At 49.0% G+C, this 60948-nt stretch overlaps 2 protein-coding genes across 5 annotated transcripts; one reads left to right on the forward strand and one right to left on the reverse strand.

Moving 5' to 3' along the window:
- Window positions 1-27774: 27774 nt before the first annotated feature.
- EPHB6 (EPH receptor B6) lies at window positions 27775-44185 on the forward strand. 3 transcript variants are annotated; one of them, XM_042248951.2, is made up of 17 exons: window positions 27775-28071; window positions 36757-36950; window positions 37222-37286; window positions 37534-38287; window positions 38966-39121; window positions 39396-39737; window positions 39846-39970; window positions 40160-40322; window positions 40558-40672; window positions 40908-40960; window positions 41407-41526; window positions 41646-41893; window positions 42151-42324; window positions 42937-43086; window positions 43306-43499; window positions 43624-43779; window positions 43887-44185. In XM_042248951.2, exons 2-17 carry the CDS (start codon window positions 36851-36853, stop codon window positions 43993-43995), a joined length of 3024 nt encoding a protein of 1007 aa, XP_042104885.1. In that variant the 5' UTR covers window positions 27775-28071; window positions 36757-36850; the 3' UTR covers window positions 43996-44185. The 3 variants fall into 3 exon arrangements, with proteins under 3 accessions (XP_042104885.1, XP_027824688.1, XP_042104886.1); XM_027968887.3 differs by having other exon boundaries at window positions 36760-36950; XM_042248952.2 differs by lacking the exon at window positions 43624-43779 and having other exon boundaries at window positions 36760-36950.
- An 85-nt stretch (window positions 44186-44270) lies between these two features.
- TRPV6 (transient receptor potential cation channel subfamily V member 6) lies at window positions 44271-60682 on the reverse strand. 2 transcript variants are annotated; one of them, XM_004008129.6, is made up of 15 exons: window positions 60279-60682; window positions 51671-51768; window positions 51388-51510; window positions 50435-50572; window positions 50072-50170; window positions 49736-49911; window positions 49106-49252; window positions 48794-49006; window positions 48400-48486; window positions 48225-48301; window positions 47823-47988; window positions 47233-47299; window positions 46630-46898; window positions 45205-45311; window positions 44271-44903 (listed from the first exon to the last, which is right to left on the reverse strand). In XM_004008129.6, exons 1-15 carry the CDS (start codon window positions 60404-60406, stop codon window positions 44633-44635), a joined length of 2166 nt encoding a protein of 721 aa, XP_004008178.1. In that variant the 5' UTR covers window positions 60407-60682; the 3' UTR covers window positions 44271-44632. The 2 variants fall into 2 exon arrangements, with proteins under 2 accessions (XP_004008178.1, XP_042104887.1); XM_042248953.2 differs by lacking the exon at window positions 50072-50170.
- Window positions 60683-60948: the final 266 nt, after the last annotated feature.

The following is a 60948-nucleotide window of genomic DNA, read 5'->3' on the forward strand; positions in this document are numbered from 1 at the left end:
GGAAAGAGAAAAGTGAAAGTGAAGTCGCTCAGTCGTCTCCGACTCAGCGACCCCATGGACTGCAGCCGGCAGCCCTCCTTCGTCCATGGGATTTTCTAGGCAAGAGTACTGGAGTGGGGTGCCACTGCCTTCTCTGAGGAGAAAAAAAAACTTTAAGAAGAAGCCCCACTTGTGCTATTTTCACTAACAGCAGAAACTTCTCCAGGTCAGGTGAACTCCAGTATTTCTTCCTAACAATGTCTCAGGCCTAAGGAAAGTCAAGTTAAGAAGATAAAGATTAAAGAAAGAAGCTGGCACTGTACAACAAGTCTAGACTTCAAATTTTTCAATGTAATGAAAAACCAAGAAAGAAGGGATTAAAAAACATTTATAATGTGCCTATGACATGTTATTTACATTTGGCACGTATCTAACATTTGTATGTGTTACAGATCTACCATTATGAGAATGTTAGAATCTGTTATAGAGACAAGAAAGCAAATAAAGAAGATAAAGAAACCTAGAGGCAAGTAGCTGGAGACGTTGGCAGTGTTCCTAAGATGCACTGAATATAGATAAATAAGTCAGTAACCTCTGAGATGCATACAAGTAGGTAAAATGCAGCCTGAATGTGCCAGACAAAGCTAGAAAGGGATGAGGGGTAAGGGAAAGGGAAGAAAGGGCGCAAGGGGGAAGGGAGGGATGGAGGGGAATGAGAAGGAAAGGCGGAAGAAGAGAAGAAGGAAAGGAGCTGGTGTGAGTGACATTGACTGCAGAGAGCCAGGGCTCGGGAGCAGTTTCCAACTAAGGCAGCGTAGCGAACACAAGCATGCAGTTGAAAGGATGAGTGATTATGAGACTCTCATTAAAGGAGTGGCCCTGGTCAGCAGGGCTTAGAAGAGGGAGGGCTCTTGGCTCTTAACACAGGAAACTATTACAAAGCATTACCTATTGTCCCTAGACTAAATAATGATTACTATCATTTTCAAACTCTTGAATTATATTTACGTTGAAATGAAATCATCTCTTTGGTTGATTACCTTGGGAACTGTCAGTCTTGGTGAATCTTTCCAGTCCATCCATGAGTCCATAGCTTAATTAATCCCCGTTAATTCCCACCACGGGAGGTCCTCATAGCTCATTAAAGTCAACTCATTATGTTTATGGATGGAAATAACGAGTTCTAAAGTTGATAAATAGTTTTTCTCACTGAACACTCCTAGCTGGGTAGAGACAGGATTTGAACCCGTGTGCTCATGGAATGAAAAAGCAGGACTCGAGAACCTAATATGAGGCATAGTTGAAACAGGAGCAAATGAGTATAAGGAAAGAACAACATTCCTATTTGGAAAGAAGCTTTGGATACAAAGAAGCACAAGGAGAATCACCAAATGTCCAAGAAGCCCAGGAAAAGGGATCAAGGGCAGAAGACAACTTCATGAAGCCCATATTCCCCAGTTTTTGAGACTAAGGTTTAACTCCCTTTAAAACACATTAAGGAGTTGAGAGAAAGGCAAATAAGGAGATTGGGACACTCAGCCATCTGCTGTGTGGACCCCCGAAGGCTTTCTCTTGGTGCCATACACCTTAGTGAAGCGATCACAGCCCAAGCTGCATTTGTGGCTTCACAGGCTCATCCACTTGGACCCACATAGAAAAGGCAGATCAGCCTCTTTTGATCTATTTGAGTTCAAGGAAAAGGTTGCTCTATAAGTTAGAGTGCCAATTTATGAATTTAAAATTTGATCGTGAAAACTGTAATTGTCAAGGCTCTGGGGAGATATTCTTAAGGCTGCATATCCTTTTACTTGGGAGAAGGGATAAGAAGGTCACTCAGTACAGGTGGTTCAAATGGTTTATTGTATCACAGTGGGTTAATCTGACGCATCTCTTGGAGCAATAGAAATCCTCCTGTATCAAGGACCGGAAATTCTTAGCTGCAGCCTGTGGGATCTAGTTCCCTGATCAGGGATCTAACCCCTGCAAGGGGAGAGTTCACGTGCTGCAGCTGAGGATTCTGCATGACCCAACGAAGATCAAGGATCCCAGCATATGGCAGCTAAGACCCTGCGCAGCCAAACAAATAAATAAATGCATTTTTGGGAAAAGGATTACAATTCATTTCTGTGCGCATTCATCTGTTCCTCCAGTGTATACCTTTGATATTATCATCCCACATTTGACATCCTGTTATCTACTTTCTAAGTCCATAGAAGCTCCCCCGACAGCCCGAGAGAAGCTCTCCCGGCAGCATATTAAACATGGGATACCCCCCACTGGGAAGAGGAAGCCAATTAGTGTACGGTGATAGAGTCTTTCTCATCAACATATTTTATTGAAGTATAGTTGATTTGTCCTTAGTTGCTTCAGTCATGTCCGACTCTTTGCAACCCTATGGACTATAGCCCACCAGGATCCTCTGTCTATGGGATTCTCCAAGCAAGAATACTGGAGTGGGTTGCCATTTCCTCCTTCAGGGCACCTTCCCGACCCGCAAATCGAACCGTGTCTCCTGTATTGCAGGCAGATTCTTTACCCGCTGAGCCACTGGGGAAGACAGTAGCTGATTTACAATGCGTTAATTTCTGCTGTACAGCAAAGTGATCCTCTTATACATATGTAGATACATTTATACATTTTTAATATTCTTTTCCATTATGGTTTAGCATAGGATATTGAATATAGTTCTCTGTGCTATACAGCAGGACTTTGTTTATCCATCCTATATACACAAGTTTACATCTGCTAACCCCAACTTCCTGCTCCATCCCTCCCTCAGCCCCCTCCTCCTGCGGCAGCAGCAGCATGGTAGAGTTTTAATAGATGAGCGCTTAGGTCACTTACTCCCTCTCCTAATTAAGCCCCAAACTCCCACATAATTATATCACCATTTATATAAAGTCTATTAATTACTTTTGTACCTCTAAGCAATATTCACACTTCACACATCCTTTCATCTTTATTCCTTTATCCTTTAAAAATGCATTGTTCACTTTATAATATGATGACACTGATATCCTAAACCTTTGTTTCTTTTTCTTCCTCCCATGCACTTAATTTATCACCTATAATTTTACTTCAACATTGTCAAGGTTGGTATCACTTACATTCCATCCGGTAGCATAATCAGGTATGTGTGCCATGTCTGTAAATGGACTCTGAAAGATGAAAATTAAAATGGTGTTTATATTATTATGACTTCATAAGAAATTGTCTACTGCAAAGTCACGCAGCTATAATTACAATTACTCTCTTGTTTAATTTTTATTGATTTCCCTGGATTAAAATTCTGTTTGCCTTAAAGTGGTTGACTTTATCATCTCCTTTATTTATTTACCCATGTTCTCTACCAAGTAAAATATTCTATAATGGCAGAAACTGCTAATTGTCTCCCAATATCTGCTCTCTACTTCTTCTGCTCTCATAAACCACAATTAAGTTTAGTTGCATACATGGAAACTGGAAATAAAAATTCTCTTTTCCAGATTTGCTTATAACAAGGCATAATCAAGTGATGGAGCCCTGGTGATGAGATGTAAGGGCCAGTTGTGCGCAGCTTTCACTAAAAGTCCTGAAAGGAAGCTAATACGACCGTTTGTTCCCTTCCCTCTGTTCTGCTCCTGGGTATGTCAGTGGGATGCCTTTCACTCAATCTTAGGCTATTAGTACTCTAGGTCCCCAGCCTCAGAGATCTAATCCCTGATGAGCTGAGCTAGAACTGACATAATAATAATAAAAATAAAGTACACAATAAATGTGACACACTTGAATCATCCCCCAAACCATCCCCCCAACTCCATCCATGAAAAAAATGGCTTCCATGAAACTGGTCCCTGGTGCTGAAAAGGTTGAGGATTGCTAACGTAGAAAGTGCAAAGCAGAAAGTCATTCTGGGTCACTGATTATCATGCAGCTTCTACAACTGCCCTGAACTACTTACATTCATGCTTTTATGTGAAAGAGAAATGTCTTTCTTGCCAAAAACCCCACCCCATAGCCTTTTTACCAGCTCAAGGCTGCCTCCCTCTGGACTTCTTTTATGCAAAATTTTTAAAAACTGGGTTTTTTAAGCCAGGATGATTTAACATCTCTTACCAGCAGAAGAATGCACAACCTGACTGATATAAACTCAGAAAGGACATCTTTGTCTTAGATACTTGCTCATTGACTGTATAAGACAACACACGGGTGGTGCTCACAGTTAACTTCAGGGCACAGATGTAGGAAACAAAGAGGAACACAAGGACTGCTGGAGTGGGTCTGGTGACAATTTTTCATCATCAGATATGTTATAGAGCTGAATCTCAGTGCAAAACAATGGCTGCCTTTAACAGACGAGGGTGCACTCCGGGACAGGAAGAACAGAGGGAAAAGAAAAGAGAATCAACCTGCTAATGTAAAGTGTTCTGTGTAGCCAATGTTTCATCCCAAAGATCCTAAACTTACAGAAAAAGTCAAGGCGGAGGCACACCTGGACAATTGTTTTACTTGTTCAACCCATGTTCTCTTTGTCCTCTGATTTCCGGACCTAGCTTTCTAATAATCATAATATTCACATTTTCATAACCACAGCTATCTTTTTAAATACCCTCCATGTTTATTAAGCTAGTTCTTTCCTCTTTATTCTTTCTGTCACGCGAGTGTATGTTCCTCGGTTCTTTGTCTCGTCACAACAAAGATTTGGAGTGCTGGACTTAAAGCCCCCTCGGCGTGTCACAGCTCTCGGGTCTTGGACAGACTGTGTTATAGCTCTCAGGTCTCAAAAGGACCATGTTATAGCTTAGACAAATCAGCGTTACAGCTCAGTGTTACAGTTCTATTTTATTTAGAAGATAGCAGGAAAATCCATCTTTGAGGCGTGAGGACATGTCGATCCAAAGATGTGAAGAGAAGAGCGCCCCAGCATGCAAGAGAGAGAGAGAGAGAGAGAGAGAGAGAGAGAGAGAGAGAGAGAGAGAGAGAGCCAGCTAGCTTTGGCTCCTTTTTTTGTATGTTTATCTCTCCCTGGGCCTGTCCTATGTAAATTGGGCCAGCCAGGAGTGTCCTCACTCAGGTCCTTGGACCTTCTTTTGTTCTATTTTTGCGGGCTTTTCCCTTCTTTGTCTTTTAGCCACTGCCATTTTGGACTCCTTTTCCCTATTCTACCTACCTAACATTTTCAAAGCTCTGTCCCTTCCTTCCTGCCAACTCATTATCAAAACCCTCAGAGCTTTTGAGTAAACCAGAACCAGAAACATGTCCTCTCAGCACCCAGAAGTTATTCATAAAAAGCTTCGGTGGGGGTGGGGGACAGAAAATCCCTTAGCCACAGGGATGGTGTACAGGGAGGAGAAGATGGCAGTCTTGTGGATAAATTGCTCACACACAGATGCTCAGATAAATCCGTAATTAAAAGGAAATGTGAATGCTTAGGCCAGGGGAAATGAATTCCCTGAGGCCAATCCTTTGTTGGTCTCTTTGATCTTCTACAGTAATGGGTCAATCAGACCACTTGCCCGGAGCTCAGATTCTGTCCCTGTGATGTGCTTCCTTCCCCTGCGTCCTCACTAGGGCCTGGGGGTTCAGATCACTCTTGCATTCAAGAGGCCTGGATTAGAAAGAGAGAGTGCAACAACACTTAACTCTTAAATACTACAGAAATACCACATAGGGAAGGAAATCTTTTCCCTTCTTCTATTCTAGGTTCTTTAGCTGGTCTAGCAATTAAATTGGCATCAGACAGATCAACAGAAGAAAAAAATAAATTTCATACATATGGGAATCCCAAAGATAGGAGGTTCTAAGACAGGCAACTGAAGTTTACATGCCATTCTGAGCAAAGAAGAAGGGGGTAAGGGTTTGGGGACTTCAAAGGGGGAGGAAGACAATTTAGGGAGATGGGGAGAGCAGAAATTTGCCAAGCTCTGCAGCTAAGTCTTTCTGATCTAAAAAGTTAGCCCTGAGGCTTCCCTTGTGGCTCAGTGATAGAGAATCCACCTGCCAGTGCAGGAGACGCAGGTCTGATCCCTGGTCTGGGAAGATCCCACATGCCGTGGAGCAACTAAGTCCTTGGGCCACAGCTATGGAGCTTGTGCTCTAGAGCCTGCGAGTGACGACTTCTGAAGCCCATGTACCCTAGAGCTTGTGCTCTGAAACAAGAGAAGCCCCTCGCAAATACCTGCACTGCAAGTAGAGATTAGCCCAGCCCAGCACAACCAATAAAGAGATATACTTTAAAGAGATATACTTTAAATAGATATACTTTAAAGAGATATACAACCAATAAACCAATATACTAGCTCTCTTCCTGGTATAGGCCCTCTATCTAAATTCTTTTAGGCAATAAGGGGAAAGAAAAACAAACAAATATACCTCTTCCTGAGTCTGTGAGGCCTTGCTTGTCATCCGCTCATAAGAAGCCACATGACAAAGTAGTATATTTTGGGGTCACATAATCCACTCCCCCTGAAGTCACTTCTGTGTAATTTTACATATAATGTCTCCTTTAATCCTCGTAATGATTCTGAGAGGCAGATATCTGGTACTTTTAATTTTTAAAATAATTCATAATTTTTAAAATTTACTGCATATTTAGATTGTCGTGGACATGTACGAATGCTAACGTTAATGCTCAGTCACTTCAGTCGTGTCCGACTCTTTGCGATCCTGTAGACTGTAGCCCAGGGACAGGGGAGCCTGGTGGGCTGCCATCTATGGGGTCGCGCAAAGTCAGACACAACTGAGGCGACTTAGCAGTAGCAGCACACTGTAGCCCACCGAGCTCCTCTATCCATGGGATTCTCCAGGCAAGAATACTGGAGTAGGCTGCCATGCCCTCCTCCAGGGGATCTTCCCAACCCAGGGATCAAACCCGTGTCTCTTACATCTCCTGCGTTGGCACGTGGATTCTTTACCACAAGTGCCACCAGGGAAGCCCAGACATGTACAAAGTATATGTTTAATCTTTATAAGACTGATACCTAGACCATTTAACAGTTGAGGAAATGAGCACTTTTAGTTCAAGATAACAGTTTGAAGAAAATATTTTTTTGCCCTTCACACCCTCAAAAGAGCAACAAGCTATTGAAATATAAGTTTTGGTAACGAGCATAAAATAGAAGAAATTAGTATGCTTGCTGAATACTGGAAGGAAAATACTAGCAAATCAAGATTTTATGAGTTTGTGAAAAATCAAAGATATGCCTGCATGCTAAGCTGCTTCAGTCATGTCCGATTCTATGTGACTCCTGGGACTGTAGCTCTCCAGGTTCCTCTGTCCATGGGATTCTCCCAGCAAGAATACTGGAGTCGGTTGCCATGCCCTCCTCCAAGGGATCGTCCCAACTCACGGATCGAACCCATGTCTCTTACATCTCCTGCACTGGCAGGCGGGTTCTCTACCATGAGTACCACCTGGGAAGTCTAAGAGCAAAGATGGCTACAGCCAAATTGAGATATGAGAGTAAAGAGAGACACAGTTCAGCACAGGTAAAGGAGAAAGTCACAGCTGAGGCAGGACCACAGCAGCTGTGGACAGAGTCCACAGGGATGGACTTAAGTCCATCCTTAAGTCCACAGGGATGGAGGTAGTCAGAGCTTGAGAAAGAACTTAATACAAGACAATTGGTGTCAAAGCTGTATACTCAATGACTGCTGAGTCAGAGCCTCCTTTCAGACCTCTGCACATATGAATGTGTTCAAGGAAAACGTCTGTAACATAAAGCTGGAAAAATACCTTTCAGAGGAATTAACCTGTTAACTTAAGAGGGGCAATGACTTTAAGAGAAGAGGTTGCCAGCTTGCTTATCTTAGAGTAAAGCCTGGTAGTCCATATACCACACCCGCAAAGAGCATGCGCAGTCAATTTTCTCGTGCCGGGGAAAGACCACACTATCAGGAGGAATGTTGTCAGTTACAGGTCACTTATGCTTATTTCATGAACATGACTGGACGATGGAGTATCAGCGTTGTGTGTCTGTGTGCTCAGTATCAGTAGATAGTTGGTTTTCCAAGAAAAACAGCTGTTTCAATGACATGCTATAGATTTATCATACCATTTTATTAACCTCTTGGGAGTATAGGAAAATAATGTTTCCCAGATCCCTTGCCTCCAGATCCAGCCAGACAACTAGTTCTGAATATGGAGGGTGAGCAGAACCATGTGCCATTTCCAGGCTTGGCCCCAAACACCAAATCTCCCATGTGTGGTCCTCCTCTCTCACTGTTGTGACATCAGTAGGAAGGTTTGTGTGGCATGTCCTGGCTCTCAGAATCAGCTTTCATTAGAAGAGCTGTTCAGGTGAGCTTCCCGACCAGGAAGATATGCATCGGACACTACACGAAGAGGAAACTAAGCAAACACACACAAACGTCTACAGGGTTAAAGCACTAAGAATCGGGGGATTGTGTCACAGGTGTTATCAATTACTCTTACTTATGTAGTAACATAAAGGCAAGGGAAAGTGTTAGTCACTTACGTCCGACTTTTTGTGACCCCATGGACTGAAGAACATAAAGGAAAAGACCAAGTCAAAACAGAATATTAACCTCCAGAGGAGACAGAGGTAAGTCAGGCTGTTTGCACAAACAACCAATAAACACTCTATAAAAAGAACAGAAGAGAGTTTTATTCAAGCTAAACTGAGGGCTACAGTTTGGGAAACAGCCTCTTAGCAGCTCTGAAGGGGCTGCTCCAAAGAGGTAAGGAAAGAGACAGTATATACATGAAATCCTTTAGCTACAAATACCCATATTCTGGGACTTCCCAGGTGGCTCAGAGGTAAAGAATCCACCTGCCAGTGCAAGAGACATGGGTTCGATCCCTGGGTCAGGAAGGTCCCCTGGAAAAGGAAATGGAAACCCATTCCAGTATTCTTGCATGAGAAATCCTAAGGACAGAGGAGCCTAGTGGGCTATAGTCCATAGGGTCGCAAAAGAGTCAAGACAAGACTTAGTGACTAAACCATAACAACACATAGTCTAATATACAGCCTGGTGAAAGATTACTGCTGATCACAAAGAACAGATATCTCAAGTGAATGATTTTAGTGTTTTTCCAAGTAAGGGAAGAAGCAAGTATCTGAGATCACTGAAATTCTTCCTTAGATATTCATCTTAACTATGTAGGAGACAGTCTATAAATTCAAAGCATAGAATGCTTCATCCTGTTTTGCCGAACCTGAATTTCCCTCAAGGCACACTGTTGGTGAGTGACTGCAGTGGATCGCAACATAACTCTTTGTAAAACTGGATGAGTGACAATCTTTCCTTTAACATTAAAGTAGATGCATAAGGTATGTTTGTCAGGCCATAAGACAGGCTGCTTTAGTTAGCATAAAGTACAAACCAAATTATGTATAAGCCACAATGACGTCTCCATACCTCAAAATCTCTTACATCAAGGGCAAAGACTAGGACCTTAACTGAAATCCAAGTCTCTTTTTTTCTTTTCAGAAATATTTGAGCATATATTATGTCCACTGGTTAACAAAAGGATAAAAGAGAAAAAAATCAACAAGAGAGAGTCGTTAGAAGTGAAAAACTTTTACTTAAATGAAGATTTCAGGAGAAAAATGGGAAAATGTTGGCCCTCCAAAAAGCAAACAAGCATATAAAAAAAGATGAAAAGCATGAGGGGAAAGTTAAGCAGTAATGGGTACATATTTTTGACATATATTCATAAAGTGGTCCCTGTGTTAGCTTGAGTGAATGGTCCCCATGACCAAAGGGAGGTCTGGGGGTTGTTACGTAATGCTGTTGACCAGGACTGTGCCTAGAACCCAGAGCAACACTGGAGGGCCTCTACTGTTTCTCTGTCCAATACTCGTAGACAGTGAAAACCACAGAATCCCGTTGAAGCTAGGACCCTACGGGCTCAGATCCCCTGGGAATGAAGGTGTGATTCATCCAACCAAAACAGAACTCTGTCTTGCTGAAGTGCTGGTGGAGGGTAAAGTGAAAGCGGAACTGAGCTAGGAGTGTGTAAGAAGAGTGCAATGACTGTTCACTTAGACCTCATCACCAGCTATAGAAGCAAGGACTGCGGCAGCCATGTTTTGGTTATTCAATGCTTTCTTTTCCTTCCTTCCCTGCAACACACTCATGATAGGAAGAGCTCTGGAATAGAGGCTGACATGTTGGTTTTCAACCATGTCACACTCAAACCACTGCTCCATATGCTAACAATAAGATAACTGTCTTCTCCGATCCTTGGACTCTGGCATACACATGAACAATCACTAATTTCTCCATAGACCAGCAGAATATATCAGTTAGGAGAACATTCCTGGCTGTAACAAGCAAACTCTAAACTTCATAATGGCACATCCATGGTAGAAGTTTCTTTCTTACTTAGGGAAACTCCTAAATGGGCTTCCCAGGTGGCTCCGTGGTAAAGAATCCACCTGCAATGCAGAAGATGTGGGTTCAGTTCCTGGGTTGGGAAGATCCCCTGGGAAAGGAAATGGCAACCCATTCCAGTGGGGAATCCCATGGACAGAGGAATCCAGTAGGCTACAGTCCCTGGCATTGCAAAAGAGTTGGATATGACTTAGTGACTAAACAACAAAAGTCTTAAATGGGTATTCCTGGTTGATGGCTAGCACCTCTCAAAGGAATAATTCAGAGACTGGGGTGTTGTTATTTTTCTCATCTTCCTTTTTTAAAAAATGTGATTCCCAAGATCCTTGTATTCATTTATATCAGGTCAGTAAAATGGCATCACCAACTCAGTGGACGTGAATTTGAACAAATTCCAGGAGATAGTGAAGGACAGAGAAGCCTGGCTTGTTGCAGTCCATAGGGTCACAAAGAGTCAGACATGACTTAGTGACTGAACAAAAAAAGAGACCATAGGTAAAGAATTGTTGTTGTTGCATGCATGCTCAGTTGTGGCTAACTCTGTGCAACCCTTTGGACTATAGCCCATCAGGCTCCTCTGTCCATGGGATTTTCCAGGCAAGAATATTGGAGTGGGTTGCCATTTCCTCCTCCAGGGAATCTTCCTGACCCAGGGATTGAACTCAGGTCTCCTGAATCTCCTGCATTGGCAGGCAGATTTTTTTTACCACTGTGCCACCTACCTGCCTATTAAGCTTCTTCACAGGAGGTGACACAGGTTATATCTAGTTGCGAACATTATGATGAGTTGCGAACTCAGCACATGGCCCCTCCCCTCTGAATTCTCTCCCTTCAGTTTTACCGTCTCTTTTATTTCCCCAGATCCTCCTCCTTTTATCTCAGAGTGCACATTAAAGTCTTCAAGTGGTCCTCCAGGCAAAGCTATTTTTACATTTTAGGGAAAAGGAACACTGGTACTAACAGATATGACCATTATCTTAAGAAAGGTAACTCAGAAGTCTTTGCATTCTTTTTTAAAGATACATGCCTGCCTGTACTGAGAGCAATAAGCCTTATCTGCCAATGCTTTCTTAAGGGACCTGGTTTGCTTACACTTTTGCTTCATTAGTAAATTAGAAATAAAATTATTTTTTAATATCTTAAACAAGACAAAAATAATTGTTAGGACATCCCTGGGCCATCCAGTGGTTAAGACTCTGTGCTTCTGATGGAGAGGGTGCTGGTTCAATCCCTGGCCCAGGAACTAAGAGCCCATGTGCCTCAGGGCATTAAAATTAAGAAAAAAAATTGTTAAGGGATTTCCTCACATGACTCCTGGGAAACAAACGTAAGTGTCCTACCCCAGGGAGAGTAGCCTTTATTACCATGATACACCTGCCTTTTGGTAGAACAGGAATCTGAGGAGAGAGAGCTGTGAGGCCACCACCAGGCTGACATTATCCACCCACTGGCGCCCCCTGCCCTGCCTCAAACCGATAAACCCAGAAACAGGAAGTAGTGTTGCTGACAGCTACATCCTTGACCAGTACATTTTATTGAGAAGAAAGTGTGCTACCATGAAATTTCCACCTAACTGCTATTTAAGAAGTAATTAAATACAACCCCCTAAACACTCACCCCTTTATTATGTAAAGCAATTTAGCCCTGCTCCTGCTGCTATACCCGAATTTACATAAGCATATAATCGTTGCTGTTGTTCAGTTGTTAAATCATGTCCAACTCTGCGACCTCAGGGACTGCAGCATGCCAGGCTTCCCTGCCCTTCACTATTTCCAGGAGTTTGCTCAAACGCATGTCCATTGAGGCGATGACGCCATCCTATCATCTCATCCTCTGTCGCCCCCTTCTCCTCCTGCCCTCAGTCTTTCCCAGCACCAGGGTCTTTTCCAATGAGTTGGCTCTTCGCATCAAGTGGCCAAAGTCTTGGAGCTTCAGCATCAATCCTTCCAATGAATATTCAGGGTTGATTTCCTTTGGAATGGACTGGTTGGATCTCCTTGCAGTCCAAGGGACTCGCAAGAGTCTTCTCCAGCACCACAGTTTGAAAGCATCAATTCTTTGACGCTTAGCCTTCAGCCAAAAAATTCAAAGTGACAGCCGCCCTGATGTAAGAATTGGATTCAGAGCGCAGCTTAGGATCAACTTGCTGTATCTGAGTATACACGATGCGATTGCTCTTCCCCCAAATAGCTCACCAACACTTTTCCTCCAAATACAACAAAACAAAACTTTCCCCAAAGAGAATTTTCAAACCAGCTGCCAAGAGGGAAAAAAAACACCCCAAACATTCTCTATCATATTATACTAACTTCTATTGCTTGAATGTTGTTTCTCTGCCAACCAGTTTCTCAGCAGCCTTTTTGTGAAACTATTCAATGGCATTTAGCAGATGGGAAAACCCTAGATCACGGAGAAAGACACACATCATAAGCATACACAAACTTATTAGAGCCCCAACAGAAACAGTCTTAATCATTTATTTACAAAAAACATGAAATTGTTTCTCTTTGGAAAAACAGACTAAGTGGCACAACCAGAGAATGTACTTCTTAATAACAAAGCAGATTAAGAAAGAATAGGCGCACAGTAAAATAACTTCAATATAGTTAATGTGAACTAGAGAAATTTCCCATTTTAAGCAGCACTGAATCTACCAGCCTCACCAGTATTATCATAACTACTAAAAAAAGAGAAAAAAAGCTTTTGACTAGAAGGAGATTTGCTTTTTAAATATGCTTACAGAATAATGTTTGTCAATATTCTGCCAGGTATTCAGAATCTCAAGTATTCAGCAAAGAAACTATTCTTAAATCTTAAACTCTAGTCGAAAGAGAAAAGAAAAAAAAATTGGAGCTGGAGCAAGCCTCACTTTTCTTTGTTGTTTATCCTTTGAACTGTTAAAAACTGCTTGAAAAGTTTTTTGCAAGTTATTACGTGTGTATATCCATAATACTTCCCACTTTGTTAAATTAAATCTAGACAGTGGATTAAAAAGCAGAGACATCACTTTGCTAACAAAGGTCTGTATAGTCAAAGCTATGGCTTTTCCAGTAGCCATGTATGGAGGTGATAGTTGGACCATAAAGAAGGCTGAGCACCAAAGAATCGATGCTTTCAAACTGTGGTGCTGGGGAAGACTCTTGAGACTCTCTTGCACAGCAAAGTGATCAAACCAGTCAATCCTAAGAGGAAATCAGTCCTGAATATTCATTGGAAGGACTGGTGCTGAAAGTGAAGCTTCAATACTTTGACCACCTAATGGGAAGAGCTGACTCATTGGAAAAGACCCTGATGCTGGGAAAGATTGAGGGCAAGAGAAGAGGATGAAAGAGGATGAGATGGTTGGAGGCCATCACAGACTCAACGGACATGAGTTTAAACAAACTCAGGGAGATAGTGGAGGACAGGGAAGCTCGGCGTGCTGCAGTTCATGGAGTCGCAGAGTCAGACATGACTTAGCGACTGAACGATAACAACAAAATATGTGTATTTTCAGAGTAAACTTTGTTTATTTACCACGATTCTCAGTCTTCAGATGAATCACCTAAAATCAGAATGTGTGGCCATACCCCTTCCTAAATCACTCAATCCCTATCAAGTTCAGATTAAAGAAAATGATGTCTCAGAGAGCATTAGGAATAATCGTCCTTTCTACAACCTATAATTTGATCATGAATAATTATGTGATATAACAATACAATAATTGGATTTGTTTCTCGGTGTTTCTGTGTGGCCTAGTCATGCCACATTTGCTAAATCATATTTTTAAATGACCTATTAAAATTAGTCAGCTTTATAAGTGTCATGGCTAGAAAAGATTTAGATAATTGCAAAGCATGTGGTACTCAAGATTGTATTTTAGTTTTCTTCCATAATACTGGAAAAATAATTCAATAAAAAATTTTACACCAAATTATTTCAATGAGCTAGACACTACTGGAGATAAGCAAACCCGACAGGGAAATCATTATATATACAGTTCCAGGGAAGAGAAAGACATTCCTGAAAACCCCCACAAATAAATACATATTTACAAACCAGGATAAAGTGATGAAAGAAAAAGCATAGTCATCAGTGAGTGAATATAATAGGATTTCAGAAGTTTTCCCTAAACCAGCCATCTGTGAGCTAAGATTGTTATATTGTTATAAAATATATGTAACTTCACATTTATCATTTTAGTCACAATTCAGTAGCATTAAATACATTCACCATGCTGTGTAACCATCACCACTATCTATATCTAAAACGTGTTCATTTTCCCCAACAAATCTCCCTACCCATTAAGCAATAATTCTCCCTCCCTCTCTCCAAGCCCCTGGCAGCCTCTATTCTATTTTCTGTCTCTAGAATTTGCTTTTTCTAGCTACCTCAAAAAACCGGAGGAGAAGGGGATGACGGAGGATGAGATGGTTGGATGGCATCACTGACTCAGTGGCAGGAGTTTGAGCAAGTTCCAGGACATGGGGAAGGACAGGAAAGCCTGGTGTGCTGCAGTCCATGGGGTCGCAAAGAGTCAGACAGGACTGAGCAACTGAACAACAAAACTCTGTACAATATTTGTCCTTCTATATCTGGCTTATTTCACCTAGCTTAATATTTCCAAGGTCCATCCATGTAGCATATATCACAGCGTCATTCTCTTTACCGGTTGAGCAATATTTCATTATACGTATATACCACGTTTTGTTTATCTGTTCATTAGTTGATGGACACTGAATTGTTCCAACCTTTTTTAGCTATTGTGAATAATGCTGCTATGAACACTGGTGTACAAATATCTATTCTAGTTCCTGCTTTCAATTTTGGGGGATATATTCTTAGAAGTTAAATTGCTGGGGCATTTGGTAGTTCTACATGTCACTTTTTATAAAACCACAAAATTGTTTGCCACAGCTGTTATATCATTTTACATTCCTTACCAGCAATACACAAGCAGTCCAATTTCTCCTCAAGCAACACTTTCTATTTTCCATGTTTTAAATTATAGGCATCTTAGGAAATATGCAGTGGTATCTGATTGTTGTTTTTATTTGCATTTCCCTAATAATGAATGATAATGAAAAATTTTTTCATGTGCTTATTGGACATTTGTATATCTTCTTTGGATAAATGTCTATACAAGTCCTTTGCCCATTTTTGAATTGGACTGTTGGGTTTCTGTCGTTGTTTGAGGAGTCCTTTATATAATATGGATAATAAACACATCAGATGTTTAATTTGCAAATATTTTCTTCCATTCTTTACATTTATATTCAGCTCAAAGCTGAGACTTTTAAGAATAAATAGGAGTTATCTAGATGACAAAAGACAGAGAAAAAAAATCTCTCTAAGTAGAAAGATTAGTCTGAGCAACTGTAAATATTGCCTTTTCCCCCCAAGGAATGTAGCATTGATATCTCATTTTTCTGTTCCTCTTACACAGACTGCATTAAATTAATCTGATATCTAACATTTCTTTGGGGAGATATGCTGAGGTATTCACTTTACTCTGGGGTCGTCAACAGAATAATACAGGGAAGCACTAAATCCACTCTCCACTTCATCTTGCAAACAAAGTGAGTTATAAATGTGCCACTTCATTTTTCTTCCAGTATCCAATAGGTAGTAGTGATTCAGAAAAGCACAACTCACAGTTCAGTTCAGTCGTTCAGTTGTGTCCAACTCTTTGTGACCCCATGAATCGCAGCACGCCAGGCCTCCCTGTCCATCACCAACTCCTGGAGTTCACTCAGACTCACGTCCATCGCCTCAGTGATACCATCCAGCCATCTCATCCTCTGTCGTCCCCTTCTCCTCCTGCCCCCAATCCCTCCCAGCATCACAGTCTTTTCCAATGAGTCAACTCTTCGCATGAGGTGGCCAAAGTACTGGAGTTTCAGCTTCAGCATCAGTCCTTCCAATGAGTACCCAGGGCTGATCTCCTTTAGAATGGACTGGTTGGATCTCCTTGCAGTCCAAGGGACTCTCAAGAGTCTTCTCCAACACCACACTTCAAAAGCATCAATTCTTCGGTGCTCAGCTTTCTTCACAGTCCAACTCTCACATCCATACATGACCACTGGAAAAACCATAGCCTCTACTAGACAGACCTTAGTCGGCAAAGTAATGTCTCTGCTTTTGAATATGCTATCTAGGTTGGTCATAACTTTCAAGAAGCAAGTGTCTTTTAATTTCATGGCTGCAATCACCATCTGCAGTGATTTTGGAGCCCCAAAAAACAAAGTCTGCCACTGTTTCCCCATCTATTTCCCATGGAGTGATGGGACCAGATGCCATGATCTTCGTTTTCTGAATGTTGAGCTTTAAGCCAACTTTTTCACTCTCCTCTTTCACTTTCATCAAGAGGCTTTTAGTTCCTCTTCACTTTCTGCCATAAGGGTGGTATCATTTGCATATCTGAGGTTATTGACATTCCTCCTGGCAATCTTGATTCCAGCTTGTGCTTCTTCCAGGCCAGCGTTTCTCATGATGTACTCTGCATAGAAGTTAAATAAGCAGGGTGACCATATACAGCCTTGACATACTCCTTTTCCTATTTGGAATCAGTCTGTTGTTCCATGTCCAGTACTAACTGTTGCTTCCTGACCTGCATCCAGATTTCTCAAGAGGCAGGTCAGGTGGTCTGGTATTCCCTTCTCTTTCAGAATTTTCCACAGTTTATTGTGATCCACACAAAGGCGTTGGCATAGTCAATAAAGCAGAAATAGATGTTTTTCTGGAACTCTCTTGCTTTCTCGATGATCCAGCAGATGTTGGCGATTTGATCTCTGGTTCCTCTGCCTTTTCTAAAACCAGCTTGAACATCAGGAAGTTCACAGTTCACGTATTACTGAGGCCTGGCTTGGAGAATTTTGAGCATTACTTTACTAGCATGTGAGATGAGTGCAATTGTGCGGTAGTTTGAGCATTCTTTGGCATTGCCTTTCTTTGGGATTGGAATGAAGACTGACCTTTTCCAGTCCTGTGGCCACTGCTGACTTTTCCAAATTTGCTGGCATATTGAGGGCAGCATTTTCACAGCATCATCTTTCAGGATTTGAAATAGCTCAGCTGGAATTCCATCACCTCCACTAGCTTTGTTTGTAGTGATGCTTTCCAAGGCCCACTTGACTTCACATTCCAGGATGTCTGGCTCTAGATGAGTGATCACACCATCGTGATTATCTGGGTCATGAAGTTCTTTTTTGTACAGCTCTGTGTATTCTTGCCACCTCTTCTTAAGATCTTCTGCTTCTGTTAGCTCCATACCATTTCTGTCCTTTATTGAGCCCATCTTTGCATGAAATGTTCCCTTGGTATCTCTAATTTTCTTGAAGAGATCTCTAGTCTTTCCCATTCTGTTCTTTTCCTCTGTTTCATTGCATTGATCGCTGAAGAAGGCTTTCTTATCTCTTCTTGCTATTCTTTGGAACTCTGCATTCAGATGCTTATATCTTTCCTTTTCTCCTTTGCTCTTTGCTTCTCTTCTTTTCACAGCTATTTGTAAGGCCTCCCAGACAGCCATTTTGCTTTTTTGCATTTCTTTTCCATGGGGATGGTCTTGATCCCTGTCTCCTGTACAATGTCACGAACCTCATTCCATAGTTCATCAGGCACTCTATCTATCAGATCTAGGCCCTTAAATCTATTTCTCACTTCCACTGTATAATCAGAAGGGATTTGATTTAGGTCATACCTGAATGGTCTAGCGGTTTTCCTACTTTCTTCAATTTAAGTCTGAATTTGGCAATCAGGAGTTCATGATCTGAGCCACAGTCAGCTCCTGGTCTTGTTTTTGTTGACTGTATAGAGCACAACTCACAAGATCAAACATTAATTCTCATAAAAAGTACAGAACAAAATTATACGGAGAAAGAATCTAATTATCTAACAATTAGTAAAGCCCACCTTGCCCATAATAGAATTAGTAATTACATCATTATGAAGAGCAGTGTTAGAAAAGGCCCTTCTAGGCAATTAAAACATTTATGGGAGGGGAGAAAGAGGAAGTTGGTGGAAGGGGAAGCTAATGAGTGTTAACATGGTAAATTTCTGTAATTTACACTAGTTTTATTAAACATTTTACATGATCTGTCAGATGTCTCTACTTCATTAATCTATTTTGAATGAAATGAATGAATATAATCCAGTTAGGAAATGGACTCTATTTTCCAGTATGGAAACAATCTCATGTTTTTATTGAAAGTGATTAAAGTCTTAAGCCTCTATTTTTGTTGAATTTGAATATGACTATTCCATGATTTTTTAAATCATCTCCCCCTTTCACTCTGCATTCTGTTGGGTTTATAATAAATAAAAAGTGAACTCATTTCTAAGCTCTATCCTTTTTCACGATTTTTGCTTTAGCTACATAAAGCCTCAGATGAAGCTTTGAAATTATTGCTTGTAAGAGCCTAATAAATTTTGCAGACAAGTCAACATCATTTGGTATTTCTCTTTGGGTTGTGAAGGTGCAGGGAAAGAGAAGGGTAGAGGAAGAGGAGAGGTGGGCAACAAGAAGGACAGCAATGTTCCCCTTCTCTGTGAGGGCTGGGAAAGAATCTGTGTATATTTAAATTCCAAGTTTTAAATATTTCAAAATTATGTATTTAATTTTAACAGTATTATTTTGTACTGTTACTGATTATTCCGTTTCTACTTGAGAAATTAAAGGGCTGTGCATGCCTGCTAAGTCACTGCAGTCTTGTCCAACTCTTTGCGACCCTATGGACTGTAGCCCAGGCTCCTCTGTCCATGGGATTCTCCAGGCAAAAATACTGGAGTGGGTTGCCCTGCCTTACTCAAGGGGATCTTCCTGACCCAGGGATCAAACCTGGGTTTCCCACTTTGCAGGCAGATTCTTTACCACTAGGGCCACCTGAGGCCAAGGGCCCCCCCAAGTGCCATCTATTTATATTTATAAACATTTCCAGAAATGCAAAAGACAGCAATTCATTGAAGTATATTACAAAATGTGAAAGAGACTTTTTGTTACTTACTACATGAAGAAATTTCACAATGTACTTATTCCACTGATTTACCATAGAGATTGTTCTAGAATATTATGTTTATTAGGGCATTGTATTTGGTTTGATATCTGTCATTTTAATTACGTTTTCTCTATTTTAATGCTTCCTTCTTATCTTTTGTATATTTCACCTTTGCAAAGATGTATTGATTTATTGGTATCGATTTACTTTTATCTTTTATCTATGACTTGTAAGGTTAACACCCTATTTTAAAGGTAATCTTACATGATTTTCTTAAAATATTAAAATTCTTTTTAACTAATTATGTCAACAATAATTGAATTTCTTTGATGACATCAAGGAAGTGAACACTGATGACATGCCCATTTTTGCTATTTCCCTTTTATACTTTGGACTATGTTAATCTGGAGTTTAAAAATCTCATTTCAGAAAATTTTCTTTTTATATTTACATTGATTATTTTACTTTTGTTCCCATCAGTTCAGTTCAGTCGCTCAGTCATGTCCAACTCTTTGTGACCCCATGAATCCCAGCACGCCAGGCCTCCCTGTCCATCACCAACTCCCGAAGTTCACTCAGACTCACGTCCATCGACTCAGTGATACCATCCAGCCATCTCATCCTCTGTCGTCCCCTTCTCCTCCTGCCCCCAATCCCTCCCAGCATCACAGTCTTTTCCAATGAGTCAACTCTTCGCATGAGGTGGCCAAAGTACTGGAGTTTCAGCTTCAGCATCAGTCCTTCCAATGAGTACCCAGGACTGATCTCCTTTAGAATGGACTGGTTGGATCTCCTTGCAGTCCAAGGGACTCTCAAGAGTCTTCTCCAACACCACACTTCAAAAGCATCAATTCTTCGGTGCTCAGCTTTCTTCACAGTCCAACTCTCACATCCATACATGACCACAGGAAAAACCATAGCCTTGACTAGATGGACCTTTGTTGGCAAAGTAATGTCTCTGCTTTTGAATATGCTATCTAGGTTGGTCATAACTTTCAAGAAGCAAGTGTCTTTTAATTTCATGGCTGCAATCACCATCTGCAGTGATTTTGGAGCCCCAAAAAACAAAGTCTGCCACTGTTTCCACTGTTTTCCCAACTATTTCCCATGAAGTGATGGGACCAGATGCCATGATCTTCGTTTTCTGAATGTTGAGGTTTAAGCCAACTTTTCACTCTCCTCTTTCACTTTCATCAAGAGGCTTTTTAGTTCCTCTTCACTTTCTGCCATAAGGGTGGTATCATCTGCATATCTGAGGTTATTGATATTTCTCCCAGCAATCTTGAGTCCAGCTTGTGCTTCTTCCAGGCCAGCGTTTCTCATGATGTACTCTGCATAGAAGTTAAATAAGCAGGGTGACAATATACAGCCTTGACGTATTCCTTTTCCTATCTGGAACCACTCTGTTGTTCCATGTCCAGTACTAACTGTTGCCTCCTGACCTGCATATAGGTTTCTCAAGAGGCAGGTCAGGTGGTGGGTGTTCCCATCTCTTTCAGAATTTCCCACATAATTACTCTCAATTACCTAATGTTCCCCTTCTTATTGCTTAGTGATTTGCAAGTTTGTACTTTGTTTTGTATCTTATTTACCCTACAATTTTAGTTTCAATGATTATAACCACTTTTTCCTCAATCACAGTTTCCCTAATAAAGAATGCAATTGCTTATTCATCTCTTAATTGTTCAGAGTACATTTGCTGTACGTCTTGCTGGAAAACAGACTTGAGTAGTAAATGTTCCAAGAATTTCCAGATTCGAGAATTGACCTCATCTTGCCTCTTGAAAAGAATAGTTCCTTAGCTGGGGATATAATACTTGAGTCTATATTCAATAAAGTATGAAGTTGCAGGTAACAAAAATCACAATTATAGGTGTTTATTTTATCTTGTGCAACAGGAAGTATTTGTGGTTGCTGACTTTGGCTCAGCTGCCAGTGTGGATGCTGTGGCTACAGCCATCATGTCTGTGGTACCAGAATAAAAGTCCCCAAAGATATCCACATCCTAATGCTTGGCAACAGGGAATCAAGGTTGCTAATTCCTAACTGGAGATAGAAAGAATTATCTGGGTGGATCCAATATAATCAGTGATTATAAGTGGAAGAGGGAGAGGGTGGAGAGTCAATGAAAACACAGCCCAACATTGCTGGCTATAAAGACAGAGGACGATATGAGTTATGGAATGCAGTTGTATCTAGAAATGGCCCTAGGAAAGGCAAGGAAACAGTGCCTCCAAAAGGAACACAGACCTGCCTACATCTTGATTTTTTTCTTTTTTAAACCCAGCTAGACCTATTTCAGACCTCTGGCCTCCAGAACTATAAGATAATACCTTTGAGTTGTTTTCAGTCACTAACTTATTTTTTGTTTGGGGGAGTTTGTGTGTGTGTGTGTGTGTGTGTGTGTGTGTGTGTGTGTGTGTGTGTGTGTGTGTGGCATTTGGTAGGAAACCAGGCCAATGTCCAAGGGATGATTTCAAAGCAAGACAGAGGGGAAAGGACCAGATTGGCCAGATCTGTGTCTTTTTATCAGAAATCTAAAGGCTTTCTCAGAAGTGCCCCCAGTTCCTTTTCATGAAGCAGAATTCGGTTTGGGAATCTGCTCCTAACTGTAAGAAAGACTAGGAGGGCAATTACTGAAGATTTTCAGCCTCTACATTTCAGGTAGCTAAGCAGAAGAGTTGGAAACGGCTTTTTACAAGATGATCAATTGTGTTTTATCCTTTTCTTCTGAACACTCTGAAGGTATTATTCTACAACTATGGACCTTCTCATTAATCAATGCCCCAGAAAAGAAATATGAACGTATCCTGACTTTGACGCTTGTTAAAGATGAATTCTGTGTATAAATTTTTAAGGTCCTCAATGAAAAACTTTTACCAGAATATATCTTGGTATTGACTTCTGCCCATCAGTTTTGCTTAAAAGATGGCAAAATCTCTTTCAGTCTCCTGACTCCTTGAAGTTAATTCAACTCCATCATAAATCCTTGTTAAGAACTTAGCATGTGCCAGATACTAAAATAAATTTTGTTAAATTTGTCTTTTTCTTTCTCTTGTGTTTTTGATCTGTCTTCTCATTCTGGCATTATTGTCATTTTAGGGGTAGAATTCCCTTTTGTATTTTTCAGACATCTTACCTTCTCTGTTGTTTAAAAGAGAACTATGTCTCACATGGCATGTCTTCCTAGGTTCATGTTATATTTGACTAGTTTGTTTTCTGGAGTTTTAAGTCATTTTTCTTTTTTTTCTGCATGACTGAGATGTTATTTCAGCTATTGTGCCTTTCTTTTTTTTTTCACACTCCCTTTTCATCCCAACCTTTAAAAATAGGTTCTGTATCTGCTTTTAACTCACTAAGAATATAAAGTGAAAACTTTTTCTTTAAACTCTTACATCATTACTCCTTTTTCACTTTGCCTCAGATTTTTAAAATATCTCGTTTTGTTGTTTACTTGTTCTTAACACTGACTTGCTCCCATTGTTACTGGTGCTTAAAGGTCTGGTGGGATGATTCCAGAATCCCGTATGTATGGAGAGAGAAAGAAAGTGAAAGTCACTCAGTTGTGTCCGACTCCTTGCGAGTCCATGGAATTCTCCAGGCCAGAATACTGGAGAGGGTAGCCTATCCCTTCTCCAGTGGATCTTCCTGATCCAGGAACTGAACCAGGGTCTCCTGCATTGCAGGTGGATTCTTTACCAGCTGAGCTATCAGGGAAGCCCATGTATGGAGAGAGAGCTATGGTCTAAGACAAGGGAACATCCTGAGAACCAGGAAATGCCCCAGCCACATCCAGAGCTATAGACAGGTCCTGCAGCAACACAGGTCATCCTTCCGACCTGGGGGGATGAGGATGTTTCTAGAAAACACAATCTAGGACCAGAGTTAGAGGACAAGACTGCATTTGGCTGGAAGAGTGGCTGCTGCTGCTAAGTGACGCTAGTCGTGTCCAACTCTGTGTGACCCTATAGAGTAGACAGTGGGACCATCTGCTCCATGTTGCTGATCACTGCATCTTATCTGGATCCAAAGGGAGAAGAACACAGCCCATGCAAGGGAAGGGACAGAGTCGTGTGGTGTACTTGTAAACCCTGTCCTGCATATGGGGACTGCCTAATTCTTATTAAAACCTGAGATGTTTTCAACTTCAACTACTATCTTTTTTGGCCACATCATTCGATATATGTGATGTGGGATCTTAGTTTCCTAAGCAGAAATAGAACCCATGCCTCCTGCAGTGGAAACACAGAGATCTAACCATTGGACATCCAGGGGAATCCCTTAACTGGATGTAAATCTGAGTAACTGCAGAGGATATTTCTTTTGAGATGGTGTCATATTTATTTTAGCAAGAAGAAGAGCCTAGCATTCCATTCACTCCATTAACTTCCTAGAAATCATCTTTGAACATTAAAAGTATGTATCAAAGATGGTGCTTTGGAAGGATGAGGCTTCAAGAATGTCTTATGGAAAGCTGTCCTCTTCATAGATTACAGGAAAAGTAGGTAATTGTGATCATATCAGCTCATTTGTGATGGAGACTGCTGGTTGCTGGTCTAACATGCTTCCCCTTCTCCTCCTTCACTAATAGATCTTTAATTTTATTTGGTACACATGCATTCCCTGGCCAATAATACACAAGAAGTCAGTGGGTGGAATGCCCAGAAAGGATCTTTAAAGGGCCTTAACTCAGCTGAAACTATGCCCTTTATTCTGCGCCCATCTTCTGTTTCTTGACTGAAACTAATAGACCTAACTGGAACTCTGGCTAAGGGGCCAATAACCTGAGAACAAATGCGTGTGGGTCATTCAGTTGCTCAGTCATGTCTGACTCTTTGTGACCCCATAGTCTGCAGCATGCCAGGCTCCTCTGTTCATGGGATTTTCCAGGCAAGAATACTGGAGTGGGTTGCCATTTCCTCCTCCAGGGGATCTTCCCGACCTAGGGATTGAACTCACATCTCCTGTCTGTGTCTCCTGCATTGGTAGGCAGATTCTTTAACCACTTGAGCCCCCTGGAAGCCCCCTAAAGATGGAGGAGCAGAAACCTAAGTCTCATTGACCTGGGGCTGCCATAGCACCCCCAGATTCCTCGGTTTGTCTAAAGCACCGCTATACAACTTCCTCTGACATCCAGCTGACACCAATCTCTAACCGATCACCCATCCTATCAGGAAAGAAGCGCCTTTCTCTTTTTTCTGTGTACTAACACCTCTGAATGTCTTTTTATTATTTTTCAGTTAAAGTGATGTCAAAGTGTAAGACTCTGATGGGTAAACTTTGAAGATCACTCACATCCAATGAGCATTCAGTTATCAATCACCATTGGTGTACAAATCAGTTCAAACTAGATTTGTCTTTCAAACAAACCAGTCCTGAAGGTTTACTCTGGAAGATTCTAAACATAAAAAAAAAAAAAAAACAAAAAACAAGGTATAAATTGAGTTTTTGACATTTTTATTGGACAAAATGCTTGGAGATCAGATTCCAGCTTTTGGGAAGACGGCCTGTAGAGTCCATAGGGCCTGAAGTTCAGGGGAGCCAGAGACCCTGTGAGCTTGTGCGTCTGGAGCAATGGAACACCTGCCTTGGATAAGAGGTCGAGGGGCTCAGCAAATTCCTTTATTGCTTTTCATAAGAATTATTATCACTGAAATGACTTATAAAGCTCTTTGCTTATAATAACATCAGCTTACACTAGCCATTCTGAAGGGAAATATAAAAGGAGAAAATTGCACATCCTTGGGGAGTGGTAGATGTTGGAGAGAGAAAAACCCAAGGAGGAGGCAAAAACAGGAAACAAACAAACAAGCAGAATCAACCAAAAACCATCTCAAACTACCTGGAGGCTTCTACTCAGGACCTTCTTTTGGCTCCAAATTTACATTGTAGAGGACTTCCCTGATAGAAACTGAAGTCACTCAGTCGTGTCCGACTCTTTGTGACCCCACGGACTGTATGTAGCCCACCAGGCTTCTCCATCCACGGGATTTTCTAGGCAAGAGTACTGGAGTGGGTTGCCATTTCCTTCTCCAGTTGGTAAAGAAGCCACCTGCAATGCAGGAGACCCAGGTTCGATTTCTGGGTCAGGGAGATGCCCTGGAGAAGGGAAAGGCTACCCACTGCGGTATTCTGCCCTGGAGAATTCCATGGACTGTATAGTCCATGGGGTCGCAAAGAGTCGGACAGGACTGAGTGACTTTCACCTCACTTACACTGTAGATGATTGTGTCCCAAGATAATGAATTCTGTGAGCCACAGACTTTATTTACTAGGTCCTGGCCTTCCGGATGGAGCAAATTTAAATACTATAATTTTTTATTCACTTATTCTAAAATACTTCTAAGTACCTAATGTGTGCTAGGCAAGGCATTGAATATATTTTAGAAAGGATTTATGTCCAACTTAAAGAATTTATTACTTTCCTTTTTAATAGCTGCAGCTGGCAGCACGACTTAACCATACGTTGTATGTCATCCACCTGCTTTTAAAATTCAGTTTGATAACACATAGGAGATTACGATACAGGGCAACCTGTCATCACAGAATTAAACCTCTTTGCCTCCAGGGTACAATGAAGCTTTCTTTGAAGTCTGAATGCCTCTCACGCTTTATTAACAAAAGAAAAATAACTAATTACATAAGCCTCAAATAACAAAAACTTAATTTCACATTACAGGCAACTAACAGGCAGTATAAACAATGAGCTATGTCAGACAATAGAAAGGAACAGAATAGAGATATTTTTGCTTTAATGTTAATACATGATGGATTGCAAATCACTACTGGAGTTTCTGGGCTTTTTAAAGTTACTTCTATGTTTTGGTTTGATTGATACTTTTATTTTTAACATAATTTAATCATCTGCCTTTTTAAGTTTCCAAGATACCCATAACTATCTGACAATCAAATTATTACTGTATCTAGGATCATGAGTTATGTAATATTGCTCATCATGTGAAGGTAAGTTTCTTCACAAAAGTCTCTCAAGGCCTTGGAGAGAACTGATTTGGAAATAGAGGCCACAGAGTTTCAGAGCAAAGAGAGGAAACAGATAAACTCCCCCGTGTAAGGGGACTTACTGTTTGGATGTTCAAACGCAGAATCCCTCAACGGCATTAGGCTTGTTAATTGACTCAGATACTGCCAGTGAACAAGCCCCTTGCCCAGGAAACGCTTGCTCAGCCGCCTTTATCTTTCTCTCTCTCACTCATTCACCCAATTCATTAAAGCCTGTTTCTCCCAGGTGCGTCCTGAAGACTTTCATTGTTCTGCCTATTGTACTTGTTGGCTCACAGACCTCTTTCACAATTTTCCTGCGTTTCTGAAGGCTCCTCGAGTACCAGTTTTGACCAGCCCATTTGCAGCTAGTGCCTTAATAAAGGGGCCTTGAATAAACGGGGAAGATAGGCGACTGGCGAAAGACAGGGTAATACGAAGAGCTGGGGCAGGGGAGGCCAGACTCCCCCTAATGCTTGTGCTCTTTGAAAGAGCCAGCAGGTGGTAGCAACACTTCGCTGGAAGACCTCGGCTCTGCCTTGGGAGGACCGGAACAATGGACCCTCCCTCCCCCCAGTCCCATCCCGGGTTTGAGAGGAGGCTCCTGGTGGGCACGAACATTTTTTTCCTCGCGGTGCCCCCCTCGGTTCCTCAACGTTTCCAGGCACCCGCAGAGAGGACCTCCCACCGCCTCTCACTGCGTGGGGAGGCTCTCTCTAGGGAGAGGCACCCAGAGGTGCAGCGACTTGCCCCGGCCCTGTAAGCGCCTGGCAGCGACTTCAGGACCTCCCCTTCCAGACCCAGGCTTCCCTGCCCTGGAGGGAGGATGGAGGGATGGAGAGTGGAGTCAGAAGTCCCAACGCCGAGCAAGATACGGGGTCACCGGCGCCCAGAAGAAGGCTCAGTCAGAGCCTCTTGTCGGCCCTGCCTGCCGATCCAGCGCTCCCCACCCCGCGCCCGCCCCCGCACCCTCCAGATTCTCAGTTTGTCTTTCCCTCCACCCACTTTCTTCTCTTTTTCTCAGCTCACGCCCACCTTAATTCAAATCTGAGTGGGAACTAAAACAGTGGGTTTAGTTCCTAGAGTTGAAGCAGAAGAGCCGGGGAGGCGAGGGGGCGAGGGGGCCCCTGCCCTGCCCTGGGTACCAGTCGCGCTGCTCTCCGGCAGCCGGAGCCCGCACGCCCGCCCCGGGGTCTTAGCACCCCGCTCCCGGCCGCCCGCCCCAGGCCCGGCCGGTTTTCATCCTCCGCGCCCACGTCCACCGGCCGGGCGCACCAGCGGGCCCGGGGCGAGCCCCGCGCCGCCACCCCGCTCTCCCCCGCGCGCCCGGGCCGCGCACTCGCTGCCGAGGCCCGGGAGGGCGGGCTGGGCGCCCCGGAAGAGGGGAGAGGGAGGGCGGCCCGAGGGGCCGGAGAGGGGCGGGCGGGGCTGGGAGGGACGCGGAGGGGGCGGGCCGGGCTGCGCTCGCTGCAGCCGCCGCTCGGGCGCAGAGCAGCGGGCGGCGAGCCCCGCGACCCAGCGCGGCTGCGACGAGCGCGACGCGGGCTCCGCACCATCCCCGGCGCCCCGCCTCCGGAGCAGCCCCTGCCGCCGGCCGCCGCCCCCCGGCCGCCTCGTAGCCCTGAGACCCTCGGCGCCGTGTGGATCCTGGCCGCCGAGAGGGGTGGGGGTCCCCGCGCCCGAGCGGAGACCCGGAAGGCGCCGGGCGAGCGCCCAGAGCCGCGCCTCCAGTGCGGGGCCTCGGGGAGGGCGCAGACCTGCGGAGCCTGCGGCCGGCGCGAAGGTGAGCCAGGGGGTCGCAGGCGGCGTTGGGGGGCGGGGGCCGGCGTGCCGGGGGACAGGGATGCAGAAGTCGAGGGCCCCTCCAGACAGGGCCTCTGCAGATCCGAGGGTCCTCCTGGGGGAGCGCTGAGTATCCCCCAGCCCACGCGAGAGCGAGGTTTGTGATGGGTGTGTAACTGGCCCACCTGGCTCCCACCCCACCCAACCCCTGCCTGTGCCCAGCCATAGTGACACCCCCCTAACCCTGCTGCTGCTGTCCCCCACTGTGTTTCTGGAGACACTTGGTTGGTTCTGACATCAGGGGTCCTGAGCTAGGGGTCCTGGAGGAGGCGGCTCCCAGCCTTCTGAAGAGGCTTGCCCACCCACTCTGACTCCGATGGCATCTCTCCAATCCCAGTGGAGCTGGGAGGAGCATGGAGGTTGAATGGGCACCTGCCCCCAGCTCCCCGCAGCCTATCCTGCCCCCCCACCCCCCTCACCACCCAGGAGCCTTGGAGTGGAGGGAAAGCTGGGTTCCTGCTCCCCAGCCCTGAACCCCAACTTGCAACCAAAGTCATTGCTCACTGCTCCCCGGACTCCACCCCCTCGCTTTACATCTGGGTGCGTGGCCCTGCCTGCCCAGCACCCGCACCCACCAATCTTGGCTGTCTAGCACTCTCTCTCCTCCCATCCCTGGGGGAGCTGGCAGGGGCCCAGCCTAGCTGATGTTGTAATGTCCCTGGCAGTGCCCAGGGAGAGAAGCCGCTGGGCCTGTTGCCAATCAGTTAACCCCAGGCCCTGCGCCCGCCTGGGCAACTTGACTCAGGCGCTAGAAAGGGGAGATGCTGGTTCGGTGGGAAAGGAGCCGTGGGACATGGGCAGTGCAGGAAAACTGCCCAAGTCATGGGTGCTGGGGTGCTCAGATTTGCCAGGTACTGTTCAGAAGGGCAGCTGGGCTTATTCAGGGCAGTGCACATTTTTGGTGCAGAAAGATCAGAGTGAGGGCTCCTATGTACCCACCTAGTGGCCTGGGGAAGAGGACTCTTTCAGAGTCTATTGGTTCACGAGGGGCGCGAGAAGATGGCCAGCACTGGCCGCTCTCATCAGAGTGCAGGGGAGCAACAGGCAGTGATGGGCTGAGCGTGGGAAGGGCAGGACCACCCCTCCTTCCCCTCCCAGCTGATCACTGTCTCCAGACCTGGGCCCTGGGCCCTGGGTCCCCAGGGCACTCCTCACTAGGTGGAAAGGGGATGCTGAGGTCTGGGGGGGCTTTGAGCCTGAAGTTTCTCTTTCTCCTCGCTCCCCTTTTACCTTCCTCTCCTAGTCCAGGTGTTTCCACAGAAGCAGCTCCTGGGACAGAACACAGTTGAGACCCTGACTAGGGGCGGAGTAGGGGCAGACCCAGGGCGAGAGGGTAGGGCTCATGGGCGTCTGCCACTCGCATGCAGGCCACTTGGGATCTGCAGGGATGTGCCTGCTGTCACACACACACACACACACACACACACACACACACACACACACACACACACACTCAGCATGTACTCTCCTGTTCCACACTTGGGATCTGCAGGGATGTTCCTGCTATCACACACACTCACACCCAGCACGCTCTCCTGCTTCACACCCGTTTTACCTCATATACACTCCATTACACACTCTCACACTTGAGCTCACAGGCACTGTTCCTGGCACTCATGGGCTTTCTTCCACCATCTTCCACTTACTCATCTCTCCTGCATATGTACCGATGGCCCCAACACCCTCCTTCATGCCCTTTTCCTGGGGCCACACGTATCCCCTCGCCGCCCCCCCCTCCACCCCATGGTACAAGCCTGAGTGGCTCATTCTAAATGGCTGTCTGGCTAGACCCAGACACTGCCTGCATCTTAAAAGCCTCCCCCAGCTCCACAGCCAGCCAGGGAGTGGGAGGCACATTTCTCTGCATCTACGTGCTCTGGGGGACATTCTCTGGGGCTGCAGGCCTCCAGAGACCCAGCACTGTCCTCTGCTAGGTAATCCATGCATCAGCTTCTCCGGCCCCAGGCGGCAGGGGCCAGAGGCACCGGAGGAAAGCCACCTCCTCACTGTGGGCTCTATATGTCTCCTTAAAGGCCACCAGGATCCTTTTCAAGGCGGGTGGCCGGAGCTTGGAGAGACAGCTACCAAGCCCATATCCAAGGTGGAGATTAAGGGCAGAGGCTGTAGCAGTAAGCTGAGCAAGGATTATACTGGAATTTCCTGCGCATTTAACAGCTGCAGAACAGGACAGAGGATAGGGCCCGTGGTGCAGGGCCCTCCCACGCTGGCCCTGCGACTAACAGGTGTGCAGACCAGCTCAGCAACCACAGCAGACACACCGGCCACTTAAAACCATTGGCCTCTTTGCCCTCGGGACCTCGTCTCACCCTGCTGGCAGGCAGGCTGCTCTGCCTCTGTTCAGTGATGCCCCGTGTGTGTTCTGAGCCTCTCTTTCTCTTTGAAGTTGCAGGTCTTGACATCACTGAGACATCGTTGATGTCATCAGTGCTTGACATCACTGACAAACATGGCATTATCATGGGACAATTTCAATTTCTTGGGAGAGAAGCTTAAAGGGATAAAAGTTATTTGCTTTTATTGTTGACATCCTTTCACTCATCCGTTCCCAGATCCTACTGTCTCTCTAGATCTGCTTTCACCAGATATCTGAAAATTTCTAGATATTTTGAAACCTAAAGGCCAAAGGCAGGGAGATAAATTGTAAAGATGTTATAGTAATTGAGGTTTTATAAATATTTTCCTTTTATATTTAGATTCTAAATGTGAGATTTTGCTTTAATTATAGAAATAAGATATGCTCATTGTAACAAGAAAAACAATTCAAGTATGTATAAGAGACAGTTCATAAGGGCCCCCCCATCCTCCATTTCTACCTCCTACAGTAACCAGTTTTAATGGCCCTATATATCTTTTGCCATACCTTCCTCCAAGCTCATTGGCCTTATATTACTTAATTTTTACAATTTATGAATCCAGGTACATAAATTATATTTAAGTCAGCTTGGTTTGTTCATAAATTTTCACATTTAGCATTTTAATGTGAGCACAGTTAACTTTTTAAATTCTTACAGGTTTACTCATGTATTTTTAAATCTTTCATTTCTATAGAAAACAACTCTCATAAGCTATGATTTATAAGCTAAGACTCTACACATCTTTAATCTTTGCCAGTTTGTGAAAACAAAATACAATCCTGATGTTATGAAACTGCCATGTTTTTAGTAAACTAAAAAAATGTACCAAGCTTGTGGCTATAGTGTTTTTACTGTATCCAAAAGATAGAAAATGGTATAACCAGATAAGGAGCTGAGACAAAAAAGATAACAAAAACGGATCTGGTCATGGAATGCAATTTTTATCACAAGAAACTTGGTCTAATCAGTCTCATTTTCTGAGCTATCGTTTTACATCCACATTTCTGCTGCTCCTGGTGTTTTTATTTTTAAAGCCAGTACCCATCTGAAATGTGAATGTTTTCCTGATGGAGAAAAGTCTTCTGCTTTTTCAGAGGTTAGCGGAGTTCTAAACCCTGACCACCTGAGCTGGAGAAGACAGAGAAATCTCAAACAGGTTGAAGGGAAGAGGCTGATGGGACCTGACCTTACAGAGGCCTGTCTCCCTCTGTGTGGCAGCTCGGATGTGATCAGCTGCTCCCCGGGCACCCTCCTGGACCAAATGCTGAAAGATGTCCTAGTCCTCAGCCATTGAAGGCACCTTTGAACATCAGGTTCTAAGTCCTGCCTGTTTTGTATTCTAGGCATGTAATGGAGCTGCGTGTTCTTGTCACTTACATTTCTGCCTTTGAATCTTGTTTCAAAAGAATCTGCAGTGGCAGGAATTAGTTGACAGCAGTTTCTCCATATCTTGGTAATGTTACCTCTATCCTTATTTTTATCCTTGCCATAGAGATACACTCAGTTTCTTTTTATACATTAAAAAATAAAAGACTTGGATTTATCTGGTTGGTTGGATACATAAGAGCTGACCTTACTTCCTAGTCTCACTCAGCAACAATTTTTTTCTGAAGAAACTTATTTATAACCATCTGTCTTCTGGATCCGAATCTAACAGAGGTCCTCATCAAACAGCAAAAGTACACTTCTGGGTACTTGAAAGTCCTCAACCATTTCTTTTTAATGAATACTTTGTTCTTTGTAACATTTCAAAAAATTACTTGCGGCAATCTACATGTGATGTCTCCACTTCATTGTTTTTTTTTTTTTTTCTTCCTGATTCCTCTTGACATTAGTAACTGAGGGCTTTAACTTGTTTTATAATTGCTTCTGTTCTTTTCTGGATCTTCTGGAGAGAGGCCAGCTTCACATTGTCATCTAGATGCATACTAAAGCTATGCAGACACCCTATTGGAGCCACAAGCTATTTACTTGTACTGTTGGTCATCAAAGCAGATGCTTGGCCATTCATCTTCTAGTATGTTCCATGCTTCACAGCAGATGTGATCGGCAGTGTGCATCTTTTCCTCTCATGTTTCACTGTCTCTCCAAAAATTCCCTGGTATCCAAAGTGTTCATTATTCCTTCTCCATGATTATTTGTCTCATTATAAGTTTAAGAAGACACAGTGCTTATAGTTTCGTCTTTGTACAGATTCCAGATTCCATCCGTGTTCTGACTGAAAGAGGCTATTTTAAAGAATATCTGCTGGCCGAATGGTATAATAGCCTTCACTGTTTAAAGACGTCTTGCTGGCATTTTCAGTTCTTGATAACAGCTTTCCTAAAGACTCTGTAACAGAGAGTGGGACAGAATCTGGTCTACTCTCGTGTGTGAAGCATGTCTTCAAATTAAGCCATTAAGATTGGGGCTTGAGGGGGGTTGTACCCACACCATGAATTACTTTAGGGCATTTCTTAAGCAGCCGTTTATTATTTTTTTTAATTCTTTTTTTGTGCAAAATTGCCATTTATTAGTTTTATGTTTGGATTATGTAAGAGGACTGAAATACGGAAACTATCAACATTTAAACAGCCATTGTTTATGGGACCATGCTTTTTACTTTACCATCTGGTTCTTCTTTGAAACATTAATATAATCTGTGAATGATTTTTGTAGCATTTGGGACAGTATTTGCAAATAACTTCTGCTTCTTAGTAATAATTTGCTTTATGGAAATGATTCTCCCCCCGCTCACCCCAGCTTTAAGAAAGTGAAGTCACTTAGTCGTGTGTGACTATTTGTGACCCCATGGACTGTAGCCCACCAGGCTCCTCCATCCATGGAATTTTCTAGGCAAGAGTACTGGAGTGGGTTGCCATTTCCTTTTCCAGGGGATCTTTCTGACCCAGGGATCGAACCCAGGTCTCCTGCATTGCGGGCAGACGCTTTACCATTTGAGCCATACTGAGATACAATTGACATAGAATATTGTGTAAGTTCAAGGTATACAAGGTGGAAATTTCCAGATGCTCCTTACTTGTCTCCATACGCCATAAACTGAACTCTTTATTTCTCATATGGTGTTCTAGAGGCCTGAAAGGTAAATTTTAGTGGCCGCTTGGCAGACTTTCACTCATGTCAGGCCATGCAGATGTACAGATGGTGTCTTTTCATGAAAATCACCTGGAGATAACACTGAAGGATTACAGCACATCCAGCATTAACTGAAAAAAGCGAGACTGGTAGGAATCAAATCATGATTTTCACATTTGTCAAAGTAGAATGTCGTTTAATAGTCTGGTCTCAGTTTCATTGTGAAATGTGTACTTTTTTTTGGTTCCAACTTCCGATTGGCTTTTATTTTTACCCTCAATCTTTGAGTCTTTTGAGCAACGTGCCTCTTGTTTTCTTCTCAAGAGAAATCAATGGCCTCTACTTCTCTTGTCCATGCAACTCTGCAACTCACAGGCTTTTGAGACTCAGTTGCAAGGAGAGAGAGAGCTCGCCTTAGACCAACAAGCAAAGAAAGGTCTGAGCCCGTTTTCCTTCACCGTGACCCTGGAGGCAGCCACAGCTCTTGGTCCTGTGTTTGTGAGCTGCAATGTTGTGCTTCTTAAGGCTGGAGAATGTTTTCTATAAAAACATAGCTTATCACATAGTCCTGAGAAACCATTTTGAGGGCATGAACATTTTGATTCATTTTACTGAATAGTTATTATTTTTAGATAATAATAGGGCTTCCCCGGTGGCTCAGATGGTAAAGAATCTCTGTGTAATACGGGAGACCTGGGTTCAGTCTCTGGGTCAGGGAAGATACCTTGGAGAAGGGAATGGCAACCTACTCCAGTATTCTTGCCTGGAGAATTCCATGGGCAGAGGAGCCTGGCAGGCTATAGTACATGGGGTCACAAAGAGCTGGACACGACTAAGCAACCAACACTTCCACTTTTCACTAAACAGTTACTATTTACAGATTTAAAATTTTGATGATCACTGAAAAATAATATGCATGCAAGATTTTTATCATTAATAGTTTCATCTTAATTAATCAATTTATTTATGGCCATTTCCTTTGGCATGTGGTATCTTAGTTCCCCCACCAGGGATCCAACCCACACCCCCTGCGTTGGGAGCAAGGAGTCTTAAGCACTAGACTACCAGGGAAGTCCCAAGATCTTAAACTGGAAAAACTAAAGGTTTATATAGCAACTTCCCATTAGCTATCTATTTTACATATGGGAATGTGCATGCTTCAGTGCTTCCTCCCACCCTCTTCTTACCCATGTGTCCAAAGTCTCTTCTCTATGTCTGCATCTCTATTCCTGCCCTGCAAATAGGTTTATCAGTACCATTTTTTGACATGGGACTCTGTGACAAGCTAGAGGGGTGGGATGGGGCGGTTTCTAGAGGGAGACTACATGTGTATTCTTATGGCTGATTCATTCAGGCAGAAATCAACCCAATATTGTAAAGGACTTAGCCTCCAATTAAAAATAAATTTCTAAAAACTGAAGGACAAGGAAAGAAAAAAATGAGGATATGAGAATAAATGTTTCTCGCGTTATTCCTCATGTTTTCCCTCTCCCTTTCTTCCCAGATTTTGTCTACCCTTCTTTAAGATCCTCACATACATGTGTGTATGCTAAGTCACTTCAGTCATGTCCAACTCTTTGCAACCCCATGGACCATGGCACACGTGGCTTCCCTGTCCACTGGATTCTCCAGGCAAGACTACTGGAGTGGGTTGCCATGCCCTCCTCCAGGGGATCTTCCCAACCCAGGGACTGAACCTGCATCTCTTTTGTCTCCTGTATTAGCAGATGGATTCCTTACCACTAGTGCCATCTGGGAAACCCCTTTACAAACCTATGTATTATATACGTAGGGCCTTCTTAGGCTAACAATGAGGAGCATACTGTATATGACTCTGCAGTGGACTTTGTACTTTCACTTGGGCATTGTTTCCATATCTATCAATACATAAACACTAGCCCTTATTCCTTTTGGAGGCTGTGCCATAATTTTTTAGTCATCTTTCTATTGATGAACAGTTACTTCGCTGTATTTTCCCTTACCAACAATGATGCAATAAATATATTCTTGTTCCAACATCTGTGCAAAGGGTTCCAGGTATAGATACCTGAAGGACAAATTCTTAGACATGAACCTGCTAGATAGACATCCCCAATGGTCCTTCTAAGAGTATACACCAACTCGAACCCATAAGAGTAGACACTAACTTGAACCCACAGTGAATACAAGAGAGCCTATTTCTCACACCTTCTCCTACTCAGGCATTGTTAATTTCATAGAACAAATGGCATGCTTCCCTTTCATTGTGAGTAAGCTAGGGAGCATCTTTCTATGCATATAAGGGCATACATTTATTTTTCTGTAAGCCAGAGAAAAAAACGTGCTGCTTGTAGAGAGAGGACCTAAATAGCTCCATCCCTTCTCTATCCTGACTGCTTTAACAGGCAGAAAGATTCTGCCTGCTCTTGCACCCTCCCTCCCTTCATACCCCGCAGCTCTCCTGCGGTCCCTCTCGCTTCACTGCCTCTCTGAAATGTCCTAGAGTGTCCAAGTCTGATGGGCGTTGGGAGGTGTTGGGGAGAGGGGACCGCATGTCCCCCCAGGGAAGGAGTAGCTTGTAACTCCCCTGCTTTTAATGAGAAGCATCTTCTGACTTTCTATACAGGGCGACCTTAGGAGGAAGGGAGGAGAATAAATGAAGAGAAAGAACTTGAATAGCTCCTTCCAGAAGAAAAGGGGTACAACTGGCTCAGAGCTACCCTGTGCTCTAAGTTGTTTAGTTGTCTAGCTCAGTCATGTCCAACTCTTGCGACACCATGGACTGTAGCCTGCCAGGCTCCTCTGTCCGTGGAGATTTCCCAGGCAAGAATAATGGCGTGGGTTGCCATTTCCGTCTCCGGGGCATCTTGCTGACCCAGGAATCAAACCCGCGTCTCCTGCCTTGCAGGCAGATTCTTTATCACTGTGCCACCTGGATCAGGGAGGGCCACAGATGCTCAGAGATGGGTCGCCCGCACAGCGTAGGAGGTAGACCAACTGGGCATGTGGTCCCCCAAGATGGTGGACTTAACACAGGTCAGGAGGGATTGGGCTTCCTGCTCGCCCCACCCATGGTTGGTGCTGGGGCACTTTGAGAGCTTCAGGGGGAGACCCAGGGCCAGGTTTTGGAGGCTGTACCAACTGTGAAGCAGTGCAGTTACTTCTCACTGACCTCTTCTTTCCTTTGTATCTGGAAGCAGGCTCGGCTGCAGACTCCAGCCTTGCAAAGCGGCAGCCCCACTTGGGAGCAGGGTGGTGGCAGGGCCACGGTGGGAGCCCTGAAGATGCCTCATGGCTGCTGAGGGGGCTGCCCCGCCAGGGAGCAGAGCGGTGGGCATGGTCAGCAGCCTGTGGGTTCTAGCCCTGGTGTCCTCAGTCCTGGCTCTGGAAGGTAAGTGGGGAGGGGAGATGGAGGAAGTCCCACCTGCTCGTAGAGACCCAGCACATGTGGGAAGTGGGAAGGATTCAGAAAAGAGTGAGACATCAAGAGAGGAAAAGGTATGGGGAAAGTTTCAGAGAAGGGCTCCCAGGAGACAATCAGGCTCCTGTTGGTCACTTAAATGAATCTGGGAGGAAAATTCTCTTCCCAGTGGGGCTGGGGTGGGCTTAGCCCTGCAGGCTGAAGACCTGGCCACTGAGTGTCGCTTCTTGTCTCTGGGCAGAGGTGTTGCTGGATACCACTGGAGAGACATCTGAGATTGGCTGGCTCACCTACCCACCAGGTGGGGTGAGTATTACTCTTGTGTTCTGAGCCCGCTGCCCCTCCCCATGCCCCATTCAGAAGCTCTGTGATTCTGGGGAGGAAACCCTCAGTGGAGATGGCTGGGCTAAGAGGTCTGCCCTCCAGAGGAACAGGACTTCAGGGGCTTTGCATGTGCTTAATTCTAAGATGGGCTGGAAGGGATATGCCCCACGTCCCTGCCCCCTATGGACCCAGGAGCCGCTAACCATGCCTCTGTGGTTCCTCCCTGCAGTGGGACGAAGTGAGCGTTCTGGACGACCAGCGACGGCTGACTCGGACCTTTGAGGCATGCCATGTGGCTGGGGCCGCTCCAGGCCCAGGGCAGGACAACTGGCTGCAGACACACTTTGTGGAGCGGCGAGGGGCCCAGCGGGCACACATCCGACTGCACTTCTCAGTGCGGGCCTGCTCCAGCCTGGGCGTGGCGGGGGGCACCTGCCGGGAGACCTTCACGCTTTACTACCGCCAGGCCGAGGAGCCGGATGGCCCTGACAGCATCTCCTCCTGGCACCTCAAACGCTGGACCAAGGTGGACACGATCGCGGCAGATGAGAGCTTTCCTGCCTCCTCCGCCTGGGCAGTGGGCCCCCCGCGGGCCGGGCAGAGGGCAGGGCTGCAGCTGAATGTCAAGGAGCGGAGCTTCGGGCCCTTGACCCAGCGCGGCTTCTACGTGGCCTTCCAGGACACCGGGGCCTGCCTGGCCCTCGTGGCCGTCAAGCTCTTCTCCTACGCCTGCCCCTCTGTGCTCCGCGCCTTCGCCTCCTTTCCTGAGACGCAGGCCAGTGGGGCCGGGGGGGCCTCCCTGGTGGCGGCCGTGGGCACCTGTGTGGCACATGCGGAGCCGGAGGAGGATGGAGCAGGGGGCCAGGCAGCGGGCAGCCCCCCAAGGCTGCACTGCAACGGGGAGGGCAAGTGGATGGTTGCCGTCGGGGGCTGCCGCTGCCAGCCGGGGCACCAGCCTGCGCGGGGAAACAAGGCCTGCCAAGGTGAGACCCCTGCTCGCTTGCACTTGAGATCGCTCATGAACGGGTCCACACTTCATTTTGTACCCCCTGCCCAAAGGTCAACAATAAGCTGTTTTAGGAAAGGACCCTTGTTTTCTCCAGATTTATTTCCTAAAGCACCCAGGCTTGCTTTCATCCACTCATCTGAAACTTCTGGAACTTTCTGGAGAATTCCACAGCACTTGCTGGGGCTCCCAAGGCTACAGGCTTCTGAAGGGATGGCGATGAAGGGCGTTGAACTCCTGGGCTGTTGTGGGATGGGGCCCTTTGTCTGCGTTTGCTGTCTAGCTAGGGATGGATCATTGTCCCGGGAGGCAATGGGTACAACTGAACAGGGTGATTCTGCTGTGAGTGCAGGCTGCAGACAGCCTCTGCAGAGGCAGGTTGTGAAGGCAGACCAGGCCCTGCCTCTAGTGCCTGGCCTGCTGCAGCCCCCACCACACAGGACCTTTTCCATCAATGGAAATGTAATTCCACCCCCAGCAAAATGGCAGAAGTCGTGTCAGGATCTGCCGGAAGGAGGCGGAGAGGGAGGAGAGGGGTGAGGAGGAGAGGCAGATCTCGGGAGGAACGGCAGGCCTGGGGGAATGGCAGTGCCAGTGTTGAGGGGGCTCAGGATGGCAGAGTGGACCTGAGGCTGCTCCCTTCTCTGACCCTTAGCCTGCCCTCGGGGGTCCTACAAAGCCTTGGCTGGGAATGCCCCCTGCTCACCATGCCCTGCCCGCAGCCACGCCCTGGCCCCAGCGGCCCCTGTGTGCCCCTGCCTGGAGGGCTTCTTCCGGGCCAGTTCAGACCCCCCAGAGGCTCCCTGCACTGGTGAGTCCCCCACCCACCCCAGGGATGGAATTGGGATGCAATGGGGCCAGGAGAGGGTGAGCCTGAGGGCACAGGGGTGGCTGGTCGGCATTTGCAGTGACTTTTTCCTCCTCTGTCCTTGCTTTCTTTCCCCACCACCTTTCCCTGCTGCTCCCCTCCGGCCCACCTGCTCCCTCCCTCCACTGCCTCCTTCCTTCTTCCTTCCCCCATCACCCCCGCCCCGGAACTCCCTACTCCCTGGTCCTTGTCCGCCTCACACGCGCGGTCTCCCCAGGCCCCCCGTCAGCCCCCCAGGAGCTGTGGTTCGAGGTCCAGGGCTCTGCCCTCATGCTGCACTGGCGCCTGCCTCGGGAGCTTGGGGGCCGCGGGGACCTGCTCTTCAACGTGGTGTGCAAGGAGTGCGGAGGGGCCGGGGGCCAGGGCCCTTGTCGCCGCTGTAGGGACGAGGTGCATTTCGACCCCCGCCAGAGGGGCCTGACTGAGAGCCGCGTGCTCATCGGGGGGCTGCGGCCACACGTACCCTACATCCTGGAGGTGCAGGCTGTCAACGGGGTGTCGGAGCTCAGCCCCGACCCTCCCCAGGCTGCAGCCATCAATGTAAGCACCAGCCACGCAGGTGAGCCTCAGCTGCCCCTAAGCTTCCGGTCTCCTCCTTAGAATGCCCCCGTGCCCCACTCCTGCTCTCCAGCCCGTGGAAACCCCACTAATATCACCCCCTCACCAGTTCCCTCCGCAGTCCCTGCTGTGCATCAGGTGAGCCGCGCCTCCAACAGCATCACCGTGTCCTGGCCGCAGCCTGACCAGACCAACGGAAACATCCTGGACTATCAGCTCCGCTACTATGACCAGGTAGGGAGCAGAGGGCGCCCCTGGCGGGGCTGGTGGGAAGTTCCAGGGGCCCCACAGTGGGGCGAGAGGTGGGGGGACCGGAGTGGTGCCTCAGGGCCCTGCAGCAGGGGAGTGGGGAATGTGGGAGGCGGGCGGGGGGACCAGGACCCCACGGCCGGCAGGGAGTGAGTGGCTGTCGCCCCCCTCCAGGCAGAAGATGAATCCCACTCCTTCACCCTGACCAGCGAGACCAACACGGCCACCGTGACGAAGCTGAGCCCCGGCCATATCTACGGCTTCCAGGTGCGGGCGCGGACAGCCGCGGGCCACGGCCCCTACGGGGGCAAGGTCTACTTCCAGACGCTGCCTCAAGGTGAGGGGAGGCCTGGGTGGGGTGGGGGCAGCCCGAAGGGATGGTGAAAAGGGCTTGGGGACCATCCAGACCTTGTACCTTCACCCTGACCCTCCAGACCAGGAGAGTGTCTGCTCCTTGATCTTCAGTTCCATGGTGGGGTGAGGGGTGGTGCAGGTAGGTGGTTGCATGAGGGAAGGATGCTCCGGCATGTGAGATCTTACTCACCTGTGCCCCTGGGCGGCTGGTTCTCCAGGTGAGCTGTCCGCTCAACTTCCCGAGAGGCTTTCCTTGGTGGTTGGGTCCATCCTGGGGGCGCTGGCCTTCCTTCTGCTGGCGGCCATCACTGTGCTGGCTCTCGTCTTCCAGAGGTAAGCCCCTCCCCGCCACGGCCGGGTACCACTCCCTCCACATGCCCCCAAGTCCTGACAGCCCCGGAGTTCCCCAGGGAAACCCCCACCAGCACCCTCTACCCCCAGCAGCCCTGGCCCCTCGGTCTGGCTGTCTCCCGCCCCAGAACCCTGGCAGGACCTTGGCCTCTGTGGGGTGGACTGGGGAGGGGACAGGCGGGAGTGTGACTGCAGGACTGTGGTTTTTGTCCCCCAGGAAGCGGCGTGGAACTGGCTACATGGAGCAGCTGCAGCAGTACAGCAGCCCAGGTGGGGGTGGGGCCGGGAGGTGGGGGCGGGGCCGGGAAGTGGGGGCGGGGCCGGGAAGTGGGGCGGGGCCGGGGAGTGGGGCGGGGCCGGGGGTGGGGCGGGGCCGGGGAGTGGGGGCGGGGCCGGGGGTGGGGGCGGGGCCGGGGGTGGGGGCGGGGCCGGGAAGTGGGGGCGGGGCCGGGAAGTGGGGGCGGGGCCGGGAAGTGGGGGCGGGGGAGTTGGAATCAGAAGGCCTGAGAAGGAAGGATGAAAGAAGTGGGGCGCGAGGGGGTGGAGGAATGGGACAGTGAGTCTGGGACAGCTGAGAATGGTCCAGGGGTACCCCCGGGTGGGGCCTGGCCCCCCAGGTTGCGGGCAGCTCCTTGGTGCCATCTTTGGAAGTGAGAGAGCAAGCCTGGGGTGTGTGGGGACGTCCCTTCTTCATGGACCACCCCCTACACCTGCAGGGCTTGGGGTGAAGTACTACATCGATCCTTCCACCTACGAGGACCCCTGCCAGGCCATCCGAGAATTTGCCCGGGAGGTCGACCCCACGTACATCAAGATCGAGGAAGTCATTGGGGCAGGTACCGCATGGGAGCAGAGGAGGGCATGGAAGGGGGTCCCAGGAGGGTCCCTTCTGAACAGGGTAGGACACCTCGAGTCCTTCCTGGGGAGCCCCCCCAGCCTACACCTGCTCCCCCAGGCTCCTTCGGGGAGGTGCGCCGGGGCCGCCTGCAGCCCCGGGGATGGCGGGAGCAGTCCGTGGCCATCCAGGCCCTGTGGACCGGAGGCGCCGAGAGTTTGCAGATGGCCTTTCTTGGCCAGGCCGCCATGCTGGGCCAGTTTCAGCACCCCAACATCTTGCGGCTAGAAGGCGTGGTTACCAGGAGTCGGCCCTTCATGGTGCTGACGGAACTCATGGAGCTGGGCCCCTTGGACAGCTTCTTGAGGGTCAGTCAGGCTGGTGGTGAGGCGGTGCTGGCGGCGGGAGGCTTGGGCCGGGAAAGTGGGCAGTTCTTAGCTGTCTGGGACCCATAGCCCCATCCCTCAGGTCCCTCCTGCCTCTGGGGTCTTCAGCCTTCATTCTCAGGCCATTCTGATTCCAAATGGCCCTTGCCCTGGGGTGCCAGTGTGTCTGTGTGATGTGTCTACGTCCCCCACCCCCCGCCACTTTTGCTGACCTCTGTTCCCCTCCGACCATCCCCCAGCAGCGGGAGGGCCAGTTCAGCAGCCTGCAGCTGGTGGCCATGCAGCGGGGCGTGGCCGCTGCTATGCAGTACCTATCCAGCTTCGCCTTCGTGCACCGCGCACTCTCTGCTCACAGCGTGCTGGTGAACAGCCACCTGGAGTGCAAAGTGTCTCGTCTGGGCCGCAGTCCTCAGGTGAGAGCATGGCCTCGGGGGCCCGGCCTCTCTCGGGGGTGGGGGTGGGGTGGCCATGCAAAGTGGCTCCACTCGGCTGGCCGCAGTCCTCAGGTGAGGGCACAGCCTCGGGGGCCGGCTTCTCTCAGGCTGGGGGCGGGGGCGGGGGGGGGGGGTTGCCAGAGGACAAGCTGGAACCAAGGGTGGTGGATGCCTCAGGTGGCGAACCTTAGAGTCTGAAGGGGTGGAGCTCACCTGTGTAGTGGAGCAAACCGAGGGCGAAGGGGCACAGCAGGACATCAGGAATGGACTAAGGACACTGAGGGAGAGAGGGGAGTCCCTAGAACCACCTCCTGCCCTTCCCTAATGCTGACCAGTGTCAGAATCCCTGGATACCAGTCCACACACCACCCTCAAGCTCTGTGACTTTGCACAAGTTTGTATTTCTCTACGTCTCAGCCCCTGTACCTGCAAAAATGGAGACAACGCCATCGGTGATACAGGGTCATCACAGGATTAAACGAGATGCTTGCTGTGAAACCCTTAATGCCCATCTGAGCACGTAGTAGCTGCTCAGTAACTAGGACCACGGCTCTGATTATTGCTATTGTTACTTTCAACCTTATCCCGCAGGGCCCAAGTTGTATGCTCCGCTGGGCGGCTCCAGAGGTCATCGCACATGGGAAACATACAACATCCAGTGATGTCTGGAGCTTCGGGATAGTGATGTGGGAAGTGATGAGTTATGGAGAGCGGCCCTACTGGGACATGAGTGACCAGGAGGTGAGCTCATGACCTGGACAGTGATGATTCCCCACCCCTGTCCGTCCAACCCACCAGCCTCACAGACTCAAATATTCTAAGCCCTCCATCCTGGAATACATTCGCGTTCTAAGACCTCACGGGTTTCACAGCTCCTTTCCAGCCTCATGCTTCCCTAACGACACATTCTTTTCCACTAGCAATAGCCTCTCAGCACTGTCTTCTTCCTCTAATCCCCAGGTGCTAAATGCAATACAGCAGGAATTCCGGCTGCCCCCGCCTCCAGGCTGTCCGCCTGGACTGCACCTGCTTATGCTGGACACTTGGCAGAAGGATCGTACCCAGCGACCTCACTTTGACCAGCTGGTGGCCGCATTTGACAAGATGATCCGCAAGCCAGACACTCTGCAGGCTGGCGGGAGCCCTGGGGACAGGTCTGGAGCTTTGGTGTTAGAGCCCGGGAGAGCCAGGGAGGGTTGATGCAGACCCACAGAGGAAACTGAGCAGAGGGGACAAGGATGAAGAGGAGACTGTGACCTGCCTGCCCCTCCCTCCCAGACCTTCCCAGGCCCTGCTGAATCCCGTAGCCCTGGACTTTCCATCTCTGGACTCCCCTCAGGCCTGGCTGTCGGCCATTGGCCTGGAGTGCTACCGGGACAACTTTTCCCAGTCTGGCCTCTGCACCTTCGGTGATGTGGCTCAGCTCAGCCTGGAGTAAGCCAGGAGGGTCTGGGAGGGGAGCCTCAGCCCAGGGCCAGGGGTGGGGCCCAGGGTCTTGGAGACACGGGCCCCAATTGTTTTTCCCTTCTGTCCCCCTCTAGAGACCTGCCCGCCCTGGGGGTCACCCTGGCCGGCCACCAGAAGAAGCTGTTACACCACATTCAGCTCCTGCAGCAGCACTTAAGGCCGCCGGGCCCCGTGGAGGTCTGAGGTCTGGGCGGGAAGCTACAACGTGAGGATGCCTGTAACCAAGTCCTGGATGAGAGTCCCAGGGGGGCCAAGGGAGATGTGAGCCCGGCTCCATGCCTGCCAGCCACACACTAAACCCAACCCTTGGGGCACCTCCCTCCCCGGTCCTCCACTGCCCTCCCCACATTAAAGGGAAAGAAGGGATTTTGCACATCGGAGTAGTGGTGAGGCCCTGTGGTCTGCATCAAAGGGGTGGGAGACCCCATCGCAGAGAAGGCTGCGGAAGAAGAGAGGCGTACAGGAAGTGACTTTATTGGAAGGTGGGAGGCGGTATCACACCCCACCCCCTCCCAGCAGTACCCATCTGCTCCGTACACCTCCTGAACCTCCGCGGCTGTCTGCAGCTGTGACCCTGGATGGAGGCTGGTGCCCGAGGTGGCACCCCACCTTTTGTAAAGTGCTTTGCTCAGACAGGGCAGTAAGGCCAGGGTGGGTGAAGCTGGGTCCCTACTCATGCTGGGTCCCTGTGCTTTGGGTGAGGTGTGAGCCTGCTCCTTGGTTTCCCTGTATTCTGTTCTACACCGCCCCCCCACCCCGCCCCTGACCTGGCAGGTGAGAGATCTGGACTTTGGTGGGAGGCAGGAGGCGGGAGGAGAGCTCAGATCTGGTACTCCCAGCCCTCCTCGTCCTCCAGAGCCTTGTTGACCACCCCCCTCAGCTCTCTCTTCAGGGTCCCTTGCCGCAGCCTCTCCCAGTTGATGCTGCTGCCGGAGGTGCTTCGAGACACTGAGGGGGTAGGAAGCGACAGGCGGGCGCCGAAGGGGCTGCCCAGCCACAGTCTTTCCCTGTTGTCCTCCGAGCCTGGGTGGCAGAAGGCCTGGGCGTAGCGCCGGACACGCTGCTGGTTGATGTCCTGTTTCTCTTCCACCCTGTTGGGAGAGGGGGAGTACAGAGGAGGTGATGGAATGGCTGACCTTGGACCAGCCCTCGTCTCTGGGCCTCGTCCAGCCCTACTGCCGGTGGCCTCTCTCCTTGTCTGCAGCCTGAGTGGGCACATGGGATGCCAGGCTTTGGGAAGCAACACAGAGCCGGGTCCAGGGACAACGTGGATGCTTTCAGGGCCGCTCTCTGCCCCCAGAGCCTGGCAATTTCCCTTCCCCCAGTAAGACTGGAAGCCCAGGGAGCGCACAGGCCTGTACAACAAGCGTGCCAGCTCATGCTGTCACTCACCGCAGGAACCAGCGGTCCCCCAGCCCGAACTTGCGCCCGCAGATCCCCGAGCGAGGCCACAGGCAACGCGGCAGCTTCTTCTCCAGCATCACAGTGGTGGCTACAACCTGTGGGGGGGTGGGGGTGGGGCAGAAGAGGATGAAACCAGAGATGGAGTGCAGACCACTGGAAGAGTGGAGAGGACTCTGGGCAGAGGGACCACAGTGTAGCAACAGCTGGGAAACTCATGGTTTCCCAGAGGGGACCATACCCCTGAGCAGAGGTTAGTGGAGTTAGCTTCGTCACCCCTTTTCTGCAGGAGAGAGTGATGGGTCTTGAGCCCCACAATGCTTCACCCAATGACCTGGCGTCCAGGCCAGGCCAGTCCTGCAGGAGGTGGGGAGACCTCGCTCTAAGGATCAGGAAGGTGGGCAGAGCAAAGAGCAAGGGTCCTTGGGGTACAGAATATTTTGACCCTACAGATGTAAAGGCTACTTAGAAACACAAACATCCTGCGGAGAAATTTCCTACCAATACATTTACATTGAAAAAATATTTTCACGAGCAAACCCTATGTTGCCAGCTTAGGGTTTTTGTTTTTTTTTTAATTCTACTTTCTACACAACACAGTTAAATGCCATCTAGTTGGAGGATTTCCCATTTACGTTGCTGAAATTATTTTTGTTGAGATAAATTCTTTTGTAAGTACATTTTTAAATGATGATTTGATCCAGTTAATGCGTGCTTTTGACCCCATCACAATTATCTGACTGAAGATAGTTTCTGTGACTATAGGGAGTTTGTGTGGCGTTATTTTTAACACGCCCAGTTTTTCTGGGTCGAATTTTGAAGACTTAAATATTGCCCCAAAGTTGATACTTCAGTTTTTATTCAGTAACAAAATTTCGTGAATGCAGTTGTAGCTACTGTGCTCGTGTGCTAATCCGGTTCAGTTGTGTCCTCCTGTTTGCAACCGCATGGACTGTATAGCCCTTCAGGCTCATCTGTCCATGGGATTCTCCAGGCGAGAATACTGGAGTGGGTTGCATTCCCTCCTCCAGGGGATCTTCCTGACCCAGAAACCCAACCCGCATTTCTTTTAAGTCTCCTGCATTGGCAGTCACGTTCTTTACCACTTGCACTGGGAAGCCCACTGTCGCTACTCCTGAGGTTCATTTCTTACTGATGATTCTAGAAAAGACAGATTTGACTTTTTTGAGAAAACAGGAATTCTTTTCAGCTGTTCCAGGATTGCTTGATTGTATTGCTGATCCAGTTCCGTACACTTTGTGTCGATTTTGCCTGTGCAATAACCCTCCAGATACACTGGGGGTGCCGGGGAGTGGGGGGCGGTGGGAGGTGAAATATCCTGCTTCTGAGTTTGGCCTGGCCCTTGTCAGGAAGAGAATGACTTGCACTAACCCTCCCGGCCACGAGGGGGCTCACCTGCGCCCTCCAGAGCTCATCCCGCTCGTGGGCTACACGCCAGTGAGTGTCTCCCATCATAGCGATGAGGAGGTTGAGCATGAGCAAAGCAGCGATGATGGCGAAGGCAGCGTAGGTGATGCTGTACATGAAGGGCAGATCCACGTCGTAGTTGGCGGGGCCGTCGATGATGGTGAGGAACAGCTCAAAGGTGCTGAACAGCGCCATGGGGTAATTGAAGAAGTGGCCCAGCTCATTGGGGTCCTCTGTCTGGAAGATGATAAAGAAGGCTGCTCTCACCCAAGGGGGTGAGAGTTCCATGCGATTAAACCATAGCCCGCTCTGTGCTGCCCACTTCAGTCCTGTCTGCTTCCTCTCCAGTGTCACCATCCCAGCCCTCCATCACTCTGTCCTGTGGGTTCTTACGTTCCCCTATTTTCCATATGATTCACCCTCCTGATCCCAAGAGCCAGCTCTCCCCCTTAACACATCCCATCCTCAGACACTGTGGCCTCCTCCTGCCTCTGCCTTCCCTCCTGCCCCCCTCTCCCCACAGGTTTATCTAGAGGCATCCTGTGCTTTCTGATTTCCTCCAGCCCAGGGCCCCTGTCTCAGATGATTTACCCGAGGCAAAGCCCAGGATGACCACAGCCATCAGCCAGCAGAACCTCATCAGATCGCCAAAAATCATCTAGCGGGAAGGAAGAGAAGGGAGACCAGCTCCACACCAGTCTTTTGAGCAACTGCCCCTTATAGCCTCTAAGAGGTCTAACCCTGAGAAGTCCCACAGCTCTGCCCTCTAGCATAGGGTAGAGGCTGGCCAACCATGGCCTGCCGGCCAAATCTCCTGGATCAATTTTGGTATGGCCCTTGAGTGAGAATGTTACATTTTTTAAATGATTGAAAAAAAAATTTTAAAGGGGGAAGGGAAGAAGAAAATCAAAGAGATTATATACATGTTGGCCTTGCAAGCCTGGTAGGGAAGATTCCCTGGAGAAAGAAATGGCAACCCACTCCAGTGTTCTTGCCTGGGAAATCCCATGGTCAGAGGAGCCTGGCAGGCTATAGTCCATGGGGTTGCAAAGAGTCGGACATGACTTATAGACTAAACCACCACCGCAAGCCTGAGGTCTCTCTGATCTGATGCTTTTCAGAAATGTTCGCAGCCCCTGCTCTGGGACCTTTCTATAGAAAGTTTGGGAGGAGGCACCGACCTTCTGGATCATGATGGTGAAGGGGCCCAGCATCTGGAATCCTCGCGCAAAGTACATGACGCTGCACCAGCCCAGCACCAGGGCGAAGGACATGGGTACCACCTCCCCGCTGGTGTTGGTGAGCCGCATCACCATAGTCACCAGCACCATGCAGGAATAGGTGATGCTGGAGGGAGAGTGGGGAGGGGGCCGTGAGAGGGAGACTGGGGTGATCCTGAGGATCCAAGAGCGAGGGGGTGATGGAAGTGCTACCCACACACTCAGCTTCAAGCTCCGTACACAGTCACACACACATCACAGCGAGGCCTCTGGAGCTGGGGTTCTCCAGAGGCCAGGGATCCAGGGAGTTAAACTGGAGCCTTAGTGAGAAAGGTGTAGGGGGTGAGAGGAAAAGAGACTCACAAGAGGATGTGGAATGGCCCTCCGAGGATGGTCTGTCCAAAGGAGCGACTGACCCCCACTCGGAAGATGTCTGTAATCTGGGGAGAGGCCGGGAAGACGTGAGGCACTGTAGACTGAAGCTCTGACTGGATCCCTGGGGCACACAGCCTCACCCCTGGATCCGCACTGCACCCACCTCTATGAACAGGATGATGATGGCTCCACAGATGCTCACCAGCTCCCCCACCAGTCGGAGGTGGTCCTGGCGGGTCACGTAGGCCTCCTGAAAGGAGAGGCGTGGTCAGAGGACTCAGGGCTTCCCTCCATCTGCCCTGCCCACCCTTGGGTGCAAGTCCGCATCCTTGTCTAGGGACACCAGTCGCTCAGATTCTTTTCAACCCGTGAGGTTTGGCTCTCTCAGAGCATCGGTATCTTTCTGTGTGCATGTCTTTGAGTTTGTGCCTATGTAGTTGAGATCTGGGCAAGGAGAGAAACGTGGGTGGTGAGCTAGGAACGTGACAACACATCTGAAAGATGGCAGAGGGCTGGACACCCGCCGCCCCAAAGCTCTGCTAGTCCTTGGGAGTCACCTGACGTGGCTTCTGCTGGTAGAGGGTGCTGTCCCGGGGGTCAGTTTCATTGTCTGTCCTGGGCTTGAGGGGGCGGTACACACAGCACACGGTGAAGCAGACGATGTACAGCAGGTACGTGGCTGCCAGCACACAGAAGTACGGCCGCCCGTATCTCTTCCACTTGAGGGTCACCAGCTCCTTCACTGGCGTCTGGTCTAGGATCTGGCGAGCCTGCAGCAGAAAGAGAAGGCAGCAAGCAGCTCAGAGCCCCTGAGTCCCCTCCCTAGTAGCTCCCTAGCCTGGGGACCAGCCCCCCACCACCCACCATACCTCCCTCTTCTTGGAGGTGACGATAAGTTCCAGGAGGGATAGCTCCTCCCCCGAGGAGTCGATTTCTGTGAGGTCGTAGAGAGTGGAGGTCAGCGGTCCACACGTCCACTGGATGTACTTCTGCTTCTGCACCAGGTTCTGGAATATCTAAAGTTGGGGATGGGGGGACAAGCGAGTGAGGAGGAGCAAGCCAAGGGGACTGTCGGGGTGCAGATGGGACGCTTGCCCAGTAGGACCGCTGCACCCCTGAAAGGGGGCTCGCTCTTCACTCAAAGACTGCAGCCTTGTGGACAAAAGAACCCTTCTGCCTCCTAGTTCATCCTCTTCCCCTGTAACTCCCTCTAGAGTTTGGAAAGAGGAGATGCAAGGAGGCAGGGCAGGGGAACATGGGCATTACAGACCACCCCGGGGACGGGATCTAGACCCTTGCAGCCCCTAACGACTCAGGGCAGAGAAAGTGGGAGAGAAAGAAGATGCGAGACAGGGGCAGAGAAGGAAATTCCAATCGAAGCTGAAAATAGGGCCTCGGCATCTGGGAGGACCAATCACATCTACTTCCTCAAAGGGCCAGAAGTGTAAGATGAAGGGTCAGGAGAAGGACCCCCGTGGGGTTGAGGACGGGTCCCTCACCACAGTGTTGCCCTCCACTCCGGCCAGCTTGAAGGGGGTGAGGCCCTGGTGATTGAGCATGAGGTCCAGGGACTGCAGGTGGTCCCCTCGCCTGTCGTAGGACAGCAGCAGGTTGTACATCTGGCAGGCAAAGGTTTTGTTGGGCTGGAGGACGAGGATGTGCAACACTGTGTTTCCTGGGAGAGGACACGGGGTGTCACATGAGCCCTGGGACCAGAGTCCCTGCTGTTCCCCAGGACCACCCCCCACCCCGAGGGGGCCTGAGGGCGGTCCCAGCCCCTCCCCTCTCCCCTGCCACCCCCAGCCTGCCAGCGCCCCCTCCAGCCCAGCTCTTACCCAGGGAGTCCTGGGCCCGGATGTCAGCGCCGTGCTCAATGAGCAGCCTCACAATCTCCTCGCTGCCCATGCAGGCGGCAAAGGACAGAGGGTGCTCCCCTGGGGAGGCAGAGGCCCAGGCAGGCTGGCGTGAGATGCGGGCAGGGAGGGGCAGTGTTTCCAAGCAACCGCCTCTCCCTCCCCCATCTCTGCTCTGGGCCTGGGGACCCTTGTCAGCAGGACCAGAGGCGGGGATGCTGGAGGGGGCCCTGGGGTGGGGCTGGAGGCTTGGCTCTGGCCGCCCCAGGCACGGGGCCTCCTCAGCCCGCCCTGCCTTGACTGGTGTCCCCCTCCTCATTCTCCCAGCCCCGGGCCTGCTCTCACCAAAGTAGATGAGGTTGTGAGGAGAGAGGCGGAAGGCGGAGCCTGTGGCCCTCGCAGAGACGCTGGCCCCGTGGGCGAGCAGGGCTTTCACCAGGTTCACGTTCTGGTTCATGACTGCTATGTGCAGGGCCGTCTGACCTGGACAAGAGAGCTCTTGGCTTGTGCTCTGTCCCCAGGATCCAGCTAGGGGTCCCTCCTATCTTCACAGAATCCTGCAGGGGGACCCTCCTGTCTCCACCAGGTCAGCCTTTCCGGGGGAGGATGAGACAGGGGTAGGGGCCTGGTGGGGCTCCCAGGGGCCCCCTGTGCTGCCTGCCTCTTCCTGCTCTAGTGGTTTAGCCGCCAAGTCATGTCCGACTCTTGCCACCCCATGGACTGTAGTGTGCCAGGCTCCTCTGTCCGTGGGATTCTCCAGGCAAGAACACTGGAGTGGGTTGCCGTTTCCTTCTCCAGTGGAGCTTCCCGATCCAAGAATCAAACATGGGTCTCTTGCATTGCAGGCAGATTCTTTACCTACAGAATGACAAGGGAAGCCTTCCTACCCTAGGTCTCTCCATTTCAGAGGTTAGCACTCCAATGAAGGGCATTAAGAATGCCGAGGAAAAAGGGACAGAACAGGGAGGTGAAGAGAAGGGGGCCCAGGTTCCCTCTTGGTTTCCCCAGACTGCTGCTGCTGCTAAGTCACTTCAGTTGTGTCCGACTCTGTGCGACCCCATAGATGGCACCCCACCAGGCTCCCCCGTCCCTGGGATTCTCCAGGCAAGAACACTGGAGTGGGTTGCCATTTCCTTCTCCAGTGCATGAAAGTGAAAAGAGAAAGTGAAGTCGCTCAGTCGTGTCCGACTCTTAGTGACCCCATGGACTGCAGCCTACCAGGCTCCTCAATGCATGGGATTTTCCAGGTCCACCACCAAGGTCACACTTCCCTCCATCCCAGATCCTTGGCCCCTCACCTTCATACAGCTCAGATGTCATGGGCTCCTTGACCAGCTCCGGGGCGGCCTCCATCAGCACCATGGCGGCCTCCAGGTTGTCATAGAGGGCGGCCACATGCAGTGCTGTCTCCCCCACGGCTCCTGGCATTGACAGAAAGCAGAGTCTCGTGGCCTCTCTGGAGCAGGGAGGGGGCCCATAGAGAACTGGGGGCCCACACCAGAAGGCCCTGGGCTATACCAGCAGGAGGAGGGGGAAGAGGGCCATGGGCACAGGGCTGACCCAGCTGGAAACGCTCCTTACCTTTCTGGTGGACATCACAGGCCTCATACTTGAGCAGCTTGCGCAGAGCCTGGATGTTGTTCTCTTTGGCAGCTAGCAAGAGTGGAGACTCACAGATCCTATAAGGGAGGGGAGCGGGCCGGTTGGGAAGAAAGGTGGGCGGCTTTGCTCCGTCTCACACCTCGGTGAAAATGAACTCCGAACCTGGAGGTCCCTCATCCAGAGAGGTGGGGCTGCTATCAGGGGAGGGGCTGCCTGAGCGCTCAGCTCTGACCCATTGGTTAATCCAAGCCAACTTTTTCATAGTGTGCGTGAGTTAAATCCAAGGCAACTTTCCCATAGTTTGCGTGAGTTAAATCTGAGGCAACTTTTTCATAATTTGTGTGAGCTAAATGCAAGACAACTTTCCATAGTTTGTGCATGGGTAAGTGTCAGGACAGCTTTCCTTTCCTCTGTGTGTGTGTGTGTGTGTGATCTGTGCGCATCAGGTGCAGAGGAAGGAGTTTCAGCTAAATGCTTGTTTACTTTTTGACCCCTTTGGCCTCTGGAGCAACCCCTTTGCAGCATCCCTTGAAGTCCTGAGGTTACCCTCCAAGATAAGCCTTATTTTCATGGACTGAGGGTATGAGGAAATGCCTCTCTTATCTTTACGGAGGCGCTGACACGCAGAGGCTGGCGGGTACTTCTCCTGTTGTGCGATGCTCCCCTTCCTCAGGAAAGCCCCTGGTACTTTCTTCCCTACGACGGCATCTTTGGGGCTCAGTCCAAAAGCAGCCTTGGGTCCTTTCTTTCTTCTGGCCCTGTGTCGAGTTATAGTCTCTCCCTGCTTCCTGTCTGTGTCTCACTTGTTTTAGGCAAATCATCTCTGACTTTCCAGCTTTATGCCTACAATGAACTGCACACTTTTTGTAAGATCAAAACTGACTCCAACTGAGACACATGGGGTCCCTTTATTTATTTTTCCCTGCTGGCCTAGAGCTACTTGGTCCTTCTACAGGAGTGAATGCAATAACACTGTTTATCCACAGAGGGTCAGTTATGTGAACAGGAGCTCACACACCGAAAAGGCCATAGTAGCAGGAAACTGACTCCAAGAACTGGGGGTGGAGGGGTGATTGGGAGAGGAGGAGAGAGCGCGGCTTGCCCGTCTCCCCGAATGCTGGCCCCAGGCCCCCGCATCAGCCGCAGGGGCAGCCACCTGTCAGTTCAGCGGCTCTCCCACTCAGTCCCTGCCTCCCCATTCCCACTGATCCCTGTTAATCCATGTCCTCATTCTCTGGGCCAGGATTAGCAAAATCTTCTGACTAGTTCCCCTATACCCTATTTACCCCCAAACCATCCTTCTGGATGCTCCCAAGACATTCTCTCTAAACAGCAAATGCAAGCATAGTTTACAAAAATCTCGTGGGTCCTTAAACGCCCAAGGAGAAGAAACTCAGAAGTCCTCTCCAGACTTTGTGCAACTATTTTCCTGTGCTTTCTTCCCCCTGCTGGCCCCTGACACCCAGCAGTTTGGCCTCAGCACCCCAGGGCACACCATTCCCCACGTGGCTGTGCTCTCTCTCCTTTCACCTGGAATCCAGCCCCCACCCCACCCTAGTTACTCTCTGTGCTGCGCTCCCAGTGCCTGGGAATATGCCCAGTGTGATGGCAGGTGCTCATTACCACTCTCTGTAGAAGGAATGAACTGTAGCAATGCTAGAAGGTGGCTTGGCTTTACTGCCCCCCCCCCTTATTAGCTCCATCAGCCACCCCCTAAGCCAACCTTAGGCAAACATATAATCTAAGTACAAAATAGTGTGCTTGGTGTGCTCACACAGCTGCAAAACAAGTTTGCAGCACCTCCCACTACCTCCTCTTCACCCCTATCACCCCAGCCATAACCCCCACACCCTCCACCCTCACCCCATCACCCCGACCACAACCATGACTGCCGCCGCCACCGTGATCCCCACCACCATCACCACCCCCCCCACCACCACTAGCCCATGACCCCCACCACCACCATGACCCCCATCCCCATCACCAGCTGCACCACCATCACCACCCCCACCACCCCTCCCACCACCATTACCTTTTCCAACAGTCTGCGCAAATCCCTCTTTTATAGATATTCGAGAGTAAGCACTATTCCCCAACACACACACACACACACACACACACACACACACACACACACACACACACACACACGGCAGGAAGTTTTCCACCCTCTCCTCTGGCCTTACTTTTACCTCGGGGGGCTATGATTAGTATCTGTCTCTTTCTCTTCTAAGGGCACTTGGAGGTCAGAGGTCAGCCACTGTCTCAGATTGTATCCTTTCTCTGCCCTCCTCCAGGTAGCTTCTAGTTGCTATTGTTGCTTTGTCTTGCTACTAGTTCTGTGCCCTGTTTGGCCAAGGGTTAACGGCGAAGCTAGAAATGTGTCCAAAGGGGCTTCTAACCCAAGTGCAGAGTCCACTCCCTGCTTCCTAGGACATAAGTGGGGAGGCTAATCAGTGGCAGCCCCAGAGACACCACTGTTGGTTCTCTGACATATCTCTGATGACCGTAAATGTCCCCCTCAAACCTCCAGTCCCCACAGGTTCTGTCTCTGGCCTGCACTGCCTGCCCTAGTGGCCTGGTGAGGGCAGGAAGCTACCATTTGAACTGGGATGGCTAGATTTACAAAATAAAAACATGGGGATGCTCAGAGTTGAATTTTAGATACACAACAAATAAGTTCTTGTTTTTTTCTTGGCTGTGCCATGTGGCCGATTGTATCTTATTTCCCCAACCAGGGATCAAACCTGGGTCCTCAGCAATGAAAGCACAGAGGCCTAATCCCTGGATTGCCAGGGAATTCCCCTCAAATAAGTTTAATATAAGTATGTCCGTGCAATATTTTAGGGCAAACTGAAACTGACAATCTATTCATTGTTTATCTGAAATTCACATTTAACTCTGTCTTGATGCTGGGAGGGATTGGGGAAAGGAGGAGAAGGGGACGACAGAGGATGAGATGGCTGGATGGCATCACTGACTCGATGGATGTGAGTCTGAGTGAACTCTGGGTGTTGGTGATGGACAGGGAGGCCTGGCGTGCTGCGATTCATGGGGTCGCAAAGAGTCGGACACGACTGAGCGACTGAACTGAACTGTATTTTATTTGGGAACCTCAATCATATCACACTCTGGGTGAAGAAAAGGCTTATGACCCACACCAGCGAGGTTTGTAGAGACCTGGTCTCCTCTCGGTGGCAAACTCTAAGATCCAGCAAAAATGGATGGCAGAATCTGCATGGTTCCCAGGGAGTCAGGCAGAGGTATGACTTGCAACAGCATCACATGGCCACAAGGGGGAAGCCAAGAAAGCCCTTGCTAATATCCTGGGCAGTAAGGCAGAAAAGATAGCGTGAAGTCGTGTCTGACGCTTGCGATCCCACAAACTGGAGCCCACCAGGCTCCTCTGTCCATGGGATTCTCCAGGCAAGAATACTGGAGTGGGCTGCTATTTATGTAAGGGAGAACTCCTCCCAAACAGCTGCCTACACTTACACCCCATAAAAAAGACGGACCCCATAAAAAAGAGCTGCTGCTGCTGCTAAGTCACTTCAGTCGTGTCCGACTCTGTGCGACCCCATAGACGGCAGCCCACCAGGCTCCCCCGTCCCTGGGATTTTCCAGGCAAGAACACTGGAGTGGGTTGCCACTTCCTTCTCCAATGCATGAAAGTGAAAAGAGCAGACCCATCCAAAGATTCTTGTGCCTGGTAAATAAAGAGTTTGTTCCAAAGAAACCCAACACAGAAGTTTAGATCTGGAGTAAAATCTACACATCACCAGACATCTCCCTAGGGCAGGAAGAAGAGGTGATACTGCCAAAATGTCTTCTGATTTTAATGGTTAAATTATACTCACTCTGTTCCAGGGGACAGTTTCATTTTGTTTAGAAGCATACGTAACTTTACTACCAGAATCCCTTATTTACAAACAGTGATTTAGAGCAGTGGTCTCTCCCAGGTGGCTCTGTGGTAAAGAATCCTCCTGCCAAAGCGGAAGATGCCAAAGATGTGGGTTAGGTCCTTGGGTGGAGAAGATCTCCCAGAGGAAGGAATGGCAAGCCACTCCAGTATTCTCACCTGGAGAATCCCATGGGCAGAGGAGCCTGGCAGGCTACAGTGCATGGGGTCGCAAAGAGTCAGACACGACTGAGCACACACACCTTAACCAGGGATAACTCCCTGCCTCCTTCCAAAGGATTTGGCAGTGTCTGGAGTCACTTTTGGTTGTCATGCCTGGGAGAGGGGGTGAAACTGGCATCTAGTTGGCAGAGGGCAGGGGTGCTGCTAAGCTTCTTAAACAAAGCAGCCTCTTGTAACAGAGAATTATCTGCCCAACATGTCAAAAGGGTCAGGTAGAGAAGTTCTGACCTCGATGTATAAGTATTCCTTATCTATTTTTTAAGAAGGGATTTTTCACATTAAATAGAATGAGAAATTCCCTCCCTGTTTTTTTTTCTCTTACAAATCATTAAATGGTCAACTAAGAAACAAAAAATGAAGCCTTTTAAGCACCTGCAGATTAATTAATAAAAGACAGTGAAAGAAATGAGAAGATCCGAAATGATAAAAATATGAAAGTTGTTTCCAGAATTTAGAGTGTCTTATTTTGCTTGACTATTTTAAAATTGAACAGTCTGGCTCAATACTGGACTAGCAGAAACACTGCTATAGGATTTCTGGCATAAACCTAGTGCACCTTTTATAGAGCAAACAAGTCATTGATCACCTTGAGGTTCCCTCCGGCCCCAAGGAGCTGCCACTTGTCTTCTCTCCCTGTTTCCTCCACCCTATCCTCTCTGCGTCACGTTCTTATGGATGTGTATACGTCTGTGCGTGTACACTCACGTGTGTGGACCTGCACATGTGAAGTTTTGCATTTGGCTGCTGGGAAATGAGCAGGATCAAGTGTGTCTAGGAAAGAATTCTAGAAAGCCCTGGAAACCCAGTCTAATCTGTCCACATGGAGAAAGAGGCCTGGAGCCCTGGGGTGGTCTGTTCAAACAAGTCGGAGGCAGCGCTGGGACCCCTCTGGTCATTTCCCTGTTCCTATTCTCCGTGTGCATCAGGATCGGAAGCAGGGTCAGAGGAGGCACGGGAGGCAGATCCCTCTGGTTTCTCCACCAACCCCTCTCAGAGAAGCATGTCACACACACCCCTTGGGCTCAGAGTCTGGTGCTTGGATGGTCCCAGCTCTAATGGGAGGGAGCTCACAGTCCCTCTAACGCCTGCTGTCAATGGAAGCTGCCTTTTGACTGTTCTTGTGTTCTTTTTAATCACAGTGGTCCCAGGTGTTAAATGTGCTTTTCAGCTTCCAAAGCAGCCTCTCGCACATGATCACGTTTGCTCTCTACAACCCTGTGACACGGGATGAATAATTCTCTTATTTTTCTGCAAAGGAAGCCAAGCTAGATCCAGAAGACCAGACAGAGTTCAAGATGGAATGCTTGGCCAAAAACCTGGCCCCAAGGCTCTCACCGCTCAGTTATGTGGTTCTTCTAGTTCTCTGGCTCTTCCCAATTTTTCTTGTGTTGGGGTGAGGTTGGGGGGAGCAGCTGGAGCGGTGACCAGGGAGGGGAGGAGGTGTGCACTGGCTACCTGGGGCAACCTCCCTCCAGCTCAGGTTCTGGGCAATGGGAGGAAGAAGCCAAAGCTCACGAGAGTGGCTAATTCCAGACCTGGCCGCCCTTCTAAGTGCCCGAACTGCATCTTTCAAGTCCAAGATGCCTGCACCTGCACATGTGTTTACTGAAGCAAGAAGTTCCAGGGCGATCCAAGGTCCCAGCCCTCACTCTGACAGGTAGGCCATGCCAGCCCCCAGATACTAATGCAGGGGTCTATCAAAACAGAAAAGAGTCCCTGGTGCGCACTGCCTCATGCCAGCTACAGGGAGGATGGCTGCACCAGCGAGGGGCTCAGGGTGAGGATCACGTTAGGCAGACAGCGGAAGCTGCCCAGCACAGTCCACACCAATCGGAATCGGGGCCTGCACTGTCCTCCTCAAGGCTCCCACACTACTTGTTCACAGCCTTCTTAGGACAGTCGCCAAGCTCACTTTTAACCCAAGTCGGTGTCGATCGGTGTGTTTGGCCCCTAAGAACGTGTGCTTCTGGAGAGCAGGGAATGCCCCACATTCATTTTCGCAAACCTAGCTGAGTGTTTTATAGTCAACACCTAGTACATTGCATCTCAGGAATTAAGACCGGTCAGGAAGATCCCCTGGAGGAGGGCATGGCAACCGACTCTGGTATTCTTGCCTAGGGAATCCCATGGGCAGAGGAGCCTGATGGACTACAGCAGAGTCAGACACGGCTGAGCGGCTTAGCACGCACACATATACACAAAGCCCCGAGATGATGCAGACGAAATGAGAGAAGGATGATGGTTCAACTTGGATCCCACGGACACGGATTTAAGCTGAGGCAAAGGCAACGAAGACCCAAGAAAAGTCAGCCAGAGAGAGAAGAATGCTGGGTTCCCCCATGTTCCTGGAGAGACCCGAGCGCCTCCCTTCTCCTGGAGTCCCCTCCACCCCACCCGGAGCCCCCACTCTGGGTCTGCCTCATTCCCAGGGGTGGGGGGTGGTAACAGCCCTGCTCACCTGGCCATGTTGTCCTCACTCACACTGTCAGCGCATGTATGTCCAGCCTCCCACAGACCTCCCCTTAAAGCTGAGTGATTACACTGCCTTGGACAATCCCCTCCCAACACTTTCAGGTCCTTCTGGGGAGGGTAGGGGAATCAAGTTTCCAGGGCCCTGGTGTCCCAGAAAAAGAGGATCCAGAAAACTGTGAAATCTGACAGGGGACGTGAGGAAGAGGGGAGAGTAGCTCTCTGAGTGGTGAATCAGGCTTTCCTAGCCCAAGGCTGTGAGAGAAGGCCCATCAGATGTCGCTAAGACACAGGGACAGAGAAGATACCGGGGAGCAGCCCCAGCTCCAGCCCAGGTCCTCCCCTCTGCCTCTGCCACCACTTCCAAGCCCCAGGGGCCTCTCTGTGCTCCTGCCCGGCTCCCCCAGCTCCAGGGTCCCGAGACTGGACTGGGATGAGTGGAACCACTGATGGTCCCAGTCTCCAACAACAATAATGTTCTGTTGCCTCAAGATGTCATCAGCCAAACATGTGCTCAGCCCCCACTCTCCCAGGCCCGGGGGGAGAGAGGTGGGCGGCAGCTGTGAGAGCCAGGGAGCCAGACCTCAAAAAAAAAAAGAAAAAGAAAAAAAGGAGCACACCCCCCAGCCCTGAATCCTTGAGCAAGAGGAAGGGAAACAACAGGAATTCCAGCTAACCCCCAGCCTCCCGGTCAGGCTCAGGCAGGGCCCCCCCCCACCCCACTTTGAGATGGAGAGAGACCCTCAGACACACACGCTTTGGACTTTCCCCTGTGAATAGACATATTATCTGCCTCTTAGGGACCCAGGAAAGTCCCAGGAGGAGGACTTCCTGCTAGCCTGCTGGCCCCTGGGTGGGAAGACCCACGGAGGTTCTGGAGGAGAAATCACACACAGGGATGGCCTCAAGCTTCCTCCTACCTCCTCCCAACCCCCAGCTCTGAGCACCAATGGAGGTGCGGGGGACCATCGCATGAGTCTAGGGCAGTTTTCAGGAGCTGGAAGCCTTAAGTGAGATGTTCTTCGGGCTCAAACCTAGAGCCTCTCAAATTCCTCAGCCTGCCTTCCGCAGTGAATTCTAAGCACCTGGTATTTTGGCCCATTGCCCATGGCCCTCTCCTGAAATGGAGTGCAATAAATTCCAGGGCTGGGTCCCAGCTTTGTTGTCTTCACAAACAGCACCCCTCTCCAACTCCCCCACACCAAGACTCAGACTCCGTCAATGGCTGATGCGATAAACGCACAAGAATGATTGTCACATTTTGGTTACCACATTTGGTGGTGACTGACATCTGCAGTTCCCTCCCTGCCCCACTCATTGATTCATTCCCACACGTGCACATATATGTACTGTGTGTTTCTGCCCAAGAGACTGTTCTAGGAGCAGGGAGTAGAGATGTAAAGCACTGTCCTAACATAGCAGCACCTCTGGGCCTCCCTGGTGGCTCAGCTGTAAACAACCCACCTGCAACGCAGGAGGCACAGGAGACTTGGGTTCTATTTCCAGGGTCGGGAAGATCCGCTAGAGGAGGGCACAGCAACCAACTCTAGTATTCTTGCCGGGAGAATCCCATGGACAGAGGAGCCTGGCAGGCTACAGTCCAGGGGGTCCCAAAGAGTCAGACATCACGGAACAACTGAATACACACACACACACACACACAGCAGCACCTCTGGGGTGCAAGTCTGTGATGCCCTAATCCTTCCACAGGCTGACAAGTTGTCTGGGCTCCAGGAAAGAACTTACGAGAAAGGCTGCCTAATTGATGGGCTCTTAAACATAGGGAGCACCTGTATTACCATGCCAGCCCCTCCTCCCCTTCCACCTGGCACTAACCCCACAGGCCCAGACTCTAGAGACAAAGTGCTCCAGAGGGGCCAGGCCTGGAAGAAAGGTCTTCCCAGCAGAGGTGCCCTCAAGGGGAGGGGGGTACCCAGGGGGAAGGGAGGGGTGAGGGGCAGCGGCTCTGGGGCTTACCTCTTCTGCTGGAGCAGGTTCTGCTCATCCCGCCTCTGGGCCCATGGCTCCTGCCTCTGGAACCATCTGCAGAGCTTCCTCCACAGGGAGAGAATGTGCCCCTTCTCCTTGGGCAGTGGCAACCCCATGGAGCAGGGGGCCCGCTCCCTGGGGGGCTGGGGCTGAGGCCAGACCCCACCTGGACTCAGCCTGGGGGCCACATGGGCAGCCCCGAGGGCCGGCCCGCCCTCTTCCCGGAGAGGTGCCGTCTCGGGGCCTTCCAGGCCCCGCGGAGTCTCCCCGAGGTGTAAGCAGCCAGACACAAGAGGCCTCCCTCGGAGGAGTTCGTTACACTTGGCAGAGCTGGGACTCCGCCACTAAGCTCCCTGGGCAGGAGCTCTCATCCTGGGAGACGCAGAAGCCCTGAAGACACTCCCTTACTCCTCCCAAATTACCTGGGATTTAAAGAGACAGGCCAGCAGCTGTGGGGGCCTGGGAAAGCTCCCTCTCTCAGCTCCCCGACAGCCAGTCCAGGGAGGGGAGGCCTTCTGAGAGAAGGACAGGACTCCCTGGACTTTGGGACACCTGGCGACCTTTTATAGAAAGGCCTGGACGGGTCAGTTGAGTCTCAGGTACTCCAGTCAGTGTGGGAGAAGGGGGCGGAGCTGGGCAGGGCGCTGGGTCTGAAGGG

This window comes from Ovis aries, chromosome 4 (genome assembly GCF_016772045.2).
Source record: "Ovis aries strain OAR_USU_Benz2616 breed Rambouillet chromosome 4, ARS-UI_Ramb_v3.0, whole genome shotgun sequence".
NCBI lineage: Eukaryota > Metazoa > Chordata > Mammalia > Artiodactyla > Bovidae > Ovis > Ovis aries.

What these genes read in the sequence shown, in the direction of transcription:
- TRPV6 (XM_004008129.6), bottom strand. Translation starts at nt 60,406, where the DNA reads ATGGGGTTGCCACTGCCCAAGGAGAAGGGGCACATTCTCTCCCTGTGG. An exon ending in TCATCATCCTGTTCATAGAG is followed by an intron (nt 48,302 to 48,399) that starts GTGGGTGCAGTG and finishes GCCTCTCCCCAG; the next exon opens with ATTACAGACATCTTCCGAGT. An exon ending in GGGGACCGCTGGTTCCTGCG is followed by an intron (nt 44,904 to 45,204) that starts GTGAGTGACAGC and finishes CTCTCCCAACAG; the next exon opens with GGTGGAAGAGAAACAGGACA.
- EPHB6 (XM_042248951.2), top strand. Translation starts at nt 36,851, where the DNA reads ATGGCTGCTGAGGGGGCTGCCCCGCCAGGGAGCAGAGCGGTGGGCATG. An exon ending in AGCTCCGCTACTATGACCAG is followed by an intron (nt 39,971 to 40,159) that starts GTAGGGAGCAGA and finishes GCCCCCCTCCAG; the next exon opens with GCAGAAGATGAATCCCACTC. An exon ending in CGAGGAAGTCATTGGGGCAG is followed by an intron (nt 41,527 to 41,645) that starts GTACCGCATGGG and finishes CTGCTCCCCCAG; the next exon opens with GCTCCTTCGGGGAGGTGCGC.